A 56,456-nucleotide genomic window follows, 5' to 3' on the forward strand; every position below is an offset into this window, starting at 1 on the left:
AATTTCTAAGTATCCGTATTTATTTTCATCAAGCATGCATACTGCTGTTTTGTATTCTAAAACCATACTTAACCACTTCTTTGGAAGATAAAACTGAAGCAGAGTTTTAAAACACAAAACACAATTTCAGTTTTGTTACTCGATCAGGTACAGTTACTTGGTCAGTTACTTGACCAGTTACACGTACCCGATCAATGTTTTCTGCCAACATCAATGAAGGATGCTTTGTGCATCATAATCACTTATGCCAACAGAAAACCACGAAACATATGAGCTCTTTTACTTTACATTCTATCCAGATTCATCCTTGTAAGAAAGTTAAGCTCTTGTATCTGTCAATTCTAACAACGTGTAAACAAAATCTGGGAGATTTTTGTTCTTCATACAATTTTACACAATCACAGATACAATACCATATCATCAATCAATTCAACATGCATATTCAAGCATAAGCAAAATTGATTCGATTCCAAGAAACCACAGAACAATCAAGAAATTGTAAATTTCATCTGGTCACCATCTACTCTAACCTAACGCACGCCGGGAATGCAACTAGGGTTCTTGAGCACAATCAAAAATTCAATTATCATGCTATGAATCGAAATCAATCTCACAGAAAAACCTGTTTTTTTTTTTTTTTCCCCAATTTGCTGCTAAAAATCACAGCGGAAGCATGAATTTGATATTTAACCAGATGCAGCAATCGATTTAAGTAACTTACCTTGATCAGGTACCTGACCAGTTACTTGGTCAGTTACCTGGTCAGTTACTTACTTGGTCAGGTACCTGATCAGTTACATGACCAGTGACTTGGTTAGTAACCTGATCAGTTACTTGACCCGCAAAGCAAAAACCCTTAAAAAAAAAAATTTATGTTTTGCAAAACCCTAAAACGATTTTCATATTTGTGAGCCTATGCTCTGATACCAATTGTAAAACCATAATTACATGCTCACAACATATGCACAACAATCATAAAAGGGATCAAGGCTTACCTTCAGCAATCACTGACATGGATTCCATCTTATGCAGCTGCTTAACTTGATCACTGAATATGGTCTTCTGTTACTTACCAACTTGCTTCTCAATGGACAGAACTTATGCAATAGTCGTGGTAGTAATCAGGGACCAATTCATCTGTATATATATGAGACTTAAACCTCAAGAAGCTTCCCATTAAAGCATTCCTTGTCGATTTAGGTTTCACTGTTAGATTCCTAATGTATCATAACTTGTAGCCTTTCTTGTAGACTAAGCAATGAATTACTATCCTTAATGAATTGATACACTACTTCATTAAGTCACTAGTATTGATTCACTGTTTGTATCCATGTTAAACTAGGATTGATATTAAGCTAATCATCAATTACTTTATGATGATATGTGTTATGTCCATATTTGATCTTACATGCATGTCTCCGATCGGTTATATATGTGTACATTCAGTCTTATTTGAATGCCATAATGGGAGTGTCACCATGCCTATATAGCATATACATACATGTGCCTATGTCCAGGCTCTATCAGAGATGGACACTCACCATGCCTTTGAACATTTATCCATGTCTCTGCACGTGTCATTCACAGAAAGCATAATTGATCAATTGCTGTTGTGCATACACGCTTAATCTCTTGTTCCATGTGCCCATTGACACAAGTACTACCTACTAAGCACAAGTGAGTCACTCACTGACATACTATATATATATTCAATACCATGCCTAGCTCAATGCAGCTTCATATATAGCATGTAATCATCCATATCTATTTGCATGTCGGCAGCTACTTGGCCATGCATAATGACTAGCGTATATAATCTTGTAGAAACACACCTTTACAATATTATATCATGCATATATTACTAATACACATGCACATGTCGGTTACCACAACCACTCCCGCTTGAAATTGTCCGTTGAAACACAAAACGTGACATTTCATATACATTGTGCTACTATATTCGTACAATTACATTGTACCCCTTTTTTATATGATCATTTCCCTTTTTATATGATCAAATTAATCACACTCCTGAAGTACAACATTTTCTCATGCTTTTCCCCGCCCAAGTGCAAACAAATAATCTATTTTTGTTACTTGGTCGGTTTATAAATATGGATAAAATGCTAATTATTTCTTTTATCTTATGTTAAAGAGGAATAACCGCCGATCACTTCTCCAAATAGCGAAATCATCACCCTTCTACTTAGGAACTTCACCGGAGCAATGGAGCGTCATGCTCGGACAACTCCAACATGATTTGGGTACTTAAATCAATTCCAACCCAACTCACTCCAAATCGGCATAAGATAAGTAACTATTTCTTCTTTTCTACGCTCTTGCAATTAGAGCTGTTACATGCTTTCACTACTTTTAAGCATGCCTACAATATATCACACTTGATATGCTTTTACATGCTTCCATAAACTTTTAAAAGCATGCCTACAACATTTCTTACATTTGGCAACACTTTCTAGGCCTTACATGCTAGATATGCCATGCTTCAAATATCGATCTCAATGATCTCTAAGCATGTTTACAAAATGCAAAAATGTTATTAGCAACTTTACTACAAGTACATGCTATACACATATGCCATGCTTCTATTTTAATTGCAACTCAATTAAATAAACATGTGACATTCATCTAGAAACTTGTGACACTTATGACTTAGTTAAAACATGCTCGGATAAACGACTTGCTCGGGTTGCGACTCGCTTGGGTATCGAGTATGGCCACGACTTGCGCTTGGGTCATGCCCCGCATGCTCGCATAGCGCCTACACACTCAACTACACCCAACTTGCTCGATCATGTCCAACATGCTTTACTTAAGCCCCAAGTTCACAAACGCTTCATTCTATGTCACCGGGACTACTCCCACAAAATTACTTTGGACACCCATTGCACTTGCCACTATCTATTGTGCGTGTTATATGGCCATAAGATCCACATATACAACTACCAATATTTTACATGTTCCTACACATTAATGGAATATTGAATTCTTCTACCATTTGTTGTTTGCTACAGATCGAATTCTTTTCGCATTCCATTAATACGAATGGTAACCAATACAACAAGCATTCTACATATGCGTGTTTTTTGTATCATTGTGCAGGATTAAACGAGTCCCTTCTTGCTTACGGAGTTCGGGGACTTGTAGGGGCTCCGTGCCTCCCGGTTAAAGTATGCTTGATGACTTCATGCTTATAACTCCCCAACCAAGAAGCTCCTCTTACTCGGGGACTTGTAGATACCTCTATTAGCAAGCTAGTTTTGCTACTTCACCAAGCATAAGTAACACCCTCTTTGGGACACCCATAAGGCATGGTGAGGCCCAACCGCTACTTACATCTTGTAGCCCTATGTTCAAGCTACGCCACGGTATCCGGAAATGGCTAATCCGTCGCCGGGAAGCCACCTTCCCGACCTTGCCAAGTTGCCTCCATAATAGGCCTTTCTAGACTAGAATAGTGGGTTCTTGTCCCACATCTAAGAAAATGTAAAGGAAAAGCAGTCCTTCACCTATAAAAGGAATGCCTCCTCCCACAACTCAATCCATCCCATTACATCTTTTGAAATCCCCTTGGGCCGCAAGGCTCAACACACTAGTGTAACATTCAAGTGGACGTAGTTTCCCGCTAAGGCGGGAGACGAACCAATATACATCTCGTGTCACACACACTCTCTCTCTCTCTCTCTCTAAAGCTAACTAGAGATCCCACGGATCACTAACGTTAACATTACAAATAGTTTCACCGTCAACCCACAAGCATCTTGACTTAGCTAAATTTTTGTACAATATTTAGCTAAGAGAAGCTACTCCACGGGTACTTTCACTCTTTTGTAACCGCTGACCAGTCAGCTATCAATGAAACGAGGAATTATTCAAACAATTGTTCTCTCAATCGCACAAAAGCCACTGGCAACGCCAGCAAGGTCTAGCGGAGCACGTCCGCTACATCGTGCACTTCGAATAATTTTTATTCCTTTAATGTTTCATTGAAAGGCAAAAGATTTGTACAAGAACTCTAGCGGACTAACGTTGAACATAGCCAACAAATAGTTTGCCAGCGGCAATCCAACACTTAGAAAAATTCACAAGTATTAGCAAAACATAACTTCATATTAAATCAGGCTGGGACTACCCAACCAAAGGCTGTTTGATTAACATTACAAATGCCTCAGCGGCAACAACAACAAAAATAAAAAATAAGAAAGCAGACAAGGTAATCTTCCACAGCATCCTTCACTATGCAGTGGTGCCATCCCCGTCCACCCGAGCGGTCTGTGCTACGGACCGACTAGTCTCATCAGACTGTTGGCCGTGGACGTTGGGGCTTGGTGTAATGATTGTCCCATCCTCCCGAGTGTGGGCAACCATAAATTGGGTGCGAGAGGTGTCAGAGGCGATCATCATCGGCGTCCGCTGTGAGTTATCACCACAGCGTTGACCCGTTTCATCACTGGCGGACCGCGCTCCTTCAGGATTAGCACCAACACCATCCCCGCCTCTGGAACCTTGCGAACCACTGGAAGACGCCTGTAGCTGAGTCGCCTTATCCCAATTGATAACGCCTTTAAAGTCTAGCAGGCGAAAGTTCGCAGCCGCACCTTCCTTGCCAGCCGCCGTTAGCGCATCCTTGTATTCCTGGGATCACTTAAAGGCCCCTACGGCAGCGGTGCTAACTTTTTGCCTTTTGGCCTCCTCCAGCTGGACGGGCGCTTGCTGTAGCCGCTTGTTCTCCTCACTTTTGATAGCGGTGTCGCGCTACATTATGTCAATGCGCTTAACATTCACCGACAGCTCCTCCTGCAGGCGAGCAATCTCCTGGTTCAACTCCGACACCCTGGAGTTCCATTCCACGTATCGGGAGATGGCCACGTCCAACTTACCCCCGACATCTATCAAGTCCACCTCCGCTTTTGACAATGTGCGATTGGTGTCCTCTAGTTGTTTCTTCTTCTCCGCCAACTCCCACCACAGGTCGTCAACCTCGCCCCACAGTTGGAGTTCAACAGGCGAGGGCTTTGACACCGCCATGAACAATTCTTTGAGACCAACCGCCAGGTGGCCGAAGGCAGAGCTAAACGACGACTGCTGGAGGGTGGTGGTGCGCACCATCCCGTCTATCCTACCAAACCCGAGCCGTTCGCAGATATGAAACAATAGCTCCCACTCATTATCAGTCAAGAACTCGACGTAGGCCACGAAGGAGTCCAGGCCGTCCGACGGTGTCTCCCCGGATGCCGCAACCGTGACTGTGTGCGCATCTTTCCTCGCCTTCTTCTGTTGGCAGATTTCGAGCGGGACTTCCTCCAAGCCCTCGCTCCCTTATAAAGGATCGTTCTGGCACTGTTTCCGCTGCAAGCCAGTATCCTTGGCGGCACCAACTGCAACTGCCACCGCTGGAACTTGGGGCTCCAAACTGCTATGGTGATAGGCTCCTCACCACCAGCCTTTTACAGCGGTGCCCTCATCTCCTTCTGCCCCCTGCTGATAGGAGCATAATGTGCGATATTTATATTAATATTTCCTTGCATTTTGTTACGCTATTTCTCTTAATAGAAAGTATTAATGTTTGTTTTATTGTTTTAGGATTCTTGTGGAGTAGAGGAGAAAATAAAGGAGAAAAGACGCATGTAAGGCGAAATCAGGAAATCTGCCTGTGCAGATCAGTCAACTTCGACAGAGAACTGAGAGCAGCTCAGAACGAACCAGAGAATGATCTTTATATTTTTGAAAAGCCTCGGATGTCTAGTTTTCACAGCTTTTTACGGTTCGTCAATATCATTTTTCTAGAAGAAGTTATGGCCAATTTAGTACAGGAAGGTCGAGCTGCGCGTGAATCTGGTTTTTGACGAGAATTTATATTTACATGAAGATTCTAGAGTCTATGACGTCCGAAGGCTTCCCCAATCATACTTGGATACAAATTGGAGATGATGACTCAATCTTGATGACATGGAATTATTTTATTGGCTTGAAAGTAATTAAATTGTGCATCAACAACCTCAAGCAAATTACAAACAAAGTTGAATAAGGAAACTAGGGTTGTGTATCTCCTATATAAAGAGCCATTGTAGCACCTTGAAAAAGGACCGCACCCTTCACCTTCTTTTCTATCTCTCTTTCTTTTTCCTCCGCCACCATCTGTTTCTTTTTCTCTATTTTTATGTATAACTAAATTACTTTTGTTAGGGGCGAGGTTTGAAGTCCTAAGACATGGTTTTGACATTGTTTTGATTCTTAGTTTTGAAACTACTTTGTTGTGAATTTGTTTATTTGGTTTTGGTTTATGGATAACTCTTGCATGTTTATGTTTTATGAATGCGCACATAAAATATTATGATCATGTGAGTGGGGCTAGAAATAGGTATTTTAATCTCCTAAATGGTTAATAATGCTTATTTCAATGGTAGTAAAACCTATAGGACAATAGGTGAAACCAAATAAAAAGGATTGCATGCTAGGTAGGCGTTCCACACTAGTTTTGCATACTTGTTTCGATCAAACTTCCACATATGCTTAATGCTTAGAATAAATTGTTGATAGGATAGCGTTCTATACCTTGATTGTTTATTCTAAAGGCTTAGTAATGGTGCGTTCATCTTGCTTAAGTAATCTAGGGAAGTAATAAGAACTTATGCAGTGCGTTCACGGTTTGTTCTTGATTGAAACATTTTCATGACTTGGTAATTGAAACTAGGATAATAAATTTGTCTTGAGCATGTTTTGGTGGTGGATTTCCGAATCTCTAACATCTTCACTCATATCATTGTAAATTCCGCATTGTTTATATGTTTTACCTTAATTTATGCGTTAAAAATCCCAAAACCCCCTTTTTATAATTTACTGTTCATTCATTCTTTCATTATTTTTGTATATACTTATATTCATACTTTAATTCTTTATTTGTTACGTAATTACTTGTGTACCCTCAATCCCCGGGTCTAACGATCCCTACTTATTTTATACTAACAACTACATTTTGCAGGGTTAAGTTGAGCGTCTATTTTGGGCGTATCACCTGCCTCCAGTGGGAACCTTCTCAGCTTCCTTCTCCTGCTGAGGGCCAAATCGATTACCTCCGGCGGGCCCCCCCCCTTAGAGGCAGGAGCGGTTAGCTGAATCACGACCGCCCCAGCAGGAGCTAGATGCAAATGATGCAGCATCTCAAGGACAACCTCATCCTCTGAGGGTGTAACTTCCTTGGTCTGCGGATCGACCAGCATCTCCGCATTATCCATCACTTTTTGGAAGGCCGCGTGACTCAACATATTACCAGGAACAGGATCTACAAAAAATAAATAAATAAAGAAGCAAAGGAAAAGTAAGCCAACAAGGCACAAAGTGTATCTCCCTAAGTCCATTCCACTACTACCAAAAAAAAAAAAAAAAACAACCCGCACAACGTACCTGGAAGTCGAGTCAACTTCAATTCAACCAACAAGTCCCAACCCGTCAACAGACGAAGGTCAAGAAGGTTACGATTCTTCCAGCAACCGAGGACTCGCGCTACGCGGCACTCTTCCGTAGACTTCAACATAAAGCGCAATCTCGCTACAAAAAAAAAAAAAAATTATTTCTACTTCGGAAACAAAACAAGAACAACGACATGCAGTTCAGCGTCAACCTCGTCTAGATTGGAACTCAGATTTAATCCTAAAGGTTGGTTCCTCCTTGTTCACTGTCTCATCGTATTCCCAACCATCAGTAGTGACACAAAAAGTTGCCCACCAGGGGGTCATCGAATCCGGCGGATTCTCAATCAACCTCGCAGCCCCGGTGTGACGAGTAAGATTCACTTGCCCGCTACAGCCTTTCCTCTTTACGTAGACGAGCTCATAAAAGTGAAGCACTTCGGCCACAGTTGGACCCTCACAGCTGGACAACCGCCAAAGTGAGTTCAGTGCCATGAGCATCTTCCACATGTTTGGGCAAACTTGCAACGCCGAATTCACATAGGAGAATTTGAAGATTCGTTAGCAGCGGGAACCTCACTCCCTGACGGAATACTGCCTCGTGAACGGCAGCATATTCCGCCGATAGGAACGACACTTTTTTGCCTTTCTTCGGCGGCCTCAACTTCGGCACGCCAGGAAGCTTGTATACATGCTTCAGCCTGTTAATCGCCGTTTGAGTCATCGGACCTTCCGGCTCATCCACATGGGTTCCATCGAGCAACACCCATGATGACTCGACACTACCTTCTCCAGCCAGGCCATCGTCGTCCTCTTGGGAAATGCTGGCGGCACTGTTACTCGCCAACCTTTCCTCCCGCTAACTACTAGTAGTAGTATCCTCCCCCGCCGCCAAAGTCTCCGCAAGAACCACCACCACGTTGCATGCCCATGTGTAGGTATACCATTTGCAGCGATTCAATGTCTAGCGGCTTAGAGAGTGAGGTTCCTACAAGGGCAGACGGACGCAATGAGTCAATAAAAATCCTATCGGAAGCGTCAAACGACACGTCAGACCCGAAATCCTCACTGCTCGAGAGTTCTACGACGTTAGCCATCACAAGCACCCTAAAACCCAGAATGTTAGTTCCAAACAGATCTAAACTACCCCTATTAGAGTTTATCCAAGAACACAGCACAACAAAAACCCAGAAAACCAAACAAAACCGAAAACCCAGATTCAACCATCTAGTGTCTACGCACCACAAAACCACAAATCCTCTCCCCAGCCACAGAAAAAAAAAAACCCAAAATCAATTCCTAAATCATCTCAAAATCCCTAAACACGTCTCAAGCATCATTGCAAACTCCAAACACAAAACTCACACAGAACCAGAAGCATAAACTCCAAGTAAAGCAAGAATTGAAATAGAGAACTCACCAACCTGAAGTGCGTGAAGAGCAGGAATTCCTTGTGCTTGCAAGACCCTGGTTTGGTTTTCCTCGATCTCTATCTTCCTCCAGAATCAATGCCCTCGCTCTGAACTCAAGCCTCTCTGTTGTAGTCTCTTGAAGGTTGAGGAAGGTTGAAGACGATGAAAAATTTGAAGTTTAGGTTAAAGTGGAGACCTTTCAGGGTTTCCCCCCCTTTTATGACAGTCTCCACCAGATCTGAGCCGTCCGTCAGGAACAAGTGCCTCACCAGATGACGACACGTGCCCCATTTCCTCACTAACTACATGGGTTAACCGAGGCGACAATCAATAATTACTCGTATTTATGGCGAAACGACGAACGTGCTCAAGATACGTGCACCTACACGCCAAACCAACCAGCGACTGACACGTAGCATGGTACTGTCAGACATAACGCTTATCCACTCTAATCGCTAATTCAAAATTTTCCAAGGAGAAGACCTCCGCTAAGCGAAACATCGCTAGCAGAACTTCTCATCTTTAAAATTTCTAAGGAGAAGGCCTCCGCTAAGATAATCACCGTGATAGGAGCATAATTATGCGATAATAATGTTGTTAATTCTCATATTTACTTTGTTAGTTTATCTTATTTTCTGGTTAATTTAGTTGTTTTTATGTTTATTATGTTTTCCGAAGTAAGGAAAGAAATAAGAGCAAAAGGAAGGAGATATGTTCAATTGATGGAGAATCACACTCTTGATGAATCAAGGAAGCTTAAGGCAATATGAAGGAAAAGATATTCAGCAATTAATTCTCTTGGCTGCTCCTATTGGATAGAAGGATGTCAATGAATCCTAAATCAATCAGAACATTAATCAAGGAGTTAGAGTCCAAAAAGAAAAGAAGGAAAGAGTTACAAACTGAATAAAATCTCTCCTTGGACGTTTAAGAAAAGGGGGATCTCACATACGAAGAAGCATAGACGCACAAGAGCTTGAGAAGAAGAAGAACTACAACCTTGCCAGAAACGATCGATCGCTGCACGCCAGAGATCGATCGCCGATCCGTATTTTCCAATTTTATGATTTTTGTTGTCTTCTTCCTCCATGAACTCCTTTGTGTTTTTGATTTCCATTATGTGTAACTAAATTTCCAGTAGTTAGGGGGCAGTTGAAGCCCCTAGACATGATCCATAACATGCTTTGATATTCAATTTGTTTTCCAATTAATAAAGTTGAGGTTTTGTTTACCGTATTTCTCATTGATGAATTCTATGTTTGTATGCTTTGGAGGCCTACTTAGTATGCATGCTAGGGTTCTAATACTTTGATTGTTTGATGCCTGGATCAATAGTTGGATTCCTCAAATTATCTAGAGAAGTAATTGGTAGTTTTCACTAGCAAGTAAACAAAACCCTAGGTTTAGCAAGGCTCTAAGTTATTTGCGATGCCTAGTGATTGCTCAAACTCTTTTCAAACTTAATGATCTCTGCATGTTTAATCTAATAAACGTACCTTTAGGTTGCATTGCTTGGGAATAGTCTAGGTGTAGAGCACTTCCTGCCTAGCGTACAAAGTAAGAAAGGGTAATAGGTTGTGTTCAAGCGTACCGAGCCAATCTGAGCGTCTTCAACTAAGTTAATTGGTAGCAAATTGGAAAAAGTGTGTTGTGTGTGATTGTTGGGGGTGGATACTTCCTTCCTAGCTAGTTTCATTATCTTGATATCAACCAACTTTAAATCTGCTTCAATTTCGTTTTTCTTTCTGTTCTCTGTTTTTCTATATTTTATTTCCATAGCAAATCAACTCCGAAATTCACCAAATTTTGTGTGCTGGACGCCTTGTGTGTCTAGTACGTCTCTGTAAATTTTCATATTTTTCTGGGTTGTTTTGGTTAGATTCGTAGTTTGTCTTTTGACTGCTGTTCAGTAGGAACTGCAGTCACGTTTTTGTGACTTTTGTTGAAGCACTTAGTTTAACTTAATCCTCTGCGGGAGACCCTTATTTCTCTATACTACGTTTGACATATTTGCAGGAGAATAAGGAAAATCAATAGCTTTTAAACTTAGCTATCACACCGCTAGCGGAACTTCTCACTTTCAAAATTTTCAAAAAAGCAAAGTCGCTGTTAAGCTCACCTTTGCTAGTCGAACTTCTCACTTGAGAAACTTTAGCACAAAAAGACTTCCGCCATCGGAACCTCTAAAAGGCAACACCTCATAATGTCAATGACCGCTACGCGACATTACAATCAAGTTATTCTCCTCCAGGTTAGAGTAAAGGGACAGGTCAGCAACGTCTACGAAGGCCCTGATCAGGCGGTTGACCCCCGACACTTGGGTTATCAAAGATTAGGCTCGCTACTAATGCCCACTGCTCTATGCAGTTTCCCTCATCAAACAATTATCCAGCCAAACGGGCACCTATCTTAGCCGGGGAGTGGGCTACTCCCTGGGGGGCCTAGCAGGGCCCACCCGAAAGGGAATAAACAAGTCCATGGTTGACAACGCACTGACGCTAATTATGCTCTGGAAGACTAGCAGAAGTAACGCTTCAAACTGCTAGGCAACTCCCTAACCAAGATTACCCTCCTTGACTGGGGACTTGGGGGAGATCAGTTCCACATCAAAAACAAGGAAGAGATCAGTCTCTCCCTCGCCTATAAAAGGTCCACTTCTCTCTCCTCATTAACTACGCATTTATTTTATCTAACGTTATTCTGTCAACATAAATACATTGACTGCCTTAGCCATCAGAGTAGAGAAGACCGCCAATCGTAGTCTCCCTCTAACGCCCTTTGTATTTTACTTGATAGGTAGCGGTAGCGCTACAACCTCCTCAGTAGCGGTCCAGGCTTGGATCAGCATTAACAAGATTTGGCTACCACTGAATCTCAGACATTAACACTGTTTATACCTACACTAGCAAGGCTAGTTCTCTCCATCACCAAGCATAAGTAAACCCCACTTTGGGACATGCACGAGACATGGCAAGGCCCAACCGCTACTTGCATCTTGTAGCCCTATGTTCAAGCTACGCTACGGTATCCGGAAGTCACAAATCCGCCACCGGGAAGCCACCTTCCCGCCCTTGCCAAGATGCCTCCACAACATGGCTTTCTACATGCTTCAAGACTAGGATTGTGTGGTTGCTTGTCCCACATCGAAAACAATGTAAAGGAGATGACTTCCTTCACTTATAAAAGGAACTCTCCTCCCACTCAAACACCATTCAATTCCACATTCACTCCATTACAACACACTTTGTAATCATGTTAGGCCGCAAGGCTCGACACACACTAGTATAAGCTTTCAAGTGGACGTAGTCTCCTGCTAAGGCGGGAGGTGAACCACTATACATCTCGTGTCAACTCTCTCTCTCTCTCTCTATCTCTCTCTTTACTTATCGTTAAATAGATCCCCGCGGATCCAAACGTTAACATTTGGCGCCGTCTGTGGGAAGCCGACACACAAAGGCTTCGTCACCTACCACAAGCTTTGGACGATCAACGCTCGTTCAACATCAAATCGGGGCCGGTCAACGCCCGGCGGGGTTGGTCAACGCCCGGCGGGGTTGGTCAACGCCCGGCGGGGTTGGTCAACGCCCATCCGGGTCCGGTCAACGCTTGGTCACCGCTGATCGTCATCGGTCAGCGCCCATGTCAATGGTCAACGACCATCTCAAAAAAAAAAAAAAAAAAAAAAAAATTTTGCCGTCAAATTTCTCTGGGCACCCAGACATCTTCTCTGGACACCCTTCTTCTTCTTCGCTGCGTTTTCTCTGGCCTCCGCTGCACATCCCTCCACCCAGCGATCCGGGCACAGCCCTCCGCTAGCCTTCCCAGCTCCGGCAGCAACCTCGGCGGTGACCTCCTTTCAACAGCATCCTTCGGCGGCAGGCTGCAGCGGTAAACGGTCGCCGGAACCCACAGCAGTAGCTCCGCTCCACTAGGCCTCGGTGGATTCCGCTAAGATCCAGTCCGCGGCATGTTTGCCGCTCATCTCCGTCGGCGGGCACTCCGTCTCCACCCGCAGCCTGCCAACACCGCCGGACATCAATACCGCACTGCGCTTCAGCGGATACAGCCCCGCTCGGTTCCTCCGCCGGACTGTGCTCCGCCGAACCCCAACTGCCGGGTCGGGGACTGCAGCTCTGGTCCTCTCTGCTCCGCCAGCCCCGCATAAACCTCCGCCAGAGATCCCCAGCGGCAATTCCTCCGCCCAACTGGACAGCTCCGTCCAAACTCGAGTCTCCGCCGAACTGGTGCTCCGCCCACCAGCGCATGGCCTCCGCTGAGCTCGCCGTACCTTCAAGCTCCGCCTGCCTCTTCTTCTCAGCACCACCTCCGCTGGGACGAACTCCTCCGCTGGGAATCACCGGCGGCACACCACCGCCCAACTCCGGGTTCCGCCGGACTTCCGCCGCTGAGCTCCCAGCACCATTCTCCGCCGGACTTCCGCCGGACTTCCTACACTGCTCCGTTGCAGCTCCACCTCCGCCACGCAGCAGCTCCGCTCCGCTCCGTTCATCCATCACAGCTCGTGCACTAACGCAGGCCATTGGCTCATTGCAGAGATAAGTTTTTGACCACACATATACTATATTCTCATGGCCATGCATCTCAACACATAGATTGGCCATGCCTACACACATGTGCGTCCTGGGCTATTATCTTTTGGATACATGGCTGCACATGCTTATCCTTTATTTTATAACTTACAAGGGAATCTGAAACTCTTCCACCACATGCATATTGTGCCATGCATATATATTGACATTCTCGAATATATGTCATATTTACTCACTTTTATTCCTCGGTCGGTTCATTACTATGAATAAATTGTTAATCACTTTTAGCTCAATTAAACATGCTCGGATAAATGCTTGCGAAACGGTTATGACTCGCTTAGGTATCAAAGCATGGCCGCGACTCGCTTGGGCTACGCCCCGCACGCTCATATAGCGCCTACACCTAACTTGCTCGAACACCTAACTCGCTACACTTATCCAACATGTTTTAGTTGCGCTCTCGGTTCACAATGCTTCTTACATGTGGTCTAGCCTCCGGGCACTACACTTGTTCACATTTTCTTATCTATGGTCTAGCCTCTGGGCACCACACTGTTTCACGTTTTCTCACATGTGGTCTAGCCTCCGGGCTCCACGAGTCTATGGTTGTGCACCTCCGATGTAACTACATATACGATTTTTTTGGTCTTTTGTGATGCAGGATAGCGAGTCCCTTCTTGCTTGCGGAGCTCGGGGACTTGTAGGGGCCGTGCGCCCCTCGGATATTACTTATGCTTGATGACTTTATGATTTGAACTCCCCAACCAAGAAGCTACTCTTACTCGGGGACTTCGGGGACTTGTTTATACCTACACTATCAAGGCTAGTTCTCTCCATCACCAAGCATAAGTAAACCCCACTTTGGGACATCCACGAGACATGGCAAGGCCCAACCGCTACTTGCATCTTGTAGCCCTATGTTCAAGCTACGCTACGGTATCCGGAAGTCACAAATCCGCCACCGGGAAGCCACCTTCCCGCCCTTGCCAAGATGCCTCCACAACATGGCTTTCTACATGCTTCAAGACTAGGATTGTGACTAGGATTGTGATGCAGGATAGCGAGTCCCTTCTTGCTTGCGGAGCTCGGGGACTTGTAGGGGCCGTGCGCCCCTCGGATATTACTTATGCTTGATGACTTTATGATTTGAACTCCCCAACCAAGAAGCTACTCTTACTCGGGGACTTCGGGGACTTGTTTATACCTACACTATCAAGGCTAGTTCTCTCCATCACCAAGCATAAGTAAACCCCACTTTGGGACATCCACGAGACATGGCAAGGCCCAACCGCTACTTGCATCTTGTAGCCCTATGTTCAAGCTACGCTACGGTATCCGGAAGTCACAAATCCGCCACCGGGAAGCCACCTTCCCGCCCTTGCCAAGATGCCTCCACAACATGGCTTTCTACATGCTTCAAGACTAGGATTGTGTGGTTGCTTGTCCCACATCGAAAACAATGTAAAGGAGATGACTTCCTTCACTTATAAAAGGAACTCTCCTCCCACTCAAACACCATTCAATTCCACATTCACTCCATTACAACACACTTTGTAATCATGTTAGGCCGCAAGGCTCGACACACACTAGTATAAGCTTTCAAGTGGACGTAGTCTCCCGCTAAGGCGGGAGGTGAACCACTATACATCTCGTGTCAACTCTCTCTCTCTCTCTCTCTATCTCTCTCTTTGATGCTAACTAGAGTCCGCCCGGATTCTAACGTTAACAAACACCAAGCTTGGACCAGTGTTAACAAGATTTGGCTACCGCTGAATCTTGGACATTAACATTGGTGCCATCTGTGGAAATACTTGAGCAAAAGATCAACCCACCATAATCCACAATGACTAACGGTAGCGGGGAAATCGCCTATGAGCAAGCGGACGAATCCGTCAATACCCAACCCACCAACCCTGCGGTTATCGTTAATCTTACACTCTTCAACACTCTGGTCAACCCCGGTGTCGAACCTCAAGATACCCCTCCAGGTCTGCACACCCAATCAGCAGTGGAAAATCACCTCACTGAAGCATCAGAAGCTGGGAATTGAAGCATATCTGTCCCACATCGAAAACAAGGAAGAGATAAGTCTCTCCCTCACCTATAGAAGGTCCACTCCTCTCTCCTCATTAACTACGCATGAATTACTTACCTAACGTTATTCTGTCAACATAAATACATTGAATGCCGTAGGCATCCGAGTAGAGAAGACCATCAACCGCGGTCTCCCTCTGATGCCCTGTGTATTTTATTTGACAGGTAACGGTAGCGCTACAACCTCCTCAGTAGCGATCCAAGCTTGGACCAGCATTAACAGGATTTGGCTACCGCTGAATCTTAGACATTAACAGCTCCTATCATGCATAGTTTAAATTTCATGGATAGAAGATGTAGTAGCCTCCATCTCTGCGTTTCGTTGTTCGTTGTCCACTACAAAGGAGGGCGACCAAAAGAAGGAGCCTAAACAAATCTGAATGACATGTTCGTGTCAACTAGCTTCGATTTCAGACGGTTAAGAGGGGAGGGGGGAGAGAAAGAGAGATGAATGTCATACCCCAATTTTTAAACATAATTAAAAATTAATATAATCCCAGAATTATACATGCGTGATGGTTCAGCAATGAATACAAAATATCTGAAAAACTTTTTACTTTTAAACGAAGTATGATAGCTAAATTTAAAGCTATTGATTTTCTTTATTGTCCTGAAAATATGTCGATTGTAGTATAGGGAAATAAGGGTCTCCCGCAGAGGATTAAGTTAAACTAAATGCTTCAACAAAAGTCACAAAAACGTGACTGCAGCTCCTAATGAACAGTAGTCGAAAAACAAACTAAAAACCTAACCAAAACAACCCAGAAAAATACAAAAATTTACAAAGGTATACTGGACACACAAAACGTCCAGCACAAAAAATTTGAGAATTTTTAGATATCATTTACTATATTAAATAAATACGGGAAAACAAAGAACAGAACGTAAAATAAAGAAAAGCTTATTTGAGAATGGTTGAGATCAAGATAATGAAACTAGCTAGGAAGGAAGTATCCACCCCCAACAATCACACACAACTCACTTTGTCCAATTTACTACTAATTAACTTAGTTGAAGACACTCAGATTGGCTCGGTACGCTTGAACACAACCTATTACCCTTTCTTACTTTGTACACTAGGCAGACAAGTGCTCTACACCTAAACTATTCCCAAGAAATGTAACCTAAAGGGTTTGTTGAGAAAGGGTTTGTTGTAGAGAGACTGGACATAATGACGTTTTGCAAATGGGGTATAGTGTTGGTTGCCTCTATCTTCTAGGGTTATTTTTTGTCCAAGTGTATTTTTTTCACTGCTTTAATTATATTGAGCTCATTTGGACAGCATTCAGCTATTGGGAGAAGCCCTCATTTGATTTATGGACAAGCCCCCTCAGACAATGGTTTTTCATAGTTACGTTGTCTGAATGCTCAATTTTAAATTTTCAGTTTGCCCCCCGTTGTTGCCTAGGTGGAGGGAAATAGGTTTGGGGGGAGAGAATGGGGGGAAACAATTGGGGAATGTTGGTGGACATGTTTCACTTGCAAACCTATGGATTCATACCACAGTTTTAAACAAATCATCGTATCACCACTACATGCTGGGAAAATTTAAGTGCTGCCAAATGGTGGAAAACTTGCTGCCCTATAACCATTTTGACCTCACACCACGCTTCCATTTATAAACGTCTTCTAAAACAATTCATAAATCTAGCATGAAAAACAACTGTTGGTTGAATTCATATTAGAAGACAGACATTTTAAAACCGTCGTCGAAAAAATGAAAAATCATTCACACCACAGAAACGGGTGTGGCGTCGTATGAGAGGTGTCGTGTGTTTCATTTTCTGTAGTAGTGATAGGATGATCTAAATTAATACCACTCAGAAAAGAATAGCACATATACAGGCTCAATATCTCACAAGGGTAAAATCAAGTTTAACTCATCTTAGCATGCTTCCATCAAATTTTCAGTTATCACATAAGCCCTAACTATCTATTGCACCACAAATCAAGCATAATAATCATCAAAATCTATTAGCAATTACTTAAGATTATGAATCCAAAATCATGCTTGCAATCATCTTGTAACCATAATATAACTCATATCAACAGTTCATGCTCATCATAGTGTTGGAAGACTCCTAAAGACTCAACAAAAATAAATATTAAATTAGACTCTCTTTTTTTTTATATATAGAAGACAAAAAACTAACAACCAAAAAATAGCAAAAAGTTTCAATTTCCTTCCCCCCACACTTAAACCAAACATTGCTCTCAATGTTTGACCAATGATAACATGGAATGAATAGAATTAAGTATAGAAAGAGAAAGAAAAGGAAACAACAAAAACAAATATAGTTAAGAAAAGTAGAGAATGCTCCCTCTCGTAGACTTCTCAAAGCACATGATCTTTGGAGACGAACTAAAGACACCAACCTCAAGGCTATTAAGCCTTGACTTCCTTATGTAAACTCCATGCCAAACTCGCTCCAAAGATACTCCAATAATGCTCAAAACAATAGGAAACATCACTTTTCACAAACTGATTTCAGCTAAAACCTTGCAGCAGCCCTACTTCCGAGGCTTATAGCTTATCCATTCAGAATCAGAATCCAAAGATCCTACTTGGAGATGAAATTTCATATTCAGGGCTTTCCATACATATGTGGCACAAATTCTAAGTCCAAAGGATGTGAAAACTAGAGACCTACAAAGTTAGCAAAAAATTACAGAAAACTGGCAGAATGCTGACAGAATGACCTTTGTCCATTCAAACCTAAATATCAGAAGCTACAGGGGTCACATTCAGAAACCCTTTAGTAGGAATGAAGTAGACATCTGGGGCTTCAAATTCATATAAGGTTTGTCTCATTTGGACCCCGGGAATTATCCCCTGTTTTGCACTTTATGTGGCTCTGCTGCCCAGTTTTCCAGTTTTCTGCCCCGAACCCTTCTGTACTCAACTGAAAACTGCAGACGCATTAGAACTTGGAATTTTGATCTGTCAATGACATTGAAAAATAGACTCCTGGGGCGTTATATCCATATATGTTACGTCTTCTAGTTCTCAGTGAGCTGTAAACGGCAGCCGTTCAAAATGAACTGATCCGTGAGGCAGAAAAACTATTTTGCTCAAAAGTGATTTTCCTCGAACTTTCCTCAACTATATGACCTGCACACAAACCAAAAACATAAAAACAAACAAATATGAAGCAAAGATTGAGAAGAAAAGGAATAAAGAGAGTGTCTCTTATGATTAAAAGTTTTGAATGCCGCAATCTTCTTCCTCCATTAATTGGGTTGTCTCCCAAGAAGCGCTTGGTTTAACGTCGTCAGCCTGACGGTACCACCAACAATTAGGCAAAGGTGAAGAAGCTTCCTTTTGAAGACTTCGCAAGAAATTTCGCCGTTTTTTTCATGAATGACTTCTTATTTGGATCAGGTGGATATGGGAGATCACCACTTGAAGTTCTCTTCAATGGAGGCTCAGTGAAACCACTTGAGGAAGGAGATTTGGTCGGAAGATAGCCCTTGCTTGGCTTAAAATCCTCACGAAGCCACCTATCATCAACACTCACACTCTCTATATTAGTTAAAGGAACAAAATTATTATAGAATGTAGACTCACCTTCATGATATGGAAGTGCTTGTTGAGCAGCCATAGTTTCAATAAAGTTCTTATGCATGGTTGTAGCCACCTCTTCCGCGACAATTGGTGGAGAATGATCATTGCTTAATTGCCATCGCTAACAACTCTGAATCGCCTAGACTTTAGGTGATGTCCAAGTTCTAAGGGATCGAACATCTTCTCTTATTTGCCCACCATCACCTAAAAGATCTTGCTCATTAATTTGAGGCTTCAAGGGTTCAAATACCTTGAACGTCACTGTCTCCCCAAAAACCTCCATACTCAAAGTGCCTCTGAACACATCAATATTGGTGTGAGCTGTGGCCATGAATGGGCGCCCCAAAATTAATGGTAATGATGTAGGCATAGGCGCTTCCTCCATCTCAAGAACAAGGAAGTCTGCAGGCAAAATTAATCCATCCACACGTACTAGTACATCTTCAATTACTCCCCTAGGATAGACTATTGAGTGATCAGCTAGCTCAATGATCACCTTTGTCTCCTGTAGCTCACCTTTTTTAAGAGTTGAAAACACAGAATATGGCATTAAATTAATCGAAGCTCCTAAATCCAGTAAAGCATGATCAAACCTCTGTGCACCAATGGTGCGTGGAATTGTGAAGCGTCCGGGATCCTTAAGTTTAGGTGGAAGCTTTCTTTGAAGAACAGCTGAGACTTCTTCATTAAGGGCCACTATCTTATTCCCATTGAACTTTTTCTTTTTGGTGCATAGCTCCTTAAGGAATTTAGCATACTGAGGTACTTGCTTGATGGCATCCAGAAGAGGGATGTTCACTTGGACTTTACGGAAAGTTTCCAAGATATCCTTCTCTTCTTGTTCTTTCTTAGAGCCATGAACCTGCGAGGAAAAGGAATATATAAAGTAACCAACTTAGAAAGGGGAGAATCTTTTACCTTTTCTTCATCAGAGACGTTTTTCTCATCCTCCTTCATGTTTTCTTGCTCTTCCTTCTCTTCTTGACCCTTCTTGGGTGCCTTTTTATGCTCAGAGACTTCATCCAACTGTCTACCACTCCTTAAAGTGATTGCATTAAGTTCAGCTATTCTCCCATCCTTAGGATTTTGAATGGTTGTGCTAGGGAGAGTGCCAAGAAGTCTAGTATGCATCTCTGTTGCAAGTTGCCCAACTTGCCTTTCCAAATTCTTGATAGATTGGCCATGCTCCTTGAGTTGAGATCTTGCCTCTTGTATGAAGGCTGCGGTATCCTTTTGGAAGGATGCGGTGTCTTTATGGAATGATGCGGGTGTTCAAAGCCATCTCCTTCACTAGTTCTTCCAAGGACTTGCTTGAGGATTGTTGAGGGGGAGTTTGTTGATAGACTTGCTGCATAGCCGCTTGTTGGAATTCAGGTGGTGCACTGTAGACGCCTTGAGTAGGTCGAACCGCGTTGTCATTACCGCCCCAATGGAAGTTTGGGTGATCCTTCCACCCCGGATTGTACGTGTTCGAATAAGATTCATTTTAGGCCTTTGTTGCCCCATATAATTCACCTGTTCCTCAGACAAAGAAGACATGGGGCATCTATCAGTAGTATGATCAGAATAGGAACAAATAGAGCATACCTGAGGTGTTGGCTTAAGCCCATTGCCCAGAGCATTCATTAACAAGTCAAGCTTTCTTTCCATTGCCACCATTTGGTTCCTTGAATCAACTTCATACACTCCATGTCCTCTTGTACGTTTATCCCTTGTGTAGAATTGTCTCTTATTGTCGGCCAAATCATCAATCAGATTATATGCTTCTTGACCGGTTTTATTCATGAAAGTACCTCCACACGCAGAATCAACGCTGCCCCTATTAGCTATGTCCAATCCATCATAGAAAAATTGAACAAGGTCATTCAAACTGAAGTTGTGATGGGGACACTTCCTCTACAACTCTTGAAATTCCTCCTATGCCTCATATAGTGTATCTCCATCATTTTGAGTGAAGTTCTGAATCTCCCTCCTTAGTCGTTTGGTCAATTGAGCGGGGAAATATTGTTTCAAAAACTTCTTAACCATTTCATCCCAAGTTGTGATGATACCTGCAGGTAACGAGTACAACCAACAATTTGCATCATCTTTTAAAGAAAAGGGAAATAAAAGTAACCTGAGTCCTTCTGGTTGGTTTGCAGCTTGCAAATATCCAAGAATTCCCTAATGTGAACATTAGGATCCTCAGATGGTGTGCCAGAGTACTTAGGCAACGAGTTCAAGAGCTGCAAAGGAATGGAGAAAGCCTGATTGCCTGGTGGTGTGTAAGCTATGCATGAGGGGGATTCCGAAGCTGTAGGAACAAAAGCATCCTTCAATGGCTTTGGTTCAACCATTTCGAGTCTTGGGGGTTCCTCTTCGTCCTTCTGAATTGAATGTGCAGGTGAGTTTGGTGGTGTTTTCTCGTGATCCTCCCCTTGTGAGGAAGTAGAACCCGCCGTTATGTCGTCAATTGGCAAATTAGTTTCCTTCGTTTGCTTCCTATTCGACTTGCAAGTGCGTTCTATTTCTGAATCCAAGGGGGTAAGATTGCCTTGTGCAGTGCTACGAGTAAGCTTACACCTAAAAACACAAACAAACAAAAAAAAAGTAATAAACTAAAACAAAAATCAAATTAACAAACTAGTAGAAGCAATTAGAATAAATGTAATCCCCGGCGACACGGTGCCAAAAATTGATAGCTAAATTTAAAGCTATTGATTTTCCTTATTCTCTAGCAAATATGTCGATTGTAGTATAGGGAAATAAGGGTCTCCCGCAGAGGATTAAGTTAAACTAAATGCTTCAACAAAAGTCACAAAAACGTGACTGCAGCTCCTACTGAACAGAAGTCAAAAAACAAACTAAAAACCTAACCAAAACAACCCAGAAAAATACGAAAACTTAAAGAGGTACACTGGACACACAAACCATCCAGTATACAAAATTTGAGAATTTTTGGATATCATTTACTATATTAAATAAATACGGGAAAACAGAGAACAGAACGTAAAATAAAGAAAGCTGATTTGAGAATGGTTGAGATCAAGATAATGAAACTAGCTAGGAAGGAAGTATCCACCCCCAACAATCACACACAACAAACTTTGTCCAATTTACTACTAATTAACTTAGTTGAAGACACTCAGATTGGCTCAGTACGCTTGAACACAACCTATTACCCTTTCTTACTTTGTACACTAGGCAGGCAAGTGCTCTACACCTAGACTATTCCCAAGCAATGCAACCTAAAGGTACATTTATTAGATTAAAGATACAGAGATCATTAAGTTTGAAAAGAGTTTGAGCAATCACTAGGCATCACAAATAACTTAGAGCCTTGCTAAACCTAGGGTTTTGTTTACTTGCTAGTGAAAACTACCAATTACTTCTCTAGATAATTTGAGGAATCCAACTATATTGATCCAGGCATCAAACAATCAAAGCATTAGAACCCTAGCATGCATACTAAGTAGGCCTCCAAAGCACACAAATATAGAATTCATCAATGAGAAAGACGGTAAACAAAACCTCAACTTTATTAATTAGAAAATAAATTGAATGTCAAATCATGTTATGGATCATGTTTAGGGGCTTCAACTGCCCCCTAACTACTAGAAATTTAGTTACACATAATCGGAATCAAAAACACAAAAATAACGAAAAGGGAGGAAGAGAGAGAGAGCTGCTGCAGATTGATCTCCTTTTATATGCTTAGAGGTTGCCTTCATCTTTCTTGTTGTGTAGGAAATCGATCCAAAACCTAAAAGAATTAGGGTTCACGTGCTTAGGTGGAGTTTTCCTATTGGCTCTTGAACTTGATGACTTACTCCAACCATTCAATCATGCAATTTGTCCATATTAAGCTGAAATATGAAGCACAAACTCGTCCTCGGGCTTCTCGGTGTGATTTGGGCCTCGAAATATAAATTCCCGTCCAACCTCAAATTCACGCGCAGCTTGACCATCATGTACTAAATCGGCCATAACTTCTTCTAGAAAAATGATATTGATGAGCCATAAAAAGATTCGGAAACTAAACATCTGAGGATTTCCACCAATATAAAGATCATCATCTGGTTCGTTTTGAGCTAGTGTCAGTAATCCGTCGAAGTTGACTGATCTGCACAGGCAGATTTGCCGATTTTACCTTTCAATCCCTCTTTTGCTTCTTTTCTCCTTCTTTGCTCCAAGATACCTATAAAATAAATAAACAACGTAAATAACAAAAAAATACACTAAGTTAGCAAAGAAAGAATAGATATTAAAGCTATTAACATTGCATAATTATGCTCCTATCAAAGTACATACTGATGCCCTGAACCCATAATGTCAATACAGACTTGCTCCGTAGAGTCAGATATTACATTATAAATGTTTACAAATTAAATTGCATATATAACAAAAATAATAAGTAAATGCTCATAAGAGCTTACTACAGCGGAAGTCTTAACAACAGTAAGGTTACAAAATTGGCTTCCTACCGTAAAGTTGCAACTACCATATCTCAGCTTCAGCTACGATTACCCTGACCTGCAGGATTAACCCCTACATCATCAAATAGTGCACCGGGTTGCACACAATAAACCCGGTAATCTTATGAAAGTTTGTATGAGTAAACTCAAATACAACAATTTAAACAACTCACACCAATCAAAAGAAAACCTACCCATTCCATTTAAGGAAGCAACTCACATGAATCATGAGAAAATTACCCATTCCACTTAAGGAAGCAACTCACACAAACAACTCACGCTTGATTTCTTTCGAAACTCCCCATCCTTATCTCCAAAGGAAAACACGTGTCATATCATGACAAAATCATATTAATTGAAACCCCGATAATTAAATATGAAAACTCCCGTCCTCTATGGACAATAAAAGAAATAATATACTCAAGACTCTCTTTTAAAAACCCGTACTTATGAGTCCCAAGTAACCTCACTATTACCCCCATAAGATACAATAACATCCGGCAGACAAACTAGAGCTCTAACTGATCGTAACAACTAACCCGGCAAAGGTGTGGTTCCCGATAACATGCCTTGGTCACAATTTGTGACCCCCGATCACCATCAATGACTCCTGATCCTCAACCCTCAAGTCTTTGGATCCCTGGTATAAATACCAAAACATTAAGCAAGTCGCACTAGACCCAAAATGTTACCCGAATCTAAAATAAAAGATTCTCCGTAATTCATCATCATCAATGACTCCCGGTACAATGACCAAACATTTAAATAAGTTGCACAAGACCTAAAAATATTCCCCAAATCTCAACACTTTTCATAACAATAGAAATCAACACTTTCCACAATATATTGTTTCTCGAAAAGCCCCCAAAACAATATAATGAACACACTCATAAATATTGCTCGCATCACAACAAAATCACCTATACATATATATATTTCACGTAAATATATATATATATACACACACACACGTAGTCATCCACTAAGGAACACCACTAATACCAACTATAGTTTACAATTAAATAAATAACTCCCAAAACGATAAGGTAACTCCGTTCGTAAATAAACATTGTGAGATTTACTCACGTCAGAATCCCCTGCGTCTTCTTACAGAATCGAGTTAACACAATCACACAATATCTGTCCAAGACAACTTCGTCAAGTACCTAATCACATCAAGGTCACATCTTAATACCATTTGCGGTATGAAAGCATCTAAGTTTGAAACCCACGAACTAAAGCCTGAAAGTAACACCAATCGAGACGAAACTTCATCTGAGACCACCCAAAATTTCCAGAATACTTCTAGGATCAATACGCCCAAATGACAAGTCGATCCAACAGTCGGATCCTCACGGATCAAAAATCGAGATAATCGAAACCACTAAAAACCCTAACATGCTCAAACGATCTTCAAATGCTACAAACCATATATCAAAATGCTTGTATCTATGAGTAGATGATATTGGTAAAAGAACCCACCCCAACCATGGCCGGACCGGCCTCCACGCGTCGCCATAGGCGGCTGCATGTGAGCCTATGCGCCACCGTGCCAAACTTAACTCTAGCTTAATCCAACTGTTCAACATGGAGAGCTCAACTCAAGGATCAACTTTAATACCTGGGATTTTGGCCGGTTTGGCCTAGATCGCCACCGCAAGCCCAAATCCATTGTTCACCATGAGTTAAAGCTCCTCCGATGCAAATCAATCAACCAAACCACAAATGACTGAACGAGGATGCTTCCAGCCGTACTAGTATCCCCTTTTTGGACACTCACATCACCATAAATATCCCTAAGTTTTTCCAGATTGCTAGATACAGATGTTCTGTCCTTGTTTACATCCCTTGGCAGGCTTAGATGAGGAGCAGTGCCAGATTGCAAGCTCCGACTTCTACTCCTACTCCTACGGGAATGTCTACCACCATCACGGCTATATATAGTAGCATGCTGAGACAATGCTTGACAGCTCCAAGGAGAACCTGTATTCAGATCTCAATCCACTATAATCTGAAAAGCAACATCTGTGATTGCAAGGGACTGCACTAGTGGAACATTAGGTAGAACATTTCAAGGCACTAACCCAAAAGCATTAACAAGAACTATACACAATGTTTGATATGTGTGTGTGTGCGCGCGTGCTTGTTGTTGTAAAATTTTAATTAAAACTCGCAAGTGTACGAATCGTCATTAGTATAGTGTGCAAGTACGAGGTCGTTCAAACTGAGGATTGATAATCAATTTAAATCCTAACCTAATTAATCCAAACACAAAAATACATAAACAATCAAACTAAAGAAGATATGGTTATAAGGTTTTTGACTAAACAAATAGTGTGAAAATTAAAGAAAGAATGAATGAAACAAATAATGATAAAACCTAGGGTTTCAGAATCAACCACTAACAATCCTATTTATGTTTCAATGCAATTAACAGATTCTTTTGTTTCTCTAGATGATAATTCCCGTATCTAAGTCCTTCTTAGGTACTCTAGACCATAGTTTTCCTTAAGTGTATGATGCTCTCCCTCTCGGGTAAAGATCTTATATCCTAACTATGCAGTTTATCCTTCTCAGGTATAAATTTAACATGCAAGACTCATTACGCTTTAGAAAACAATTAGTCTTTCTCAAGTAATAATGTAATTTACCACACTTAATCACAAGAAGCTAATCAAATTATATTGCATCTCTACTTCAAATTTGTCTTCCAATTACTATATGCAAAGCCTTAAGGTGATCAATCAAAGAACTTAAACATAAAGCATCAATTCAAATAGTGATTAAGCATTCATCATAAAGAAACTATAAATCCATCAATAAAACATCAAAGTACATAAACAATCATGATAGGGCATCATCCTAACCCTAGAAAAAGGTTTAGCAAAATATAACTAAATAAAATATAGGAAAAACATAAAAAGAATGGAAGGGAAAAAATGGGGAAGATGGATGAGTCGTCTCTGCTCCTTAGGCGTCTACATTGTGCTCCGAGACTCTCCTTTCATGAGAGAAATTCGTTCTCCCTTATATAGGGAAGATTTCTACTCATCTTTGGCTTCATGTTTCCTTGTAAAACTTGGGTTTAGATTCCTTTCTTCATTTGGAATGGGAAAACCTTGAAATATCTCTTGTAGAAGTAGGAATAAGTTCATCATTTAATCCTCATCTGAATTAACTTCCTTGAAACATTAGGATTGACGATCTTGTGCCACGGAACTTGAGTTCTCCACGAATGTTTGTAAATTCCCGAGCAGGTTTCCTGTCTGACCTATCTTCACTCAAATAATCATAACTTTTTCCAGAAGTATAGAAATAGAGATCCGTAAAATTCTACAGAAAGTAGACATCCGTAGATTTCCATGCATATAAGGATAATTGTCTGATTCGATCTGAGTATTTCTCAGTAATTCGGTGAAGTTGGATGTTCTGCACAGGCAGATTCCCAGTCTCAGATTGCACATTGTCTTTTCAATCCTAGTTAGCTCATTTTAGCTTCTTTTCTTCTCTCTATGGAACAAACCTACAAGAACACTAAAAGATGTAAATGAATCATAAATAAGTAGAACTAAACATAAAAACTAAGATAAAGAGGCATAGAAATATAGGATAATATGAGTACATCACTTGTAAGTGTATTACACAAGGAGAGTGCTTTCTTCTTGCAAATCAGCTGAAAAATAACCAATGTTTTCTAGTACTCCAAACAACTTCAGCTGGTAATTGTCTTTGATCCTCATTAGTACTAGATACGGCCTCTCAACAAGTGAAACTCTTGAAAGAAAATGTGGGCATAGAGACAGCCTCATGCTACATAAGTTTGTCAATAAGATTTGTAAATAATGGCAGTTTGTCAACATTTGTAAAAGAAAAAACAAAAGTAAGTAATTTGATACTGGGTTTAGAACCAGACGGAGGTGAGGAGTCGATCTGGCCTGGTGTCGCCGGAAAAAGGAATGCCCGCAGGGTCTGTTTTTCGGGTTTGGGTCAGGTCTGGGGTTTTGAGGAGAGAGAAATGAGCTTTTCTGGGTTTCTATTTTTGGAAGTTTCTGAAAATATGAATTACGAATTTCCAAAACTGGAAACTCCTATTTATAGTAATTTCAAAAAAATAGCAGAAACTTCTGTTGACCATAACTCTCATACGAACTCTGATTTACACGTGCCACATGTCCACGAACTCGTATCGACGCGCTCTACGACTTTCGTGAAGAAAGTTTTCGGAGAAACTCAACGAATAAAAAGTCAACTGTTGACCCCTTGAAAATAAAACGTTTCAAGTAATTATTCGTCCCAAATACTTCCACATCATCCCTGAACTACGTACTCGTCCTAACAACCACTGAATAAATTCCGGAAAAATTCTCGGAAAATAATAATGAATTTTCGGAGTATCACAATGAACCTCAACAAACCCGCTACTAGATGTACTCCTGCCTCTACCGTCCCCAGTCTGATGCGTCGATGACCCGAAAGGTCACTATCCGATGGCGACTTGCAGTAAGGATGATCTGTTCGGTTGTGTGGGTCATTTTCACCATCGTCAAAATGCAAGAAATGATTGCAACAGAGGAGTCGTGATCGAGGAGTTGGGTGGAGGAGTCCTTGGAAGAGAGAGAGATAGAGAGATAGAGAGATGTCGATGCCTCATATTCAAAAATTTTGGAGGCTCTCAGGATGCTGGAGTGAAGAAGAAACGATAGAATTTGGAAAATGACAACCATTTTTGTGGAATTTAAACTTAGAATTTTAGATGGGTAACTTCCATTCTTTTTCCTTCCAAGAATTTCCCAATTCCTAAGTTTATCTAGCGAAACACAAAATTTGAGATCAAGGAATATCCTGACTCTTAGTGAAATCCCACGTTCTTTTACCGCATCCAAACATAACCTAAGGAGAAGAGGAAGAGAGAAAGAAAAAATTTATAGTTATACACACACACACAGGCCCTTCTAGTGAGAGATCCCTTTTTTTTTTGCCATTTTAAGGGATCGCTCATTAGATCCACTTTTCATATTTTAACAGTTCAGTTTTTAAGTATATATGAGTAGATCATCTTTGCAAATTTTCAGTTAAATTGATAATCATTAAGGCATTCACAACTGCGATTTACAACTATGAACACGAACGATTTAGGTTGGACAGATTCGGTTCGTCCATTGATTTAATCTAGTTCGATACCTTAACGATCATCAATATGGTTGAAAATTTGCAGAAATGATCTATACATTATGACCTAAAAACTGAACGGTCGAGATGCCGAAATACGATCGAAATGTGGGTTCCACAAGGGATCCCTTAAAACGGCTAAAAAAGGGATCTCTTAGTGGAAGGGCCCCATATATATAGATATCATATATAAAATATAGTGGCATCCTTTACATGCACCAAAAAAATACATTAATAGATGAGTCCATCTAACCCGGCCATACAAAAAAAATATATAGATGTTGTTTAAGGATACATGAATATGTGTCTGGCCAAAACTCTGATTACTTGGTTCAGTTGTAATATGATAGAATCTTCTAGATATCCTAATCAATATTTGATTAGCTTTCCTTGTATGATTCAGATTATGTATCTTATAATCTTCTATATAAAGAGACCCCTATTATCAATGGAATACACACAATCATTCTCCCAATTCTCATTTTTTACAACACATTATCAGTACGAAGCCCTAACCCTGAATCAAAAGGCCAAAACCCTAGAAAGTTAAAAATTTCGACCACGGGCAGCCTACCTGCCAGATGCGACCAGACCCCTGCCAGCACCAGCCAAGCCTCGGCCAGTAGCTAGCCTCGCTAGCACCGCGTCTCCTTGCGTCCTCGCAACTCCTTGCAGCCCCTGTTAGCCTCGCTAGCATATTTTTTTCAAAAACAAGGCTTTCAAACTTTGATTTCCAAGTAAGTTTTACATTAAAGTTATTCCCACTTTCATTTAAATTTCCGTACTTTCTTTTCTCTGGAGACTTGCAACCTCGCTTCTTCTACCTCCCACCTTTCTTATAACATGGGAGTTCTTGTGATCTCTGAACGAGGAGTTCATTGTGAGATTTAACGATCGACCATTATACATCACTGTTTCGATCTAATCCAATATCTCTTGGAATCGAATTTCTTGGGATCTACTGTTACGTCCCGAACCCAAATTCACCCGTTTACGGGTCATTTGGACGGTAAACGACAACTATTTTCACTTTGACTGTCGTTTCAGCACTTTTAGTGGCCCTAAAAGTTGACTTTTTGTTCGGGTCAGAATTTGAGAAAATGTTCTTCACGAAAGTTGTAGAGGATGTTAAACCGAGCGCGTGCATATGTGGTGCGTAAAAATCGGACTTAGTATGCGAGAGTTATGGCCAAAAATGTAGAATTTACTGTTCATGGTAAGTTGTATATATATGGGAATTTACTGATGGTAGATTTTTATTTTTGGAAACCTACCCAACCGGGTAACTCTCCTTTCTCTCTCTCCCCGACTCTTTCTCCCCTCTCGGCCGGATCTCTTCCCCTTCCGATTTCTTCCTCCTCCGGCCGACCCAGGACGTAATCCGGCCACCCCCAAGCTCGGTTTCTTCCCCTTGTCACGCCTGTGGAGGTATTTTACGACGATTTGGCCGGAGAAGCTCGATTTGGAGCGGAGGAAGCTACGGTGGCAGTTAGCTATTTTTGCCGATCTCCGGCGATTCCGGCCACCTCCGGTCACCATCTTGCCGTCGAAGCTTGGGTTTTCCACGAAGATCATTTCCCCTAAGGCCTTGCATTCCAATTTGCTGTGTGGAGGTCGAATCGACGAAGAACATCTTTGGGTCCGAAGCAATTTTCTGGGCAAACTTCATCAGCTTAATCCGAGCTCTTAAAGGTAAAATTGTGAGATGTTGTAGTTGAATGAATGGTTAGGTTTGTTGAGTAGAAGCTACTGTCCAAATTTGGTGGCCATCGGAGGTGGTGGCCGCCGGCGCGTGGGCCCCACTCGCCGCCACTGTGGGTGGCGCGTGGTGGCGCGTAGAGCTGACATTTAATTCCAATTTTTAGCCCAATAAATCCTATAATTTGAGTAGAGCTTGTTTATGAAGTTTGGTAATTTTTGGAGGAGTTTGGAATTGTTTGTGAATTTTGAAAGTGTGGAGTTTCGGTTGGTGATTTGTGGGAATCCGGCCTTCGGATTTCCCTTATTCCGTCATGGAATACCTTAATCGATGGATTGATATAAATGGTGAAGTTTGGCTTGAAGTTGAAAGGAGTTGGAGTTGCTAGTTTACGTAGGGTTTTCGGGATTCAATATAGAATCGTATTGTTTTATTGAATTGTTGTTTACGGAATACAATTGTGTACAGGACGAGATACTGACTCATCGCTCGACGAGGATCCTTACGCTTGGATACCACGCTAGCCGTATACTGTGAGTGGACGTTTGTTTTTGAATATTGATGCATGCATTTATTTCTCTAAAGTAATGCTTTATTTAATTATCATCTTTTATATTTTGAGCATCTGATGATTTGCTATTCTTACTGATTTTGGTTTTCGGATTCTGAAGTGATTTCAGATTTGTTTGGGTTTTGAGATTTATGAAAAATTATAAAGTGATTTCGGAAATGAATTGGTTTCGGATCTTAATTTGGATTTACGAATTATGATGATTGTCGACGAATCATTTTTCCGAGGTGACTTCCGGATTTAAATATTATATTTCTATTCGTCGATTTGAGATTTTTAAAGGATTTTCGAAATGGGATTTCGATGGAGTGATATTTCTTCTTTATTTACCGACTTTCGATTTTGGCATTGGGAATGCCTTATTGATAATCTAGCTATTCTTTTAGCGTGTGGGACACGCTGTTGCTTTATACGACTTTTACGAGAATTTCCGGGTACGGTTGGGAATCGTACCCGTGTTTTCTTTATTCGTGGGACATGGGGAAGCCTTAAGGATTTATTGGATTTTAATAGTTTTTACCCACCATACCTGGGTCGTTATATTTTATTGCTAGCTAGCCTATTAGTACTCCTCCCTGCTTACTATGTGTTTGTGGGTGAGTAAGAGCAGAGCATGGGATGCTCCAGAGTGTGGGACACTCCGACCCGAGCCTGGGAGGCTCCCTTCTCGTATGGTGATAACTTCTTCCCCATACTTTTTCGTGACTTGACTAGCGGGGCTAGTCCATTATTTTCGTAACCAGCGGGGCTGGTGTGTTTTCACGAGAATTTTGGATTTCGATGTTATCGTAACCAGCGGGGCTGGTGTGTTTTTACGAGAATATTGGATTTGTTGATAAATGTGTTTTTCTTAAAAGTTGCATGCATCGGGTTTTTAAAAGGGATAAATGTGGAAAAGCACAAAACCCACTTTTCTTTACAATTATTTATTTATTTATTTTGTCCACTCACGCTAACGTTTTATGTGCTTTTCCCCTGGGCCCTTCGGTTTCAAATGCCCAGTCTGCAGAGTAGCTGGTTCGGCATAGTAGGATTCGGGGCATAGCATCTGCTGCTGTTGTTTTCATTGTAGGTTATCTGTTGAACCTACCTGTATTGTTATTTTCTTCTTCCTCTTTTAGATTGCTCTGATAACCTGTTGGGGATAAATAATGTAAAGGTTGGAAGATACTTTGGTGTAATTAAGAATATGTTATTTTCGGATTTCAGTTGCTTATTGTGGAGTTGTTGGATTTTGGGGAGCAGGGTGGCTCCAGGATATTATGGATGATTGTTAGAAGTGTGATTGTAATTCTACAGGTTGGGTAGTCCATTTTTAGGGGTGACTCTGCCGAATTTTCGGTAGAGTTATTCCTAAGGTGGGCCCCACAGGGCCACCTCGGAATTCAGGGTGAAATTCGGGGCGGGTCCTGTCATCTACTACGCTCAAAAATTCAAATTGTTTTCATGGTAGCCTTTAACCTTCGAAACTAACCCTTTTTCTTGTTCTATTTCAGAATGAGTAATCTGAACAAACTGGACTTTGATCCATTGGCGACAACAGGCACCATATATATATCACAAGTGATTTTGTGATGTCAAGCATCCCATAACATAGCTAATGTGTACAAGATGTATCATGAAGCTAGGGAAGCTCACTACATGGAACAAGAAGATCAAAATTATGATCTCGAGTTAAGGTTGAAGAGTTCAAATCTAGCAAGGATGAAGAAACTGTCGATTTTGTTTAAGTCTTTTATCTTCCAAGATTGATGTAATTAGGCACTTGCCATAACTTTTAGTAGATGCCTTTGGTTTTTAGCTTTTCTTCAAATAGGCTCACCCAAAGTAGGCGTGATGTCTAGGAAAGTAGTTGAGATTAGTGGTACTTAAGAGAGTTTTGCTCTATCGACATCTCTTCTTTCTTAACTGGTCATGTCTAATTTGGAGCCACCGTAAAAAATTAAGTGACGACCATTGTTTGCATTAGCTAGTTTGGATTAGATTTTTGCTATTAGAAACTATGATGTAAGTCATGTAACCATTGGCTTTATGAATAAAACTTTGAGTTCTTTCATATCAACTATCTTTTAATTCTGAGCTCTTTATTCAAGGAATGGACTCTAAAGTACTTCATTGTCTCGCGGAAAGTGCGACTACGCACACGATTCTCTGCCACAGGCAACTATTCTTGGAGATATTTCCAATGCATTCCTCTATGACTACGATGGCAGGACCATCAATTTTACTTCAATGACTTGGAATTGTCCAATTCCTCTTGCCTAATGGCACCTTGATCAATGTCACAGAAACTCTCTACGCTCCTAGGGAAAATCAAACCCTATTGAGCTTCAAAGATATTCGAGCCAACGGATTTCATGAGGAAATGCATTGTGAGGACGAAAATGAGTTCCTTTGCATCACCTCTCTAATGATTGCTTCATCCGCATCTTAGAAAAACTTATGTGTCTCTCTAGTAGACTTTATGTCACCACTATTCGAGTCATCGAATCCAATAATGTTATAAGAGAATATCCCTTGGATTCAAACACATGTTGGCTTTGGCACGATAGGTTAGATCATCCTGGTCGTGATATGATGATCGGTCTATTAAAGACTTCATACAGACATCCCTTCTTTCGAGTGACACGAAGCAAGAATCAGAAATTGATTCCTAGCCCACGTGGGACCTCCGCTGCTATTCACCGCCGGCCAGTGGCAGCCGCCGTCCCTGAATGTCACGCCCTTTGTGGAACCGTAGTCACCTATTTTGCTTTTGAATCAGTTTCCAGCGCCTCAGCCTAACCAAAATCCTCATTAGTTACTTAATGGACTAATTTCAGTTTACCTCCTTGAGGTTAGGGGTCGTCATCATGTTAGTCCCTCTAGTTTCAATTTAATCAGTAACACCTTGTACTCTCCAAATTCATCAGCCGTGTCCAATTTTTGGACTTCCGTCCAAATTGGACGTTAAATCTGTTATGTGGGTCCCTTTTGGGGGGCAAAATGGTAATTTTGAGCTCCAAATTATATAAAAAAAAAATTCTCTTTCTTTTTTTTTTCTCTATTTCTTCCCCTTTTTTATTTATTTATTTATTTTATATATATATATTTTTTTTTATAATTTTGTCTTCAACCTATACACCACATGTTATAATAGGTTTATAAAAAAAAAAAAAACTCTAGGTGTTTCTTCATTTTTTTTCTTTCTCCTATTTCTTAGTTTTATTTTTATAAATTTTGTCTTCAACCTATACACCACAAGTTATAATAGGTTTATAAAAACAAAAAAAAAATACTCTAGGTGGTTAAAAAGCCGCTCGTTGGTCTACGATATTTGTGATATATCTCCGATAAAGCGAAAAATTTTAGGATATATCTGTAAAATATATCTATAAAATATAATAGGTTTATAAAGTGAAGAATAATAGGATATATCCCCAATAAAGTGAAAAAATATATGTAAAATATGATTAAAAAAAATACAGATATTTCTTCACTTTATTGGGGATATATCCTAAAATTCTTCGCTCGTTGGTCTAGGGATATTTGTGGTATATCTCTGACTTAGCGAAGAATTTTAGGGATATTTTAGGGATATCTCCTAAAATTCTTCGCTAAGTCGGAGATATACCACAAATATCTGTAAAATTCTTCGCTAAGTCGGAGATATCCCTAAAATATATCCTAAAATTCTTCGCACCTTTCATGTGGGACAAAAAATACACCTTGGTCGAAGCAAAAGAGCACAACGCACCTTTTACATTTGAGGATGACATGTGTGTGTTAGACTCCCCCTAATGTCTACACCTCCCCCTGATCCTTACATTAATCAAGGGAGCTTGGAAAGTCTTCACATTCCTATGCTTTTCACATGTTTCTCAAATATGGCCTTAGGCAATGATTTGGTGAACAAATCTGCCACATTCTCTTCAGACCTTACTTGATTCACTTGAATCTTGAGGAGGGTCTGTTGTTGCTGATTGTAGAAAAACTTTGGTGATATGTGTTTTGTATTATCACCCTTGATATGCCCTAGCTTCATCTGTTCGATGCAAGCTGCATTATCTTTATTAATGCAAGTAGGCTCTTCAGTGGTAGAGCTCAAACCACTAGTCCCTCGAATATGTGTGATGATAGCTCTTAACCATACACACTCACGAACCGCCTCATGTAAAGTAATCATCTATGAGTGGTTTGAGGAGGTAGCCACAAGGGTTTGCTTCGTTGATCTCCAAGATATCGTCATGTTCACACTGGTAAATACATAACCAGTTTGGGAACGACCTTTATGTGGGTCAGAGAGATACCCAGTATCAGCAAAACCAACCAAAACGTCATTTGGCGTTTCGGTGTAGGGAGTGGCGCTTTCGCCATCAACATTTCCTTTAGGGATTGCAGTTCCATCTGCGGTCCCTCTTGTCTCTCTGTAGGGAAAGAACAGTCCCAAGTCAATGGTTCCTTTTAGGTATCGAAGATGTTCTTGATACAATTCCAGTGACGCTGCGTTGGTGCTGAGCTAAATCTAGCTAACAAGTTCACTGAGAATGCAATGTCTGGTCGAGTACATTAGGCTAGGTACAATAATGCGCCTATTGCACTTAGATTGGGAATTTCAGCTCCCAACACCTCTTCGTCATCTTCCTTTGGACGAAATGGATCTTTCCTTGCATCCAAGCTTCGACCCATCATGGGAGTGCTAGCAGGATGCGCTTTGTCCATGTTATATCGCCTGACTTTTGGACATACGTAGACTGGTGGATTAGTATTCCACAAACACGGTGTTCTAGTTCAAGGCCTAGATAGAATCGAGTTTCCCCAAGATCCTTCATCTCAAATTCGGATTTCAAGTAGCTCACGGTTTCTCTTATTTCATCGAGAGTACCTATTATGTTCATATCATCGACATATACAGCTACAATTGCAAATCCGGAACTTGTTTTCTTTATGAATACGCAGGGGCATACTTCATCGTTCTTTTATCCCTTCCCAATCAAGTAGTCACTTAGACGGGTATACCACATCCGCCCGGATTGTTTCATTCCGTAAAGTGAGCGTTTCAACTAAATTGAAAACGCACTCCGTGGTTTAGAGTCACTTGACTTGGGTAATGTAAGGCCATCAGGCACTTTCATATATATCTCTGAATCTAGATCCCCATAGAGATATGTAGTAACCACATCCATGAGCTGCATTTCCAGTCTTTCGGAAATTACTAAGCTAACTAAGTAGCGGAACGTTATAACGTCCATTACGGGAGAGTATGTCTCCTCGTAGTCAATTCCAGGGCGTTGTGAGAAACCTTGTGCCACAAGGCGAGCCTTGTTCCTCAGGACTTCATTCTTCTCATTACGCTTTCTGACAAAGACCCATTTATGTCCTACAGGCTTTACACTTGGTGGGGTTAGCACTACCGGACCAAATACCTGTCTCTTTGTCAGAGAATCTAATTCTGCCTAGATTGTTTCTTTCCATTTAGGCCAATCTGCTCTTTGTTGACATTTTGCAACAGAGCGTGGTTCGATATCATCGTGCTCTATGATTCCTTGAGCAACAGTATATATCATCAATGTGTATGGAAGATCTTTCTATCAACTCATACGCAGTCTCATAATCCTTTGAGATTTCTTTGTTCTCTGGAATCATTTTAAACATCGGAGCGTCCTCCAGTATTGATTCATGGACATAACTATAATCAGAGACAATCTCATGAGAAGGATTCTATACATTGATGATTGGTTTGTGCCTTACTCGCCCTCTTCTTCCTTGGGTGAGTGTCAATCGAACCAAGTGGCCTCCCCCTCTTCCTTTGGGGAGCCATGGCCTCAACCACACCTCCACTAAGTGTGGTTGCAGTGCCTCTATCTGCAGCACCGTGCCCCTTGTTGGGGACTTCTAACCTTGCAGGCATATTTGCAGCTGGTGTATGTGATCTCGTCACTTTTGCGATATCAGTGAACGAATCAGGCATCGAATCTGCTACGTTCTGAAGATCGATTATTCTTTTCACTTCACTTTCACATTGTGAAGTGCGGGGATCAAAATGAGACAGAGTGGGGACAAACCACGACAATTCCTGTCGTTCCCTTGGAAAATCCTTTTTCCTATCTCCCCCTAACGACGGGAAGACTGTCTCATCAAAGTGACCGTCCGCAAATCTAGCGGTAAAGAGATCGCCTGTCAAGGGTTCCAAATAGCATATAGTTGTTGGGGATTCGTATCCAACATAAATACTTAATTGTCTCTGAGGACCCATTTTGGTGCGCTGTGGGGGCGCAATAGGCACATATACTGCTAAACCAAATATGCGTAAGTGTGAAATGTCAGGCTCATATCCAGTTACCAACTGGTACGCAGAAAATGGTTGGCTAGCTGTGGGTCTGAAACGAATAAGTAAAGCTGCGTGCAATATTGCATAACCCCATGCAGATATAGGCAGGTTGGTGCGCATAACCAATGCCCTAGCCACCATTTGTAGCCTTTTGATGGTGGCTTCTGGAGACCATTTTGTGTATGCACATGGGGTACAGGATGCTCTACATCGATCCCGATAGACATGCAATAATCATCAAATACTTTTGATGTAAACTCTAGCATTATCAAGCCTTATAGACTTGATAAGGTGATCAGGGTGGTGAGCCCTTAAACGTATAATCTGTGCTAGGAGTTTTGCAGCATTTCTTGTGGACAATAAAGCGACATGTGACCAGTTTGTCGAAGCATCCATCAGAACCATAAAGTACTTGAATGGTCCGCATTCTGGATGGATAGGTCCACAAATATCTCTTTGTATCCTTTGTAAGAATGGAATGTTTTGTTTTGTATCTTTAGCATAGGAAGGTCTCGATCCTGTTTTTGTTAAAGAGCAGGCTTTACAAAACGAGTGATTTGCCTTTGAAATAGTCAATGAGGCATAATGGGAGGGAGGTAGTGCTTCTGGTACTTCAGAAGGCAATGACTGCATTTGAGCAGTACTAGGACCGACACCTTGCAGTGTGACGGATTTTTGTCCCATTTTATTTTTCACGCGAAAGAAGGGATGTCCATATGAGTTCTTTAAAATACGGATCATCATGTCACGACCGGGGTGCCCTAGGCGGTCATGCCAAAGCCTGTATGAGTCAGTGTCCCACATTTCATTGTTGGTGACAGCATAGGATTCAATGATCCGAATGGTAGTGAGGTATAGTCCACTAGATCGACTCATAAGTTTCTCTAAAATGTGTTTCCTTCCACATTTATTAGAGGTAATATAAATGTATTCAAGTCCATTCTCACAGTATGTTTTTACATGATAACCGTTGGCACAAATATCTTTGAAACTTTAACAAGGTTCGATTAGCTCTTGGTGCATATAGAGCGTCTGTGACTTTAAATATATCTCATATTCTTTAGAGTATTTCTATTTTAGTAGAATGATAATCTTTTCATTCTAATAATTTTTTTTTTCTAGATGTATTGCTTTACATCTTTATAGTGCAATTTCGAACCATGTAAATATGTGTAGTAAATAAATTTGAATAAATTCAGTGCTTCAGAATAAAATTTTGAATTTTTAATAAGCCAACGATAATCAAATCAAGGTCTTTATTCAGAAATCTAATTAAAAATGAGGCATTATGCCTTCACAACTGTTTTTTGGAAAATAAAATAAATAAAGCAGATCAGTCAAAATCTGGGGCATCAGTTGATTGAGCAAGTTCCTTGTTGCCATTAAAGTCTGCAATTGTGAGCTTGACGTCTGGGTCATGGCCTCCTTCTTCCATATAGTGAGCCTCTTGTTCTTTAGACTTCCTATACCTCTTGTAATTGGCTGCTACTCTGTTGCTTGCTTGGCAGTTCTTGTACTAATGTCCAATGACTCCACACCTATAGCATGGTTCATTGCCAACTCTATCCTGTTTGACTGAAGGGTTCTTAGGTGCCCTTTGCACCTTGTTTCCATGACCACTAGGGCCAGCACCACCATCTCTGCGCCATACATTGGGAGGGCCTCCACGACCCATATCACGACCCCCACGTCCCTTGCCACGTGGTGCATTGTTGCCACGTGGGTAAGGATCAGCACGTCCAACCCCCTTTGCATTGGGGTTCTTTCCACCTTTCACTTTGCCATAATTAGCCTCGGGAATTTTCTTTGTCCCAACAGGTCTGGCATTGTTGTTCAAAAGAACCTCATTATGCCTCTCAGCCACTTGCAGTAGGTTGATCAGCTTATTGAATGTTGTGATTCTTTTGTTGTCATACTCCAGCCTATACTGGTTCGCTAGTATAATTGCTGAAGTAGGAAAAGTAGAAAGAGTCTTCTGGATCATATCATCTTCTGTGAGTTCCTTTCCACAAAAATTTAGACGTGCCTTTAGGCGCAACATATCCTTGTTGAAGTCATTGACCCTTTTATAATCAAGCAAGCGGATTTCATTCCACTGAACGGTTAGTTCTGGGAGCAAGGTGTCATGAATGTTCCCAAAACGTCCTTTAAGGGCATCCCACAGTTCTTTGGGTGTCTTCAACTGAAGGTACTCCCAGCGTAGGCTAGGGTTAATATGTCGCCTCAGAAACATTAAGGCATTTGCTTTCACCTTATTAAATAGTTCATCATCTTTGGGGTCGGTAATGGTGGCAGTGTAGTCTTTTGCCACAAAGGCAGTTTCCACATCGGAAACCCAACGATGGTACTCAAGTCCTTCTGAGTCCAAGATGTCAAATTCAGATCGAGTTGGATCAGCCATCTACATAAACAAGAGTGAATATATAAATTACGCAGTCATAAAGACATCCACGTGAATTATTTTCCAAACATATGAATTAGATTTCAAGACCAAGATTCGTAATGGTCACATTTTTTTTTTCGATGCTATGTGAAAATACTTTATCACAGTAAGTGTGTGTGTGTGTATAATGCGCATGAATTTTCATTATCATGGCAAAGCGGATTGTATATGTTGCATTCTAAAAATAACAATAGCACATTTAAACATAGCATATATAAAAATAAACTACATGGCATGCTCAAATTTCACAGATATACAACAAATTATATACTACACATAATAATTAGCAATAATATATCATGAGTAAAATAAAAGAAATCACGAAACATGCTTTAAATTTCATGATAAAAACATAAGCAATAAAATATAAAACATGCTAAACATATTTATAAATCATGCTTAAAGATAATCATATAAAACATAAATAACAAGGCATCCTTGAAAGGATCAAAATTATCTAACTAAACATGCTCAATAACAAAATATAATAAAAGCATAAACAATAAAGTATAAAGCATGCTTAAAAATAGAAAAGATAAATAAAATTCACATGCTTGATTAAAATCATAAAAACAAAATAAAGAAAACATACTTGATTTCGAGAAAATAAAACAATCCTAGCGCACGCGCGTGTTGATGCAGGCGTGTGTAACGATGTTTTTGGGCTTGAGAAAAACTGGGCCGCTTCCTCTCTTTTTTTCAGCAATGGGCCACAAGGCTTTTTTTTCTTTTGTTTTCTTTTCTTTCTTTTTTTCTGAACCTTTTTATTTTATGGGCCCGCCCTTTTTCTTTTCTGGGCCTGCTTTTTTTTTTTTCTTTTTCAGTCCTTTTCTTTGGCCGGGTCACCTCTGTTTTTTTTTTCTTTTTCTCCTTTTCTTCTTCCTCTTATTCTTCTTCGCGTCTTCTTTCCTTTCTTTCTGGTGTGGAGATAGGTTGGGAATAAAGGAAAATTTCCGGTAGGTCTGCTGCGTCACGCGGGTGGGCCAGAGGCCTTGCACGCGAGGCTTGCTGTCAGGCGGGGAGGTGATGTAGGCGTGGGATCGAAGTGATGCAGCCGGGTCTGGGATCTGCAGCAACAGGCAGGGAAGGGGTGCCGGGGCTGGGCAGGGCGGGGAGTGCTGCGCGCAGGGGGGGTCTACGTAGACGCGCGGGCTGGGCTGGATCGAAGGTGGTAGTGGTAGTGTGGTGCGCTGCTGTTTCTGTGGCGCTGCTGCAGTAGCGCGGGGTAGTGGGCAGTAGGCTGGTGGGCAGTGGGCTGGAGGCCACGCAATCAGATGGTCTGCCGTGTTTGCTTGGGAGGGAAGAGGGTGGGGCTGCTGCACGGGGAATTTTTTTTTTTTTTTTTTTTATGGTGGCGGCCGAAAGAAAAAAATTTCTGCTAGGGTTTGGATTTTTTTTTCGAAGCTATAATTTTTCTTGGCTATTGACTCTGAGCGTGCTGATAACATGTAAAAGTAAAATGACAATTGGAATTGATCTACTCATTTCATTTCATAGCCCCTTTATATAGGGAGAGAATTACAACGGAAATATCAATTACAATGATGACATTAACTACTGATTGGTCATTGATCCATGCTGATTGATGGTGATTGCTAATTACTTGATTCCCTCTCCGTCAATCACTTTGACGAAGACACATAATGTGTTTTTCCTTTAACAAAGAGAAATTTTTTTATATATATAATTTGGAGCTCAAAATTACCATTTTGCCCCCCAAAAGGGGCCCACATAACAGATTTAACGTCCAATTTGGACGGAAGTCCAAAAATTGGACACGGCTGATGAATTTGGAGAGTACAAGGGTGTTACTAATTAAATTGAAACTAGAATGACTAACATGATTACGACCCCTAACCTCAGGGGGGTAAACTGTAATTAGTCCTTACTTAATTATAAGGCCCCTTGCTCGTTCTGCAAACCCTATTTCTTAGGGGAATTTGGATCGAGACCGTCCTATGCAAAGGATACGAAAGTGCTCATTCCATTTTTACATAATATCCAAGGGGATATCTGTGGACCATTTCAACCAACTTGCTGACCTTTTAGATATTTTATGGTGTTGGTTGACGTGTTGACATGCTCGTCACATGTCGCTCTATTGTCCACTTGTAATGCTACTTATGCTAAACTTCTAGCTTAGATCATAAGGCTACAGGCTCACTACCCCAGATCATCCTATTAAGTCAATTAGGTTTGACAATTCTAGAGAGTTTACATTGAAGACTTTCGATGATTATTACATGTCCTTGGGGATTGATCGATGTTGGCCATCATGTTCCCCATGTGCACACCCAAAATGGTCTCACGAAAGTAGCCATTAATGACTACGATGGTAGCCCGGACATTGGTAATGCGCACTAATCTCCATATCTCCATTTGGGGTTATGCAATATTGCATACAGCCATGCTAATTAGTCTACGACCCACCACCACTCAACATTTTTTTGCGTTACAGCGCTTGTGACTGAGTACAAGCTTGATATCTCACACTTAAGCATATTTAGGTGGGCGTTTTATGTGCCAATTGTGCCGCCACTAACGCACCAAGATGGGTATTCAAAAACGAATGGCATATATGTTGAATTTGAGGCTCCAACAATCCTCCGTCACTTAGACCCCTTGACAGGTCATCACTTTACGGCTCATTTTGCAGATTGTCACTTTGATGAGAAAGTATTCCTGTCGTTTGGAGGAGATAAGAACGTCAACATTCAACAGGAACGACGGAAATTGTTGTGGTCTGTCCCCACTTTGTCTCATCTCGATCCCTACTAAAGTGACGAGATCACATATACCTGCTACAAATGTGTCTGCAAGGATTGATGTCCTGAATAAAGGACATGGCGCAGCCCCAAAAGATGGAGTGTACGCCGCTGCCACCATAGACAATGGCCTTGTGGCGTCAGAGGCCGCTTGATTCGAAGAATATTCTCCCTAGGAAGAAAGCGACTTTGGCACAACCTAATCCTTTGATCATCGACACTCAAAATCTATCTCATGAGAATGTTCCGGATTATGGTTATCATTGGGGAAAGTCTCAACATCAGAACCTACTCTTGAAAATATAGAGATCTCTATAAACTATACTAGTGTACATGAGATATGGGATAGAAACTCCATCGTCATTGATGATGTATTCGCGTATTCTGTTGCACATGAGATTATTGAGTGTGATGACATCGAACCATGCTCCGTTGATGAATGATAGCGTAGAGCAGATTGGCCTAGATGGAAAGATGAGATCTAGGTTGAATTGGATTATCTAGCGAAGAGGATCGTATTAGGGTCGGTAATGTGTCACGCCCCGATTTTTAAAACAATTAAAAATCAAGACAATCTCACAATTATATCGGACATGAATGGTTAAGTCATCAATACAAAATACCTAGAAATTTTTTTTCTTTTAAACCAAGTACATACTGATGCCCTGAAAGTACAATGTCAATACAGACTAGCTCCGTAAAGTCATATATTACATTACACAAGTTTACAAACTAAGTTGCATAACAAAATAATAAGTAAATGCTCCTTAAAGCTTACTACATAGCGGAAGTCTTAACAACAGTAAAGCCACAAAATTAGCTTCCTATCCATACAGCTGTTACTAGATCTCAGCTTCACCCACAATTACCCTGACCTGCAGGATTAAACCCTACGTTCATGATCGAATAGTGCACCGAGTTGCAATAGACAAACCCGGTAAGCTTATGAAAGCTTGTATGAGTAAACTCAAATACAACAATTTAAACAATTAACTCACACCGATCACAAGAAAACCCACACAAATCACGAAAAACTGCCCATTCCATTTAAGGAAGCAACTCATGCTTGATTTCTTTCTAAACTTCCCATCCTTTACTCATAAGGAAAACATGTGTCACACCGTGACAAAATCATATTAATGAAACCCCGACAATTAAATATGAAAATCCACGTCCTTCATGGACAATAAAAGAAAGAACACTTTCAAGTCTCTCTTTTAAGAACCCGTATTCATGAGTCCCAAGTAACCTCACTGTTACCCCCATAAGATACCCCGACAGACATAATAGAGCTCTAACTTATCGTAAGCAATCACTCGACCAAGGCTTGGTTCCCGATAAATATGCCTTGGTCACCATTTGTGACACCCCCCCCCCCCCCCCACACGGCGATCTTTAGACTCTCAGTCTTCAGATCCCTGATCTTCAGACTCAGAGTCTTCAGACCCCCGATACAAGACCAAAACATTTAAAGGAGTCTCGCTGGACTCAAAATGTTACAGCAATCCTAATCACCATCTGTGACCCCCCTCAATACAAAGACCAAAACATTAAGCGAGTTGCACAGGACCTAAAATGTTACCCAAATCCCAATCACCATCTGTGGCTCTCCTCAGTACAAAGACTCAAACATTAAGCGAGTCGCACTGGACTCGAAATGTTACCCAAATCTAATAAAAGATTCCCTGAAATGTCACACCCCAAAACAATAATATGAACTCATTCACAAATACTGCTTGTATCACAACAAATCCACCAATACATATATATTTCACGTAAATAAATAAATAAATATAAGGATGTCCTTAGTTTTTCTTATGTACGAATTTCCGGTTTTCACCCACTTTCCGATCAAATTTTCACATCTTAACCGTTCAGTTTTTAGGTCCTAATGTATAGATCACCTCTGCAAAATTTCAGCCAAATTGGTGATCATTAAGGCATCCAAAACTACAAATTACAACAATGTAAACGAACGGTTCCGGTTCGACAGATTCAGTTCGTTCGTGTAAATTGCACTTTTGGACGCCTTAACGATCACCAAATTGGCTGAAATTTTGCAGAGGTGATCCATACATTAGGACCTAAAAACTGAACGGTTAAGATGTGAAAATGTGATCGGAAAGTGGGTGAAAACAGTAAATTCGTTCCATAGGAAAAACTAAGGACATCCTTACCTGAGAAAAATCCTATATATATATATATATACAGATCCTATCCAGAGCGAAGCTTCACTTTGAAATTAAAATGCGCATTTAGAGTTTAGGGTCACTTTTCGGTTGCATATCTACATCTCGACCATTCTGTTTTTAGGTACTAATGTATAGATCATCTCTACAAATTTTCAGCCAAATTGATGATCGTTAAGGCATTGATAACTGCTTTAAAGATAGTACGGTTCAGGTTAGATAGATTCAGTTTGTCCATTGGTTTAAGAGACTTAGATACCTTAAGGATCATCAATTTGACTGAAAATTTGCAGAGATGATTTATACATTAGTACCTAAAAACTGAACGGTCGAGATATGGATATGCGATCGAAAAGTGACCCTAAACTCTAAATGCGCACTTTAATTTCAAAGCGAAGCTTCGCTCTTGATAAATTCTACCCGCAACCCAGAAAAAGTGCGGACGTCGCTCCTCCGGGCAGCATCAAGGGCCGATGGGCAACGCTGCTTGTGCCGAACTGAACCAGGCTACGATGTCAACCGTCTTCTTGCTACTGGAATCGTCAATCAAGGGTTCGAAGTCAACCTTGATGGTTCTTCCATGGTTTTAGGCGAGCTTGCCGCGTATCACTGAGAATCTGATCACCTTCGCCTTCGCGTTGATGGCTATGCCGTCTGGGATGTCCACAACCTTCATCCAGCAACAGAAACGCTGCCATCGACAACTGATCGAGGCTGGACGAGCGACGTCCGCACTTTTTCTGGGTTGCAAATGTCCGCTTCTAATGGTCATGTACACACATACACACACGTAGTCATTCACTCAGAAATGCCACTAATACCAACTATAGTTTGCAATTAAATAAATAACTCCCAAAATTGTAAGGTAAATCCATTCGTAAATGAACATTGTAAAACTACTCACCTTGAAATTTCCCACTGCGTTTTCACACAACTAGTTAACTCACAGAGCGCACTCTATCAAGCACCTAAGGAAAATACAGTCTCAACTCAATATACGAAACACAATGCGATTAAAGTTCGGAACCCCCATTCGAACCAAAAGCCGAAAGTAACGCCAATCGAGACAAAACTTCATCCGAGACTACCCAAAGTCTCCGGAACACTCCTATGATCAATATGTCAAAATGAGAAGTCGATCCAACGGTCAGATCCTCACGGATCGAAAACCGACATAATCAAAACCACTAAAAACCCTAACATAATCAAACAATCTCCAAATGTTACAAACCATATATCAAAATGCTCGTATCGACGGGTAGATGAAAATAGTGAAAGAAACTTCCTCAACCCCAGCCGCACGCAGGCGGCTGCGCGTGAACCCCACATGCCACCGTGCCAAACTCAACACCAGCTCAATCCAACCGTTCAACATAGATAGCAAAACACAAGGATCAACTTTAATACTTGAGACTTGAGCCAATTCAGCCTAGATCGCTGCCGCAAGCAGAAATACACTATTTATCAAGAATAGAAGTTCCACACTGAAAATCAATCAACCAAACCTCCAAGGACCGAACGAGCATGCTACCAGCAACACAACGCGACTGGATTCAAGTCCAGCTGTCTCCGGAATCGGAAAATCTCGCCAGGTCAGTCGACGTTTAACTTCATGGCTTCAATCTGCCGTGCTCGATCCTGGGCACTAGAGACCACTGTAGGGAGGACCAGAATGAGGAGAGGAAGCGATCTGGGTCGGTGCCGTGGTTGGCGAGCGCCGAAATCAGGAATGACCGTCAGGTCGGGTCTAACGGAAAACTGTCGAATCCTAGGGTTTCTTAAGAGAGAGAACAGAGAGAATGGGTTTCCAAAAAGGGAAACTTTCCAAAAATATTAATTTTGATCTTCCAATTTCAGAAATTTCTATTTATACCAATTCCTCAAAATAGCATAAATTTCCGCTGACCATAACTTTCTCATACGACCTCCGATTTACGTGTGCCGCATGTCCATGAACTCGCATAGAAAGTCAACTCCTTGACCCCTAGAAAATAAAACATTTCGAGTAATTATTCATCCGAAACACTTCCACTACATCCTCGAACCACGAAATCGTCCTAACAATCAACTTAACAATTTCCAAAAAATCATCAGAAATTAATAACGAATTTTTGAGGTATTACATAGTGTCAATCCGACCTAATATAAAACCTGTTGTCATAAATGGGTCTTCATTAGAAAGTGTGATGAGAAAAATGATATTGCAGACTCGCCTTGAAAAATGGCGCAAGGCTTCTCTTAACGCCCTGGAATCGACTATGAGGAGATATATTCTTCCGTAATGGACGTCATTACATTCCATTACCTTGTCAGTTTGGTAGTTTCGGAAAAACTGAACATGCAGCTTATGGATGTGGTCACAGCGTATCTTTATGGGGATCTAGATATGGAAATATACATAAAGGTTCTTGATGAATTTCAGTTACCCAAGTCAAGTGGCTCTAGATCACAGAGCGCATTTGCAATAAGGTTGAAACGCTCACTATATGGAATGAACTATGCCTGTGCTTTGTTTTTAAGGAGACAAGTTCCGGATTTGCAATTTTCGCAGTTTATGTTGATTGCATGAACATCATTGGAACCCTTAATGAGTTCAGGGAAACAGCTGAGCATTTGAAATCCGAGTTTGAAATGAATCGCGGTCGAAACCATGACATACAATGCTTCCTTTGCATTTGCACCTTATGCACATCACTGGAAGTTCACCAGGAAGTTGATCACGTACGAATGAGCTCCTAGGCGGCCATAGCGTAGACAACCTTTCGGCCATCCAAAACCAAGAGTACTTGAGGCTTCTGAGGCTGTTCGCCAAGAAAGCTGAGACTTGCGAATCAGTCAACCTCAGTGAGGAGTGTCGAGGGTTGGCCATAACATCATCGGGCAGATGATGCTGGGAAAATATTCTAGTGCTTCGTTGGCGGAAGAGACGAGGTTGGTGGTCTGGGAGGCGGCCAAGATTTTCAGGGAGTTCAATTTCAGTGAGTTTAATTGAATTTGGAAGAAATTGGATTTGCAGGGATTTCGGAAGAGAACCAAGACCATACATAAGAAGTTCGATGAATTGGTGGATAAGGTGATCGTTGAACGTGAAGAGTTGAGGAAGATGCAGAAGAAAGGCAACACTAGCTACAGAAGAAAAGGATGTCAAGAGCTTTCTTGATATTTTGCTTGATATTTTGGAGGGTGAGAGTAGTGAGAATTTGGTTGAATTTTCAAGAAATCATGTTAAGGGTCTAATCACGGTATAATTCACCCCTATATTTCTTCTAATTAAACCTAATCCTAACCCTAACCCTAACCCTGATCCTAATCTTTCGTAGAATGGTCTTATATATAGTGTATGTGTTATCCTTGCATTTTATAGAATCAAATCCTAAACCCTAGAAGCAAGAAGTTTGGAAAATCACTGTTCATAAACTCAAATTGAAACAAAGTGATCAAATTGTTTGAAATAGAAACTAGGGCTTTGAATCTCACTAGAACAACGCAATTGAAGATTTAGAAGCCATTTCAGTCAAAGGCAAATCAAATCCTAAACCCTAGAAGCAACAAGTTTGGAAAATCACTGTTCATAAACTCAAATTGAAACAAAGTGATCAAATTGTAAGAAAAAGTAACTAGAGCTTTGAATCTCACTAGAACAATGCATTTAAAGATGTAGAAGTCATTTCAGTAAAAGACAAATTCGGAAAATCACTGTTCAAAAACTCAAATTGAAACAAGGGTTTAGGATTTGATTTGGCTTTGACTGAAATGGCTTCTAAATCTTCAAATGCGTTATTCTAGTGAGATTCAAAGCCCTAGTTACTTTTTCAAACAATTTGATCACTTTGTTTCAATTTGAGTTTATGAACAGTGATTTTCCAAATTTGGCTTTTACTGAAATGGCTTCGCTTCTACATCTTTAAATGCGTTGTTCTAGTGAGATTCAAAGCCCTAGTTTCTATTTCAAACAATTTGATCACTTTGTTTCAATTTGAGCTTATGAACAATGATTTTCCAAATTTGGCTTTTACTGAAATGGCTTCTACATCTTTAAATGCGTTGTTCTAGTGAGATTCAAAGCCCTACTTACTTTTTCTTACAATTTGATCACTTTGTTTCAATTTGAGTTTATGAACAGTTATTTTCCAAACTTCTTGCTTCTAGGGTTTAGGATTTGATTTGTCTTTGACTGAAATGGCTTCTAAATCTTCAAATGCGTTGTTGACGATTAGTCGGAGAATTGGATGTTCTCAATCTTTCCTACATCCAAGCCATCATAAAATAATCATTTAGGCTACACCCACCATTGACTTTAGTAGCAAGAAAATGTGTAGAACAATATAAGGTTGGCAAATATGTCATTGCCAAAGACATTTGGGCCATCGGAAGAGATCCTAAGAATTGGGAAAAGCCATTAGAGTTTTGTCCTGAAAGATTCTTACAACTTGATGGGGACAACAAGGCAAATGCAATAGATGTTAGAGGACAACAGTTTCAATTTCTTCCATTCGAATCCGGAAGGAGGATATGTACGTCCTGGTATAACCCTAACCATGAAAATGCTACCTGGGCTACTTGCAGCTATAATTCAATGCTTTGATTGGAAAGTTGTTGGGACACATTGCAAGAAGATGCATAATGAGAATAACGTTCTTGAAATGGATGAAAAACAGGCATTCACGACCAGTGGCGGACACAGAAATTTTTGTGAGTGGGGGCAAAAAAAAAGGTTGAACAAACAAATATAAAATACTACAATGAATGAAACATAATTTTTCAATCTTTCGATAATGGTTTCAATGAATACATATTCCAACTTTCTAACAGATAAAATCAAACTCTTATAAATTAGAAATATAAAATTAAGGAGAGAAAGACTTGTAGACCTTTTTTTTTTTGGATAAGTGAGTTAAGGGAAAAATTACCCCTTAACTCGAAATTTTATTGAAAATAAACGAAAAAAGAACAATAGAGAAAGATGCACGAGGCCAAAAATTTTCTCACAAATAAAAGACAATGTAGAGAACTAAAAACTCTGTTAAAAATAACTCGAATAAAGGCTAATTCACAGCTCAAAATAAGCTTCAAGCAACTTGAATTATTAGAAGAGGCATCTGCTCTACTCCCCAACAATAGAAGATAAAACATCAGCCTTGTGACTCCAGATGTCTCATAGTCCCACAATAACGTCCCACAAAGAAAACTCATATGCATGAGTTTTTTACTTTTTTTATTGTAGTCCTGCAGCTGCAGACTTTTGACCCACCAAGGGAATGTATGCATACAAAGCCAAACGCTTGCATACATTTACACGTGTAGGTTTCCTTAGTTTAATTGTTGTGACTTGTGAGGCAGCAGATTACTCAATAGTCATGGGGCAGCAGCAGCATATTCCTCTTCCTCTGGGGGCAAAAACCGATGAACATAACATATATATGAAGCTGCTGAGCAAATGAAAAGAATCCACTGGGGGCAGTAGCCCCCACTCGTCCCTATGTGAATCACGACTCCGAGGAAATATGATCTTGTTTGTGTACGTTCCAGTAGCCCGCTTCAACCCCCTTAGTATTCTTCATCCATAAAATGAGATTTGAAATGTTGGTCTCAAGTTTACTGTGTCCGTTTATATGTAGTCTTTGTATTGAATAAAGACAAACTTCGGTTTGTGTATTAATTTTGAACTTTGATGCTGCAGGAATAGCATGTCGGAATAACTTGAGTTTACAAGCGATAAACTCTAAAAATATAGTTTTGGAGTCCACAAGAGAATTTAAGAAAAACTCTATTTTTTTTTATTTTTTATAATGTTATGAAAGATGATGGTCTGCAACAGTTTAACAACCAACCTAACAATCCCAAAGATTAAATTAAAAATAAAGCCAAAAATAATTAAAAGTCTAAAATTCGGCAAAAATAGAAAAACCCAGGTTTGAGGCCCTAAACGACCTCAGATGCCCGAAAAAGTTCATACATCATAACAAAGCAATGAGTATCGCTAATGCCGTTCCCTTTTTGGAAAGATATAATAACCAGCGATCAGACACTGAACGCCTAATTTGAATAGTACTAGATTTGCCTTTTCTATGCCAAATCCATTCGTCAATCTTTCTAGCCATCTGTCCTCCTACATTACGTAATAGGCACATGGTGCATGTGAGGTTACTAGAAATTGAAGACCTAGGCGGACATTGCTGGTAAGTGAAATTGAAGGCCTAGGCGGATATTGCCAGAGAATTCAGTATCTATACTATTATTAATTTACAATTTTTTTTTATTTTTTGAAATTCATTAATTTACAATTCTACTAAAGTGAAAAGTTTGACCTCAACTGGAAAATGGCAAAATGGGTATAACACCCGCTGCCATTTCATTCCATCCGTCTCTACCTGGAAATCAAAATTCTTTCCTTCCCGCCTCCATGTTCCATTCAAGAGCCAAAGCTTTAAATCAAGCACAATCAAACCTTCTCCTCCATTGGAGCAATCGCACAAAACTCCAACCATACCACACTCTCCGTCGACCCAACAAACCGAAGACCAAGCCTCGCCGCGAACGGCCTCACAGAGACGCCGCAAAGCCTCGCAAGCCCATACATTTCGTCTCCGATGTCAAAGAAGTTCAGGGCCCAGAAGATGCCTTGTCTCTCTTCCGAGAGTACCACGAAATGGGCTTCAAACACGACTACCCCTCTTACTCTGCTCTCATCTATAAGCTGGCTCGTAATCGAAACTTCGAAGCCGTTGAGACCATTCTTGGCCATGTACGAGACAGAAACATTCACTGCAAAGATACCCTTTTCATTGCTCTAATTCAACATTATGGGAAGGCCAAGTTGGTAGAGAAAGCCATTGAGCTTTTCCACCAAATCAATTCTTTTAATTGCGTCCGTACATTGCAGTCTTTCAATTCACTGCTTAATGTGCTTGTTGATAGTGACAGGTTTTCCGATGCCGATGAGATCTTCGGTCGGTGTAATCAAATGGGTTTTCGGCCGAATTCGATTTCGTATAACATAATGATAAAGGGGTGGCTCAAGAAAGGTGAATTGGATGAAGCACGCAAGGTGTTCGATGAAATGCTTGAGAGAAAAGTGCAGCCTAGTGTGGTGACGTATAACAGTCTGATAGGGTTCTTCAGTAGAAAGGGTGAGTTGGAGGAAGCTACTGGTTTGCTCGAGGATATGAGACAGAAAGGGAAGTACCCGAATGCTGTAACATATGCATTATTGATGGAAGGTTTGTGCATGGTAGGAAAGTATGAGGAAGCAAAGAAGATGATGTTTGATATGGAGTATCGGGGTTGTAAACCACGGCTTGTGAATTATGGTGTTTTGATAAGTGATCTTGGAAGAAGAGGGAAGATTGAGGCGGCAAAATCTTTACTGCAGGAAATGAAGAAAAGGCGGTTTAAGCCGGATGTTGTGATTTATAACATATTGATTAATTTTCTGTGCAAGGAAGGTAGGGCTATAGAGGCTTATAAAGTCTTGATTGAAATGCAAGTTGGAGGTTTCGAGCCTAATGCGGCCACATACAGGATGATGGTTGATGGGTTTTGTCAGATTGAAGATTTTGAGGGAGGGCTGAAGGTTTTGATTGCCATGTTGAAAAGTAAACACTGTCCTCGGTTGAAAACATTTGAGTGCTTGGTTACAGGACTATTGAAGTGCGGGAATGTTGATGGTGCTTGTTTTGTCTTGGAGGAGATGGAAAACATAAATATGCAATTATGTTGCGAAGCTTGGGAAGCACCAGTTGTTGATGCTTGTGGTAAGGACATTGTTGCAGGTGAGAAAATGACTGAAGTCATATCTGCCCACTAATAATTGTCAAGAAAGAGACGATCACAGCCATTTTGTCATCAATTTGGTTTCTGTTTCAGGGATGGTACTATTCACACATAAATGACTGGCGGCGAGATCTTTGTTTCAGTGAAATGAGCAGTTTTAACATTTATTGGGCTTGGCAATAGTAAACTAAACTTCATCCACCAGAGAAACATATTGCTGCTTGGCCCTTAGGTTAGAGCAAAAGTAGTGCCTTTTCAGGTAATAGGAAGGAGAAGATAAGATTTGTTCTTTTTGTGGAGTCAGGTGTTAGACGCTCTTGTGAACTGAGCTATGCCTACTGGTATGGTTCAGGGGAAAGAGGAACTGAAAAAGCTTTGTTAAAGAACTAAAACATGTCACCAATGTCGTGGATTTTTTACTCTGATCTCCATGTCAGGGTCTCAGGAAACTCTTCTAGTGGTACTTGTGGTTCTAAAAGTGGTTAAGTGAGCATTCAAACTAAGCTACTCTACAGCTCTACACCCAACTGGAAGGCTTCTGGGAGTAGAGGAGGTTTTGTTGAGGAGTTACATTGTTGATGTGAAGTCTAGTTCCTAATTGGCTCTAGCAATGCTTGTGGTGCAAATAAATTTGATGGGCATGCAAAACTGAAGTCATTTGTATCTAGTATCTACTGGTGGATTCGAGGAAAGAGGGGAAAGCTTTGTTACAATTTGTCAATAAGTTCATTGTTGATTAAAGCCGGCGTTAATTCAGAGCTAACTAGCTGAAGCAAATGTTTAACCTTTGTCTACCTACAGAACATGCATATCTTACATTCTTACCTCTGTATCAAATTTTGCTTTCAATAAAAAGTACCTTGTATTGAAAGGAAATGGAAATGCTGGAATTATAGATTTTTTCGCTAATTCATCATGTTCTGCGAAATAACAGATGAGAAGGAGGTAGAAGCATAACAAACTACAGTCTTTCTACTATCAGCCCACATGCATCTCTTTATTAGCTCGGAATATGTGAACCAAGAATGTAAGTTTAGGGCACTCCTTTATCAGCTCCAACGCACAAGCATCCCCTACTTGCAGCTTATTTTCCGCCGCAAACTTTGTCCAACCACTGCAGATTTTTGCATAGTCTTTGTTCATGCATAAGTAGACAGAGCACTTAGCAGACCAGGTTTTCCCATTTGGAATCTGTAGCTTGATTTTGCGAGTAGCGCCTGTTGCACTGATATTTTCATTCACAAAGGTTGCATTCAATTTCTGCACACAACAGAAGAAGAAAAAATGTAAATAAAGGAAGCCATATCTGCATCTTCTCTTACTTTAAGGACGGGTGGTTGTTAACAAAGAGCTTACCAAACCCCTTAACAGGTAGGAGGGTTGCATTCTGACAGCAAGACATGGATGGTTGGATTTGAACCTCTTAGCTCTTGTAAAGGCTTCATCACCTCCTGTCCAATTTCCAGGATTCAACTCCATGGGGTAAGCCCCAAATACAAAATAGATTAAACCTCAAGAAAACATCTGAATGATCACTTACACAAACTTCAAAGTTCTTTTTTATTTTTCATATATAAATACCTCTACGAAACTTGGAATCCTCTTGATGGCTTGATTTGAATGGATAATCTATCTCCAACCACCTCTTATTGAAAATACGTACTTGGAAACCTGAATCGAAGCCTTTGTGGGTAAAAAATATGAAGCATCCTTGTTCTAGGGAATAAAAGTTGGCAAATTCTAGCCATCCCTTTTTCAACCAAACGCTGCCATTGCTCCTTTTGAGTTCCATTGGCCACATAGAACCTTTCGGATCAGTGAGGACTACTGAGCGTCCCAGGAAATCTTCATAGTTCCTCGCAACATAACCTTCAATTTCCTATAACGAACTTCCTCAAATTAAGATGTAGAATATACAGACACATATGTGCATCTAACAAAAACGAGACAATCATTTAAATTATCCCTAATCAAAACCTACATTTTAGTTTTTAACACACAAATGCACATGGGCTGTGGTAATTATCGAACATGCTTCCGATGTGCATTGGTTTAATTAACTGTTTTACTCAATCAGGCAAGCTAAGCACAAGTACTCTTCAAAGATTTGAAGGGGAAAGGCATGGAGTTAAACAAAACACGGTGGACAAGTAAATCAAAACCAGTCACGTTTGATCAACCAGTTTTTTTCCCTAGAGGGTAAAAGGCATTTCTTCCTAAGTAATTAAGTAAATTTAAGTACAGTCACATTATAACAATTTATAATTAAACCTCAATCCTTATAATTCTTCAAAGAAAAAAAGAATTAAAGAAATTGAAGCTAAAGATTGTAACTATTCTAGACATCTAGACCAACAAGATAACAAATCTAAAACAAACAAATTTAACAAACTATGATATTAGTATATTACAATAGGAAATCTAATAAACAGAGCATAAGCCAAGAACATAAAGCGGTTCCAAACTTTGAAGTTGAAACAAGATGAGAGACGCAGTAAAAGTTTTCAACTAATACAAAAAGCAGATTATGAGAAAGATTAAGCGAAGGTTTAAACGTACAAGCATCCCATCTTCAAGAGCCTCATCCACAACAACCTTGAAGAAGCTTGGAGAGGCAACTCCTTTAGCACTGCTCTTTCTCCTGCTCGAAGAAGCCATCACAAGTCCTACAACAATGAAAACGATGGGGCTTTTTGTTTGGGAGGAGAAACAACAATTTCGAGAGAGAGTGAGAGAGTGAGAGAGAGCGACCTTAATACACATCGTTTACAATGAAATCTTCAATACATTTATTGGCCTCCTGCATTCGTTGTACTTCAATACATTTATTGGCCTTCTGCATTCTTTGTACTACAAGGTGTAAAGGCTGTGGAAAAATCCTCAGTGTACAAAAAGCTTGCTGAAATAAAATCTTTAATATTTCAAATGAATAAAAAGCATTGATTTGAACTCTGCTTGGCCTTGAATGCATAGAAAGAGTTAAATGTCTATGAAGAAATGGGTGGTTCAGTAAGGGTAGAAGTTAACTCAGCTTTAGAAAACCCCAAAGAAAAGAAATACCATTTCAGTGTAATATCTCTTCTGATTCCGAATCTGATAGCGATAATATTCAGTACGTAGACATCTCTGTGTGGTCCAATGTGTGAAAGACCAACCAAAGATACAAATGGGTCCAAGCCTGCAATTTAAAGAAAGGTTCATTACTTTGAGCTGTGAATTTTAGAAGTATAGGGTCAAATGTGGAAACATGAAGACAAGTTTCTAAAGTTTGTAGTTTGTGGAATCAACCGATGAAAATAAATATGAAAAAAGAGAAAAAAGTTGGTCATGAATCAAACGTAAGTCGTAAAACAAAACTAAGGTATAAATTTAAAAGATACGAGACTAGGAATGAAAGCACCACTCCAATGCTCTAATTCTAGAAATGCAGACATATGTTCCATGTTATAATGATTTTAAAAGGAAGTTCTTAAAATAATTTCATAGTAATATATATACTTATATAATTATATACCAACTAGCTAGTATCATCATCTCATCAAACAAAACCAAAATCTTCTATATCAATCATATTCATCAGTGCGCTAGCTTTTACATAGTTTTGTAAAAGAGGACCCAAAAATAAACTTTTTTTACTGCATGGTTTGTACAACAAGGTGTAAAGGCTGTGCAGAAAGCTTGCAGAAGAATGAATGATTGTTTTTTTTTTTTGAAAGGGGGCTGGTGCGGCTGCCCTCAAGCCTTGATTAATGAAATTGCAGAATACAAGGGGGGACGTAAAGCCTAAACCTCATATTACAATAAGCATAAAGAGAACATCCTGAAATAATACCAAGATTCTCTACAAAATCTATGTATTCTAACAAGCACCAATTAGCAAAGAGTGCACAAATGGCTACTCTATTTGCTTTGACATAGCGGTGACATACCGGAAAGATAACTCTATCACGAAGAAGTATCATTACAAATAGCACAGTTTTCCCACTATGTTGCCTCACGGAAATAAATCCGGCAACACTCAATTTCATCCTGCCA

The 56,456-nt window shown here is 40.5% G+C and overlaps 2 protein-coding genes and 1 long non-coding RNA gene across 3 annotated transcripts; 2 read left to right on the plus strand and 1 right to left on the minus strand.

Annotated features, from left to right (window-relative positions):
* The first annotated feature begins 30,290 nt into the window (after positions 1–30,290).
* Positions 30,291–32,304, plus strand: LOC133730093 (uncharacterized). The gene is made up of 3 exons (XR_009856593.1): positions 30,291–30,363; positions 30,839–30,903; positions 31,944–32,304. It is a non-coding gene; the product is annotated as an uncharacterized LOC133730093 (long non-coding RNA).
* Positions 32,305–50,948: 18,644 nt separating this feature from the next.
* LOC133734631 (pentatricopeptide repeat-containing protein At1g07740, mitochondrial) lies at positions 50,949–53,068 on the plus strand. Its single transcript, XM_062162237.1, has 2 exons — positions 50,949–52,420; positions 52,515–53,068. Exons 1-2 carry the CDS (start codon positions 50,977–50,979, stop codon positions 52,538–52,540), a joined length of 1,470 nt encoding a protein of 489 aa, XP_062018221.1. The 5' UTR covers positions 50,949–50,976; the 3' UTR covers positions 52,541–53,068.
* Positions 53,069–53,253: 185 nt separating this feature from the next.
* LOC133734632 (B3 domain-containing protein REM9-like) lies at positions 53,254–55,465 on the minus strand. The gene is made up of 5 exons (XM_062162238.1): positions 55,173–55,465; positions 54,981–55,087; positions 54,003–54,300; positions 53,778–53,872; positions 53,254–53,681 (listed from the first exon to the last, which is right to left on the minus strand). Exons 2-5 carry the CDS (start codon positions 55,077–55,079, stop codon positions 53,400–53,402), a joined length of 774 nt encoding a protein of 257 aa, XP_062018222.1. The 5' UTR covers positions 55,080–55,087; positions 55,173–55,465; the 3' UTR covers positions 53,254–53,399.
* Between the last annotated feature and the right edge of the window lie 991 nt (positions 55,466–56,456).

This window comes from Rosa rugosa, chromosome 2 (genome assembly GCF_958449725.1).
Source record: "Rosa rugosa chromosome 2, drRosRugo1.1, whole genome shotgun sequence".
NCBI classification, from domain to species: Eukaryota; Viridiplantae; Streptophyta; class Magnoliopsida; order Rosales; family Rosaceae; genus Rosa; species Rosa rugosa.

Coding starts and splice junctions, on each gene's coding strand:
- LOC133734631 (XM_062162237.1), top strand. CDS start 50,977: ATGGGTATAACACCCGCTGCCATTTCATTCCATCCGTCTCTACCTGGA. Junction 52,421..52,514: donor TGGTAAGGACATTGTTGCAG/GTGAGAAAATGA, acceptor TTTCTGTTTCAG/GGATGGTACTATTCACACAT.
- LOC133734632 (XM_062162238.1), bottom strand. CDS start 55,079: ATGGCTTCTTCGAGCAGGAGAAAGAGCAGTGCTAAAGGAGTTGCCTCT. Junction 54,301..54,980: donor CTCTTGAAGATGGGATGCTT/GTACGTTTAAAC, acceptor AGTTCGTTATAG/GAAATTGAAGGTTATGTTGC. Junction 53,682..53,777: donor CCTACCTGTTAAGGGGTTTG/GTAAGCTCTTTG, acceptor TGTTGTGTGCAG/AAATTGAATGCAACCTTTGT.